This window comes from Eurosta solidaginis, chromosome 1 (genome assembly GCF_040869045.1).
Source record: "Eurosta solidaginis isolate ZX-2024a chromosome 1, ASM4086904v1, whole genome shotgun sequence".
Lineage (NCBI taxonomy): Eukaryota > Metazoa > Arthropoda > Insecta > Diptera > Tephritidae > Eurosta > Eurosta solidaginis.
In genome coordinates, this window is record NC_090319.1 from 200,998,725 (window position 1) to 201,070,813 (window position 72,089).

The 72,089-nt window shown below is 38.9% G+C and overlaps 1 long non-coding RNA gene across 1 annotated transcript; it reads right to left on the minus strand.

Moving 5' to 3' along the window:
• Positions 1-6,078: 6,078 nt before the first annotated feature.
• Positions 6,079-30,433, minus strand: LOC137240580 (uncharacterized). Its single transcript, XR_010949765.1, has 2 exons — positions 30,284-30,433; positions 6,079-6,555 (listed from the first exon to the last, which is right to left on the minus strand). It is a non-coding gene; the product is annotated as an uncharacterized lncRNA (long non-coding RNA).
• Between the last annotated feature and the right edge of the window lie 41,656 nt (positions 30,434-72,089).

Sequence of the window (72,089 nt, forward strand, 5' to 3'; positions counted from 1 at the left end):
CTGATCCCTCGAACAGTGAGGAGACAATAAAAACATCAAACAAAAATATATGTTTACATGAATCCGAAATCGTAAAGTTTTCGTGGTAACACTGATGAAGGTTCATCTTCAAAAAGCCTTCCAACAACACCACCAACTCTGTATCAAAGTCTAGATTATTTAAACGGCTTCGATATCGGTACTGTGAATAATGAGTTTTTGCGATCTGAAGAAGTCAACGAAATAATTCGTCGAGGTCATCAAAACTGCCCTGTTATTTTTCCACGTGATTGTCATGACGAGGCATTTCCTACCTCGTTGTTAAACAGAATCTTGCCAAATGGAGAGAAAGTGGAGCGTCATTGGTTGGTGTGGAGTGCCAGTAACAATGCTTTCTTTTGCCTACCATGTCGTCTGTTAAGTACCAATACTTTAAATCGACCTAAAATTTGTTGTCCTGGCGAATATTCGAAATTCCAGGTATGGAAGAAGCTATACGCTAAACTGGCATCACACGAAAATACTGAAGATCACATTTAATGTTATATTCAATGGCGATCTTTACAAAACCTAATTCGAAAGGAGGCTACAATTGATACACTTATCAATGAACAGCTAATCACTGAAACTCAAAAGTGGAAAGAAATTTTATATAGAATTTTGGACGCTATTTTTTTTTTCAAAAAGCGAAAGGATGGACATTTTTGTGCATCTAAGATCTCATAAGCCATTATGATCCGATACTTAGAGATCATTTGGAGAAAGTTAGGATTTCACAATAGCAGCACAAACGTTTACAAGCTCACTATCTTTCCCCAGACATTCAGAACGAGTTTATAGAAATTTGTGCAAAGCATGTGAGGGAAACTATATTAGATCAAGGCAAGAAAGCTAAGTATTTTGCTATTATCGTTGATGCTATGCTTGATGCTAGTCACATTGACTACGTTCATTTTGCGCTCACTCCATTTCAATTCGAAAGCAACAAATTTACAATTCCAGAACAGATTTTGGCTTTCGTGAATTGTAACCAAAAAACTGCTCCGAAAATCGCTGATCTAATTTGCCATACATGATTGAAGATTGTCGTGCACAAGGGTACGATAACGGCGCCAATATGAAAGGAGCTTACAACGGAGCACTACGTCACATTCTCTACAAAAACTCGAATGCTGATTACTCGCCTTGTGCAACCCGCAGCTATGATAGCGTTTTCTTTTCTTGATAAAGTGTTACGCAAGCGTTGTTGTTCTATTCTAAAAAACAGGCAACGCCTTTACGGGATATTTCGTTCTTTTGTGAAAATTCTTGCCTGCTCGTAACGCAAAAGCGTTACCCTGTATAAAATGGCGGTGTGGCAGTGCAACTTTGTGAAACTCTCAATTCGCTCTTAAGTTCCACATATACTCTGTTAATATGAGTGAATTTAGGTGAGTTGAAATGTTCTTTGTATGCACTATAAATGTTGACCATTTTCTGGGGTAGGAGTAATTCTATTGTTGTTGTTGTTGTTGTAGCGATAAGGTTGCTCCCCAAAGGCTTTTGAGGAGTATTATCGATGTGATGGTCCTTTGCCGGATACAGATCCGGTACGCTCCGGTACCACAGCACCATTAAGGTGCTAGCCCGACCCTCTCGGGAACGATTTATGTGACCACATTAAACCTTCAGGCCATCCCCTCCCTCCCCATCCCAAGTTCCATGAGGAGCTTGTGGTCGCCAGAGCCTCGTCTGTTAGTGAAACAGGATTCGCCGCGGATAGGTGAGGTTGACAATTAGGTTTGGGGAAGCTATATATTGCGCTGGCAACCTGCAGGGTTGCGCTACACAGCCCCTAGAATCTGATATTTTAGTCCCCTCTTACGCATATGACAGGCATACCTACCGCGGGTATATTCTGACCCCTAACCCGATGGGGTAGAGTATTACCATTTACTTAGGCAACAATTTATTTCAGAAAAGAAAACGCTATCAATTTATGTGGTGTTGATGCTGCAGAATGTTGTACGGCTGCAATTATTTTCTTCGGCAGCACTCCACAACGATGTCACATCCTCAAAAAAAATGTACCTACCTCTCTTCATAGTCTTTCAGCCAAAAGTCAAATATGACTGCGCAAGCATACGGCGATGTTACCGGCATTCTCAAGTACATCAACAAGTTCGAATGTATCTTGCTGTCCTCAATTTGGTTCAAAACCCTATCATTAATGAAAGAAGCGTGGTCCACCAAGCGAGAGACGCCCCCACAGATGTTGAGGTCCGACATCTAGATGCCAGATGAAGTTGATCAGGAACCAATGGGAAACAATTTTAAACGAATGCAAATCAGTTGCTATTCAATTGAACATCTCGCCAAAGTTTCCGGACATTGTTTCAAAAACAATACATTCTTGGTGTTCGTTGATTCGGTAATCACTGGCATTACTGAACGATTTGCAGCTATGAGAAATTTGAACGAAAAGTTTTCCTTTTTGTGGCAATTTAAGACATGGATGAAACTACGGTTCGGGCGAGCGCAGCAAAATTTGTCGAAAAATACAAGTCGGATATTTCTCAAAGCTTAGAATGTGAAATAGTTCACTTGAAACACATTTACGAAGCAAATTTTGATAAAGGTCTGTCACCATTGGAATTGCTAAATGCCGTCTATTTTCAAAATATGTATACTATTTTCCCCCCAACTTTTGTATTGGTTTACGTACCTTTTGCACTTTACCTGTCACTGTATCTAGTGCAGAACGTTCCTTCAGCGTCCTTTCAAGAATGAAAGACTTTCATAGATCGTGTTTATCTAAAGAGCGAGTTTTAGGACTTGCCACGCTTTGTGTTGCACCCGTTTTGGCAAGACAGTTAAATTTTGATATTATCATAAAAAATTTTGCAGCGAAAAAAGCAAGTAAAGCCACTTTTTGATATCCGAACATTCTATATTGAATAATTAAAATTTATAATCATCATTAAATTTATCAGAAAGGTATGAAAATGTTACCAAATAACTAGAAAAGATTATTTGAAATAATATGTGGCTGTTAAAAGAGAATTTTATTTCTACGTTACAATTGTGGCGTTCGAAATAAAGTCAGCACTGGTCCTTGGGTGCACAACGTAGTACTGTTGCACTGGGTCCCAGGCCACAGGGGAGTACAGGGTAATGAGCAGGCGGACTCTAATGTTTAGTTTGTTGCGTCCCTCCCACAAATTATCATCCTCCCAGCAGATCCATGCAGCGGGTCTGCGCCATACTCTCCTCCTCCGGGAAGGTATCGAACCCAATCCGTGTCCTTCTCCTGACCCCGGTCATGAGAAATGGTTTTGCTGCGTCACCTGAGAACACAGCCGTATGAAGCTGAAAAACACAAGCAGGTCCTGAGTGAACTCCACAAACAGGCGTCGGACCTCTATGCCAGGAATTACCCGGTGAATCCTGTACTCAAAGAAAAAAACTAGCAGAATAGGAACGCACTCTCCCTAAGGAAACGGGAGTCACTCCCCACATGACACCAACTATCTCCTTAGCTGTATTGTGGAATCAACGTCTCTAACACTCCTCTCATTATGGTCCACCCCTGTTGAAACTTTCTGTTTCCTTGGACTCCCGTTAGAGGACATTGATGACAATTTGTGATCTGTCGCACCTATTGGATGGGGCGAAGCACTGCTACAACAAGAACAGGCGGACAACCCGGAAAGAGAGGCAGGAACTGCATGACCCATCGATTCCGAGCCGTTCCTGTCAGTTGGCTCGCAGGGGCATTTATTAGGAGAAGGGGGGAAAAGAGAGAAGAACACTGGAGCAATACGCCAGGTTTGAGACAATCTAAGTTTCTGTTAGGAAGTTATAGCACAAGTCGCTACAGGGCAATAATAGACCTATCGAAAGATAACCGAAGAATCCCAAGAGCTATTCTTACAGGGCATTATAGACTGAGCCGTATGCAGAAAGTGGGCATACTACCGAATAACACATGCCGATTTTGTGATCGATCAGCAGACGGCGGACCATATCCTCCAAAAATACGAAGCAATCTCAAAACGTAGGGCTATGTTTATGGGCTCACCATGGCCAGTGCATTCCCACATTTAATCCCTCAAGCCAAGAACTCTGCTAGGGTTCATAAAAGAAGTCGGCTACGATGAGGTGCTGTGAAGGAGATGTGCAAGTCACTGTACAATCCTCAATAAATTATCTATCTACGTTCCGGTAACAAGCACCGTTGAGGTACTAACCCGACCATCTCCGGACCTATTGATATGACTACATTGAACCTTCTAGGGATTGAATATTAATAATGACCGCAATGCGAAAGTCTGCTAAAATTTACCATTCTCCATGGAATGCTACATATATAACTTCCCACGTTTTGAATCAGTAATGAAAAGAGCAAAATTTACTAAAATTTTAACTGGTTGTGGGTAAGGTGTTGATGTGCTCTCTTAACGCAATGTAATGGCAACGGCGACGCAGGGAAAATAATAAAAATCCTATAAATCTACTGATCATAATTCATTAATCCCTCCCTTTCTATGCAGTTGTATGCATACATACATATGGGTTTTGTTCTCCAAACGCTATTTAAAGAAATCAATTGGTATTTACATGAACTTCGAACTCTTTGGTATTTGCCTTCTTCAGTTGATTATCAACAAAAGCATGACAAATTATCACTAACAAATTCATACATGTTGTTTATATATTTAATATGGTAGGCAATTTACTTACCCTTTCTGGTGCGATGATCCTGGACAATCGGGCCTGACTAGACGAGATTTATTTTGCTTTAACATAGCGTGCTTAACGCGAACCATATCATGTTAGGGCACATTTTCGATTATGCAACCAATCAAAGAAATATCGTGCTTGTAATACTGCTATGATAGCAGCAGCAGCCCCCGGTGGCGGCACATAAACAACAGTTGCATGCGGATCAGTTGCATTTTTTGCTTCGGCTACCTATTCAATTTTAATTCACATTACATTATCTACTATTGCAATTTTTAATCAATACAAATTAATATAAATTACCGAAGCAAATACTGGCAAACCAAGATGGGTAGTTCCACCCTTTTTTGGGAAAATACATCCAACCAATTTTGTACCGTATTCCAAAGCATGTTGGTTGTGGAAAGTATCTTGTTTACCGGTAAATCCTTGGCAAATGACACGTGAATCTGCATTTAATTGTAGGTTTCTTGTTGTTTTGGCATATCCTGAGCTGAATCGCACCCCGGCAGAGATGATATATATTAGAATATAACATTTTTTTTATCATTTAAAAATACACATACGTATGAATGAAAAGCAGAGTAAATAATATTGCTTTGGTTGTAGCGATAAGGACACTCCCCGGGAGCGATTTAGTATGACCACCTGAAACCTTCTAGGCCATCCCGTAGATTTTATACAAATTTCAGATTCTAAAAACGGATCTCGACACGCGTCTTTTGATACCACCTTTGTTTAGGTTGTGCACTGTGTTGAAAACGTTACCTTTTTTGGTTTGGAAATAGAATCTTCCAATTCCAATTGGTGGCAAGACGACTTGGCTGCCTCTAGTAAATGTGCCAGGTTAATTTAGAAGTGCCTAAACAGCTAACACACGTCTCACCTAAAAGCCCGTAGCACAAGCACTTTTTTAGTTTTTTAGTTTAAATACCACAATTATAGTTTTTCATCGTTTTAAAATGTTTCCCGGAATAATTAATAAATTGTCGTATTAAGATGACGCTGTCATTTCGACGACAGCAAGAAACGTCGATGTGTTAGTGGAGAGCGAAAAAAGCTTTGAATGTGTGGGTGAACTGGTTACCTCCGTCTTGTAGGGGTCCTAATGACTTTTACATTGCTGTCGTGAAAAGGTAACGCATGCGCTCTCTCAAAATAGTGTACGTGCGACTCGCTTTCTCGCTCTTACCTATTGTGTTTTCGACATTCCTTCTCGCTCGATGTTATTTACATTTTTGAGTTACTTCATCAGTTATGTTTTCGTTATCGCTAACCAAAACATATGCAACAACAACAACACGGGTAACTGGCCTATCGGTTACCCGTATCGGTTACCTTCTGTCAAATCGCTTTTTCCATGAATGAAACGCGTCCTTTATGTTCACATAATATTTAATTATAAATAATTCATATATACAATGTTTTTACAATTTAAATTATTCCCTTATTACTCCAGTGAACTTTACATATGTGTATATTGATATGTACAAGCTAATTAAGTACAATAACGTCTATTAATAGCTGTGCCCTTTATGAAACTTTCGAAGCTCAGTGATGATGCCCAATTTTTCCTGCGCTGGTGGTGTTGTTCAACATCAGTTTGCAGAGCCATATGAGTTTTGTAGGGATAATACCGGAAGCCCCAATTCGTGCTATCAAAGTCGATTTACATGTGATATTGATCCTTTGGTCTTGACTCTTTCCCATAGTATGCTTGTTAGCGCCTTATCTGTGGTACTAAAAAGGCGGGGGAATAGTTGTCGCAGTTTTCGAATAATTTGAGCAAATTTATGTTCTTCCTTCAGCTACAGCTGGAATATTGCTATGCGCACATCCTCAAAATCAAATTACCTAGAATGAGAAAGAAACTAATATCAGTAAGGATAGATTATTTTAATATATTCAACCCGAAAAGTGTTCTATAAATAGGGCTCCACAATTACCCCTTTTCTGAGAGGCCAAAGGCACAAGGGACTCAAGGAGATTTCAGATAACTAGAATCAGGGGCACCCGAAGATACTTCGCTGTTGCATTCATAGAGAACACAACATTATAACAAGGGATAATTGATTGATGTTACGAAGGAAATTAGACGTGCTACAAAAACAAACAAATGCAGATGACTGTTTAATTCAACAACAACAACAACAGTTTAATTCATTATCCGAAGTTCTTGTACGGACGTGCAGTATGAAAAGTGCAAAGTACTGCTAAAACTGATTTCCCCGAGTAACCCGGGAACGAATTGGTGTGACTACGCCTATCCTTCTTTAGCAGCAGGGTCTAGAACCAGCTCCCTGTTGGACAGGAAAATAAACGTTTGGTTATCTCCAAGTTGATCATATGCTACTACAGAATATACTCGTTTGCTGCATCCGACCAGTACATCCAACTTTCCCAGATTTTCTGGGCTCAGCAAGGGTATCTTCCTGAATAGTGCATTTGTTGCACGATGCTGCCTGGCCGCTCACCCAACAACACAAGACACGACGGAACTTTCCTTGGGACACCCATTGTCACTAACGCTTCTCATGACTCCAGCGGGTTAGGGGGCTTAGAGTATACCCGCGGTAGGTATGCCTGCGTAAGAGGCGATTAAAATACCAAATTGGTTTGGAAGGTTGTGTAGCGCAACCCGTTAAATGGGTTGCCAGCGCAATATATAGCTTCTCCAACCCAATTGTGAACCTCACCTACCCGTGGCGAATCCTGTTTCTTTAACAGCCGAGGCTCTGGCGACCCAATGTTCCTTATGGATCTACATTTGAAGGTGATTAGTTAGCTGACATCGCTTACTTAAACGGTTGATTCTAAAGAAAAAACCAAAACAAAATATAGGTTAGGTTGAACTGGCGGTTTCATGACGACCTCATATAGACTGAATGAGTCCGTAGTGTTACCAGAAGTTTGTTTTAACGACCAAGCTAAAAACCCCATCAACAATTAGGACATGTTATAAAATAACTCCGTCCTCTTGACAAATACCAGAAGCTTCCTAGAACTTAAGCCACTTGCTGCTTCTATATCTGACAGCTGTCAGCTGGAGTCTTAGCCTGGCAAGCGCAGGGCACGAGCACAGAACGTAATCGGTCGTTTCCTCCTCCAACCCGCACTTCCTACATCTGCTATCACTGACCAAGCCTAATTTAAAGGCATGTGACGCCAGAAGGCAGTGTCCAGTAAGAATACCCGTCATGAGTCTACAATCTACAGTTTAATGATAATGAAAATATAAGAATCAGTGTTTACGAATAATATATTTTAATTAATCTCTTACAACAACGTGATCGGTGGCTACATCGCCATGTAGATAGTGTGGTGTTCCACCTTGTATAAACGTAGGTACTGTATGTGCTCAACTGTGCAAATGGTCATAAGTAGTAACATTATTCACATAAACATAGCTTGGTATTTGTGCAGGCATCAATATAACTTACATTGGTCCAGTTCGGTGTGCACCAGCCACTGGTACAAACACTTTTGAATGCATAGCTTTCATATAGATTGGATGTCCAGCAGTACTCCGGTTGTGCCAAAATGTAATGGGTTGCTCAGTCTCTTGGTACGGCTGTATAGGTATGGGCGGGTGCAATGTATTACTAGTCTGCTCAAAATCGTATGGTACATAGATGGCTCGAAGACGCCAGAGGGGATTGGAGCCAGAGTTTTCGGACCCAGAACCAAAATATCAGTAACTCTAAAAGCACAACAGAGCATTTTCAAGCGGAAGTATTCGCCATAAGTTAGTGCGCTAAGCTGAACCTTCAGCGCTGATACCCCAATGAAACAATTGACATACTCATTCAGGCAGTCAGGCCCTGTAGGGTTCTTATATTCAATTTGTTTATTGTTTATACTAAGTTATATTTATTCTACTTTAATATTTATTAATTAAAAATTTTGTTATTGTAAATGTAAAAAAATATTTAATTTTCAGTTTTGATTTTTCTGTTTTTTCAAAAATTTTCTGGTTTGAAAATTATTCTATTTTTGGTGTTGGAAATCATACGTTAGTTTTTGATAATAAAATAATTCAAGCAACAATCCATAGTATTTTTGCGCCGAACACCTTTCTGCGTTGGCGGCCTTCGGCCGCGCTTATAAAAAATAACCCATGCCATGCCAAGTCCGGGTGTGTGGTTAACCGTGGCTATCGCCACTGTGATGCACAATTTTTTTTGTGGGTACAAACACATCAACAACCACATAAAATCGCCAAATTTAACTGCAAATATCTCCGGACAGAGATACAATTTTTCTTTTCCGCCTTCGTATTATTGTTCTCGAGATTAATACGCGTCTGTTGATACCTCACTCGAAAATCTTGGCCCAACTTTAGGGTGGGTACCGTAAACTGCACTACTACCTTTACTTTCTGATTTTCATTCATTCGTATGTGCATTTTTAAATAATAACAAGTAAGGAAGGTTAAGTTCGGGTGTAACCGAACAAAACATACTCAGTTGAGAGCTATGGTGACAACATAAGGGAAAATAACCATGTAGGAAAATGAACCGAGGGAAACCCTGGAATGTGTTTGTATGACATGTGTATCAAATGAAAGGCATTAAAGAGTATTTTATGAGGGAGTGGGCCATAGTTCTATAAGTGGACGCTATTTAGGGATATCGCCATAAAGGTGGATCAGGGTTGACTCTAGAATTTGTTTGTACGATATGGGTATCAAATGAGAGGTGTTAATGAGTATTTTAAATGGGAGTAATCCTTAGTTCCATAGATGGACGCCGTTTCGAGATATCGCCATAAATGGATATCAAATTAAAGGTATTAATGAGGGTTTTAAAAGGAAGTGGTGGTAGTTGTATAGGTGGTCGCTTTTTCGAGATATCGCCATAAAGGTGGGCCAGGGGTGACTCTAGAATGCGTTTGTACAATATGGGTATCAAGCGAAAGGTCTTAATGAGTATTTAAAAAGGGAGTGGACCTTAGTTCTATAGGTGGACGCCGTTTCGAAATATCGCCATAAAGGGGGACTCTAGAATGCGTTTGTACAATATGGGTATCAAACGAAAGGTCTTAATGAGTATTTAAAAAGGGAGTGGACCTTAGTTCTATAGGTGGACGCCGTTTCGAAATATCGCCATAAAGGTGGACCAGGGGTGACTCTAGAATGTGTTTGTACGATATGGGTATCAAATTAAAGGTAATAATGAGGGTTTTAAAAGGGAGTGGTGGTAGTTGTATAGGTGGTCGCCTTTTCGAGATATCGCCATAAAGGTGGACCAGGGTGACTCTAGAATATGTTTGTACGATATGGGTATCAAATGAAAGGTGTTAGTGAGTATTTTTAAAGGGCGAGGGGCTTAGTTCTATAGGTGGACGCCTTTTCGAGATATCGCCATAAAGGTGGACCAGGTGTGACTCTAGAATGTGTTTGTACGATATTGGTATCAAATTAAAGGTATTAGTGAGAGTTTTAAAAGGGAGTGGTGGTAGTTGTATATGTGAAGGCGTTTTCCAGATATCGACCAAAATGTGGACCAGGGTGACCCAGAACTTCATCTGTTGGATACCGCTAATTTATTTATATATGTAATACCTGCCAAGATTTCAAGGGTTTTTTATTTCGCCCTGCAGAACTTTTTCATTTTCTTCTACTTAATATGGTAGGTGTCACAACCATTTTACAAAAGTTTTTTCTAAAGTTATATTTCGCGTCAATAAACCAATCCAATTACCATGCTTCATCCCTTTTTTCGTATTTGGTATAGAATTATGGCATTTTTTTCATTTTTCATAATTTTCGATATCGAAAAGTGGGCGTGGTCATAATTAGATTTCGTTCATTTTTTATACCAAGATAAAGTGCGTTCAGATAAGTACGTGAGCTAAGTTCAGTAAAGATATGTCGATTTTTGCTCTAGTTATCGTGTTAACGGCCATGCGGAAGGACAGACGGACGACTATGTATAAAAACTGGGCGTGGCTTCAACCGATTTCGCCCATTTTCACAGAAAACTGTTAGCGTCATAGAATCTATGCCCCTACCAAATTTCAAAAGGATTGGTAAATTTTATTCGCCTTATGGCATTAAAAGTATCCTAGACAAATTAAATGAAAAAGGGCGGAGCCACGCCCATTTTGAAATTTGCTTTTATTTTTGTATTTTGTTGCACAATATCATTACTGGAGTTGAATGTTGACATAATTTACTTATATACTGTAAAGATATTAAATTTTTTGTAAAAATTTCACTTAAAAAAAATTTTTTTTAAGTGGGCGTGGTCGTTCCCCGATTTTGCTAATTTTTATTAGGCATACATATAGCAATACAAGTAACGTTCCTGCCAAATTTCATCATGATATCTTCAACGACTGCCAAATTACAGTTTGCAAAACCTCTAAATTCCCTTCTTTTAAAAGTGAGCGGTGCCACGCCCATTGTCCAAAATTTTACCTATTTTCAATTCTGCGTCATAAGCTCAACCCACCTACCAAGTTTCATCGCTTTATCCGTCTTTGGTAATGAATTATCGCAGTTTTTCGATTTTTCGAAATTTTCGATATCGAAAAAGTGGGCGTGGTTATAGTCCGATATCGTTCATTTTAAATAGCGATCTGAGATGAGTGCCCAGGAACCTACATACCAAATTTAGTCAAGATACCTCAAAATTTACTCAAGTTATTGTGTTAACGGACGGACGGACGGACGGACGGACGGACATGGCTCAATCAAATTTTTTTTCGATACTGATGATTTTGATATATGGAAGTCTATATCTATCTCGATTCCTTTATACCTGTACAACCAACCGTTATCCAATCAAAGTTAATATACCCTGTGAGCTCTGCTCAACTGAGTATATTCTAATAGATAGCATCTCCGCCGGGTTGCGATGCAGCTCAAAATATGCCAAAATCAGAGGAAATCTACAATTAAATGCAGATTCACGTGTCATTTGCCAAGGATACAAGGTACTTTACAACCAACATGCTTTGGAATACGGTACCAAACTGGTTGGATGTATTTCCCTAAAAAAGGGGGGAACTACGCATCTTGGTTTGCCAGTATTTGCTTCGGTAATTTATATTGATTTGCATTGATTAAAAATTGCAATAGTAGATAATGTAATGTGAATTAAAATTGAATAGGTAGCCAGAGCAAAAAAGGCAACTGATCGTCATGCAACTGTTATTTATGTGGCGCCACCGGGAGCTGCTGCTGCTATCCTAGAAGCATTAGACGCAGAAATGTCTGATTGTTTGCATCACCAAAGGTGTGCCATAACATGCTATGGTTCGTGTTAAGCACGCTCTCTTAAGGCAGAAAAAAAAATCGCGTCTAGTCAGGCCCGATTGTCCAGGAATCATCGCACCAGAAAGGGTAAGTAAATTGGCTACCATATTAAATAATTTGTCATGCTTTTGTTGATAATCAACTGAAGAATGCAAATACGACAGAGTTCGAAGTTCATGTGAAAACCAATTAATTTTTTTAATTAGCGTTTGGAGAGAAAAATACATATGTTTATATGCATAGAACTGCATAGAAGGGGAGGAATTAATTAATTCTTATCAGTAGATTTACAAGATTTTTGTCATTTTCCCTGCGTCGCAGTTGTCATTATATTGCGTTAACAGAGGGCATCAACACCTTACTACCCACAGTCAGTTAAAATTTTAGTAAATTTTGCTCTTTTCATCACTGTTTCAAAACATGGAAAGTTATATATCGAGCATTCCATAGAGAATGGTACATTTTAGCAGACTTTCGCATTGCGGTCATTATTAATATTCAATCCCTAGAAGGTTTAATGTAGTCATGTCAATAGTTTCCGAGATGGTGGGGCTAGTACCACAATGGTGCTTGTTACCGGAACGTGGATAGATAGATAATTTATTGAGGCTTGCACAGTGACTTGCACATCTCCTTCACAGCACCTCATCCGATCCGACTTCCTTGATGAACCCCAGCAGTGTTCTTGGCTTGCGGGATTAAATGTGGGAATGCTCTGGCCATGGTGAGCCCATAAACTTAGCCCTATGTCTTGAAATTGCGCCGAAATCTAGAAGGATATGGTCCGCCGTCTGCTGATCCATCACAAAATCGGTATGTGTTGTTCGATATTATACCCAGCTTTTGCATGTGACTGTTCAGTCTACAGTGTCTTGTAAGAATAGCCGTTAGGATTCTTAGGTTATCTTTTTGAGAAGCCTATTAATGCCCTATATCGAGTTGTGCTGTAACCCCCTAACAGTAACTTAGATTGACTCAGGCCTGGCATATTGCGCCAGTGTTCTCTCTTTTCCCTCCCTTCTACTATTAGTGGCATTTATTGAGTGAGCCAACTGCCAGGAACGGCTCGGGATTGATGGGTCATGCAGTTGCTGCCTCTCTTTCCGGGTTGTCCGCCTGCTGTTGTTGTTATAGCAGTGATTCGTCCCATCCAATAGGTGCGACCGATCACAAGGAGTCCAAGGAAACTTTCTGTTTCAACAGGGGTGGACCATAATGAGAGGAGTGTTAGAGGCGTTGGTTCCACAATACAGTTAAAGAGATGGTTGATGTCATGTTGGAACACATTACAAGCAGGACAATGTTTTGCATGCCGAAGTTGATTCTGGATAGGTAAGAGTTTAACCTGTTACGTTATCCAGCTCGAAGTTGAGCTAGAGTGACTACTCTCATTTCCCTAGGGAGAGTGCGTTCCTCCCCTGCTAGTTTTGTTCTTTGAGTACAGGAATCACCGGCATATAGGTCCGATGCCCGTTTGTGGAGTTCACTGAAGATATGCTTATGTTTTTTAGCTTCATACGGCTGTGTTCTCAGGTGCCTCATAATGTAATGAGGCCGTGAACAACAAGAGCCACAAAAGATTTATAAAAGTTACGAGGACGCTGGATTTTGGAATCTAGCCCAGAGCAACCTGTCCGATGCAACCATCCCTTGCACGTGAAACACTGACAAGAATATTTATTTTTTTAATTTAATTTATTTATTATTTCGGCTGTTTAGGCCTAAAACTTAAACTACTAAGTACAACTCATTGTTATAATCACTTATTTCTATTGAATATGCTGTTGGAATGCCATGTCATTCCGATCAGCATATTTACTAGCGTGACAATGGGACGAGTCTGGGAGCCACTCATTTAAGGAAGGTTGGAAAGGACGGGTTTCCAATTCTCCAGTGCTCCCAGCTTAAGGCAACAAAATTTGGACCTTATATTTTTCAATTATATTTGTATTTTAAGCTGTCGGAATGTATTAGTCGCCGATCAACACAGCTAAACATGTTTTTGGATGTTGGAAATTGAAAATAACGTGTATCCAATCACCCCTCAACTTTGTTTAGTAAAGACGCTGTCGGAATGCATGAAGATTCCGATTAGCACAGCTCAACATATAATGGGAGGTTGAAAAGGACGTGTTTCCAATTCCCCCTGCTCCAACTTTTGTTTGGCCTTATTATCGTTATTTTTGTTACACATTATATAATTTTATTGTTATATTAATGCTGTCGGAATGCGAGTGATTCTGATCAGCAACAGTAAATATCAGCTGGAAATACCGAATTCCAGCGAAATTAGTTGTTGGAACTGTCTGGAGTTACAGGTGGCGACCGATTTTCTTTTCCTTAGGGCCGGATGCATTGTATTTTGCTGCTTCCAATATTACCATCCCATTTATCATGTAAAAAATAAGAGGAGAAGAACTGTTATCTTATTGGAAGGGTTTTACAATGCTCCAATAAACTTTTTTTAAAAGTATTGAAGTTATTACTACTTTTTATGTGATTAGGAAGTTCATTGAACTATTTCAGGCCCTTATATATATGACCGTCCTAAAAAGATTCTTTTCCGGCAAACGCAGCAAACTCATTTCTCAGGACCGGGGTCAGGAGAAGGACCCGGATTGAGGTCGATACCTTCCCGGAAGAGGAGAGTATGGCGCAGGCCCGCTGCAAGGATCTGCTGGGAGGATGACAATTTGTGGGAGAGACGCAATAAATTAAACACTGAGTCCGCCTGCTCATTACCCTCTACTCCCCTGTGGCCTAGGACCCAGGGCAACAGTACTACGTTGTGTGCTCCTAATTGATTTAGCTTTTCTACGCACTGAAAGACCAGTGCTGACTTTATTTCGAACGCCGCAAATGCCTTTAGTGCGGCCTGTATTTATCCAGTTAAGTAAGATAGATGTTGGTTGTTTCTTGAATTATTTTATTATCAAAAACTAACGTATGATCTCCAACACCAAAAATAGAATAATTTTCAAACCAGAAAATTTTTGAAAAAAACAGAAAAATCAAAACTGAAAATTAAATATTTTTTTTACATTTACAATAACAAAATTTTTAAGTAATAAATATTAAAGTAGAATAAATATAACTTAGTATAAACAATAAACAAATTGAATATAAGAACCCTACAGTACTCCCCCTTCACGAAAAATTAATATCAAACAAATTAAATGTTACTCTCTTTTTATGTGTATTATTAGTGGTATTGTTTGTGTACGTTGTTTCAATAATCGCTGGCTTTAACCTATCTATAGGAATAGTTTTAATTTTTTTATAAATTTCAAGTTTAAAATATTTCTTATCCTTTTCAACAACTCTGAAAGGTCTTTCATATGGTTGTTGCAACGAATGTTTATTTAAAACGCGAACAAAAACAAATTTACAAGTTTGTAGATCTTTAGGAACGTAAATTCCGGTATCAACGTTTTTATGATGATTTAAATTAGATTTAATATTCCGAAAATGTTCACGTAAACTACTCAAAATTTCTGTTGATGAACTATTCTCAGCTGATGGAACAACAAGTTCCCCGGGTAAACGTAAACTCTGGCCAAAAACCATTTTCGCCGGTGTAGCCGAAATATCTTCTTTGTAAATAGATCGCAAACCAAGTAATATGACAGGTAACTCGTCATACCAATTATTTGTGTCTTCTCTAGCCGTTATAGAAGCTTTTAATTGCCTATGGAACCTTTCAACCATACCATTTCCTTGGGGGTGATATGCGGATGTTGTTATTTGATCTACCAAGTAATTTAGTTAACTCTGAAAATAATTTCGATGTGAATTGGCTACCCTGATCAGTTGTTATCTTTAACGGAACTCCAAACCCAGAAATATATTCTCTAAAAAACTTATTTGCAATTGTAGATGCTGAAATATCTTTTAATGCATATGCCTCAGGCCAACGAGTAAATCTTTCAATAATCGTTAAAATATAGCGATGTCCTTTTGAAATAGGTAATGGTCCAACTATATCTAAATGGATGTGCTCGAATCTATTTTTGGGAATTTGAATTTTGACAACAGGGGATTTTGTATGACGATAAACTTTAGAGTTCTGACAATTATGACACTCTTTTGACCAAATATTAATATCCTTATTCATATTAGGCCAATAATATTTTTTAACTATGAGCCGTCGTGTAGCTCTTGTACCAGGATGTGCAATTCCATGCAGCATGTCAAATACCGTCTTCCGTAATTTACTCGGTACAAATGGTCTAGGTGTATCTCCAGAAACTTCACACCAAATATTGAAATTTAATATAGGTATATTAATTAACTTCAAATTTAAAAATTGTATTTTAGATATTAGTTCGTTTAAATCACTGTCATTTTGTTGTTCGCTTTGTAAAATTTTGAAATTCAGCTCTGTATTGTGTATTGCATTAACCTCGAAAGCTCTAGATAGCATATCTGCTACAACATTGGATTCTCCTTTAATGTATTGTATGCCATCAGTAAATTGTGCTATAAAATCCAAATGTCTCGTTTGTCTGGGACTCCGTTCTGTTTTTGAATTTAAATCTGTAGTTAAAGGTTTGTGGTCCGTAAAACTGTAAATTGTCGTCCTTCCAAAAGATATCGAAAATGTTTTATATTTAAATAAATTGCCAATAATTCCCTATCAAATGCGCTGTACTTAATTTCGGTTGGAGAAAGTTGTTTAGAAAAGAATGCAAGAAGTTCAATTTTGTTATTATACTTTTGTTGTATAAGACCATCAATAGCCGTATTAGATGCATCTACTGTTAAAGATAATTTGGCATCTTTGTTAAAATGATTTAACAATATCGTAGATGCAAATTTATCCTTAATGCATTCAAAAGCTTCACTCGATATATCATCCCATATTAAAGTTTTGTCACGTTTCTTACTTGTTCTGTTAATTAGATCATAAATTTTGTTCGTAAATTCTGCTAATTTTGGAATATATCTATGGTAATAGTTTACCATGCCTATAAATTTTTGGGCTTGCTTAACTGATTTCGGACGTTCGAAATTGCGAATAGCTGCTACTTTTTCGTCAGAAGGTCGAATACCTGTACCAGAAATATTATGTCCTAAAAAGTCTATATTTGATACGCCAAAAGTACATTTACTTTGTTTAATGTTTAAACCGTACTCTGAAAGGCGTTGAAAAAGTATACGCAAATGTTTTAAATGTTGTTCTTCGTCTTTACTTGCAATAAGTAAGTCGTCGATATAAGAATATACAAAATCTAAGTCACTGACTATTTCGTTAATGAATCTTTGGAAAGTTTGTGCAGAATTTCTAAGTCCGAAGGGCATTCGCATGAATTCAAACATACCGAAAGGAGTTGTAATCGCAGTTTTATAAATGTCTTCCTCAGCCATAGGAATTTGGTGATATGCTCTAAGTCTAATTTCGAAAATATATTTTTATTATGAAGATTCATATTAAAATCTTGTATGTGCGGTAAAGCATAACGATCCGGCACAGTTACAATATTTAATCTCCTAAAATCACCGCAAGGACGCCAATCATTCAACTCTTTTTTAGGTACTAAGTGAAGTGGAGATGCTACTGAAGAATTTGAAGGCCGACAAATGCCTGTTTTAACTAAAAAATCAAATTCCGTTTTAGCGACTTTGTATTTTATCGGATCCAAGCGCCTGGGTCTAGAAAATGGAAGACTACCTTCCGTTACAAGTCCATGTACCGTTGTATGTTTAACAGGTTTCGTATAATCTGGTTCTGCAATAAGTGACGGAAACTCTCTTAATAATTTCGTAAATTTATTATCAACCGCAAATAACTTTGGTAAAGGAATGTCACAAAAAGAAGTCTTTTAAAAGTCTTTTCCCGTATGTGAAAATTGTTGAACCATTAGCTGCTGTAAGAATTATATCTGTACGTTTCGTATGTGGAAATTTACACAATGGTAACACTGAAATTTCTGCTCCACTATCGATCAAAAAATGTAGTTTATTATCTTTATCAAAAATGAACAAGCGACGAGTTGAAAATTCCAAATTACCGTCGTTCGTCGCTGCAACAACGGTTGAATTTAATTTGTTGAATTATTATTTTTATTATAAGAACACGGTTGTTCACAATTTCGGGCATTACTTCCAAACTTGTAGTGAAATCTACACAGCCAATTTGGATTATTACGCGAATTGGAACGACGTCTAAATGAATTTCTAAAATAATTTCTGGAATTCGACCGTGATCTAGATTGATTTTGATAAACTTGAGTTTTTATTTCAGATAATTCTAAGGAAAGTTTTTGAAAATTTTCAAACATCAAAGAAGTAGTTTTTACCAAATTTTCATCCACAGAATTTTGCGCTACTGAATTCGAAACCGCGTTAACCGAATATAAAAATAAATAAATGTAAGGCGCGATAACCTCCGAAGAGATCTAAGGCCGAGCTTCTCTTCCAATTTGCGTCGTGCTCCTCTTGATTTTTCCCTACAAATTGGCCGGACGGGACCTACATGTTTTATGCCGACTCCGAACGGCATCTGCAAGGCAGATGAGTTTTCACTGAGAGTTTTTCATGGCAGAAATACAATCGGAGCGCTTGCCAGACACTGCCGAGGGGCGACCCCGCTTAGAAAAATTTTCTTCTAATTGAAAAATCGTATTTCTAAAATTTTGATGTTGCTTTGCCCGGGAGTTGAACCCAGGGCATACGGTGTGATAGGCGGAGCACGCTACCATCACACCACGGTGGCCGCCGTAGAAAACAGAAAATATGAACATATTATTAGCGCACTTCCACAGGAAGTAATGTTAACAGTTTTAGATTTTATTCAAAATCCCCCCCAAGTTAATAAGTTTTTTGAGCTTAAGAAAATCTTAATAGAAAGGCATTCATTAAGTGAAAGTTCAAAGCTAGATAAAATTTTTAGTGATTCTGAGATGGGAGATCGTAAACCCTCAGAATTTTATCGATCATTGATTTTACTTGCCGGTTCAAATTTCAGTGAAAATATTCTTAAAAAGATTTGGATAAGAAAACTTCCCAAAAATTTGAGTGCGATTTTAGCTAGTTCCAATTCAACTAATATAAATGAATTGACAAAACTCGCTGATAATATTTGGGAAGTCATAAATAAAAATGAAGTATATTCGGTTAACGCGGTTTCGAATTCAGTAGCGCAAAATTCTGTGGATGAAAATTTGGTAAAAACTACTTCTTTGATGTTTGAAAATTTTCAAAAACTTTCCTTAGAATTATCTGAAATAAAAACTCAAGTTTATCAAAATCAATCTAGATCACGGTCGAATTCCAGAAATTATTTTAGAAATTCATTAATAATCCAAATTGGCTGTGTAGATTTCACTACAAGTTTGGAAGTAATGCCCGAAATTGTGAACAACCGTGTTATTATAATAAAAATAATAATTCAACAAATTAAATTCAACCGTTGTTGCAGCGACGAACAACGGTAATTTGGAATTTTCAACTCGTCGCTTGTTCATTTTTGATAAAGATAATAAACTACATTTTTTGATCGATAGTGGAGCAGAAATTTCAGTGTTACCATTGTGTAAATTTCCACATACGAAACGTACAGATATAATTCTTACAGCAGCTAATGGTTCAACAATTTTCACATACGGGAAAAGACTTTTAAAAGACTTCTTTTTGTGACATTCCTTTACCAAAGTTATTTGCGGTTGATAATAAATTTACGAAATTATTATGAGAGTTTCCGTCACTTATTGCAGAACCAGATTATACGAAACCTGTTAAACATACAACGGTACATGGACTTGTAACGGAAGGTAGTCTTCCATTTTCTAGACCCAGGCGCTTGGATCCGATAAAATACAAAGTCGCTAAAACGGAATTTGATTTTTTAGTTAAAACAGGCATTTGTCGGCCTTCAAATTCTTCAGTAGCATCTCCACTTCACTTAGTACCTAAAAAAGAGTTGAATGATTGGCGTCCTTGCGGTGATTTTAGGAGATTAAATATTGTAACTGTGCCGGATCGTTATGCTTTACCGCACATACAAGATTTTAATATGAATCTTCATAATAAAAATATATTTTCGAAATTAGACTTAGAGCATATCACCAAATTCCTATGGCTGAGGAAGACATTTATAAAACTGCGATTACAACTCCTTTCGGTATGTTTGAATTCATGCGAATGCCCTTCGGACTTAGAAATTCTGCACAAACTTTCCAAAGATTCATTAACGAAATAGTCAGTGACTTAGATTTTGTATATTCTTATATCGACGACTTACTTATTGCAAGTAAAGACGAAGAACAACATTTAAAACATTTGCGTATACTTTTTCAACGCCTTTCAGAGTACGGTTTAAACATTAAACAAAGTAAATGTACTTTTGGCGTATCAAATATAGACTTTTTAGGACATAATATTTCTGGTACAGGTATTCGACCTTCTGACGAAAAAGTAGCAGCTATTCGCAATTTCGAACGTCCGAAATCAGTTAAGCAAGCCCAAAAATTTATAGGCATGGTAAACTATTACCATAGATATATTCCAAAATTAGCAGAATTTACGAACAAAATTTATGATCTAATTAACAGAACAAGTAAGAAACGTGACAAAACTTTAATATGGGATGATATATCGAGTGAAGCTTTTGAATGCATTAAGGATAAATTTGCATCTACGATATTGTTAAATCATTTTAACAAAGATGCCAAATTATCTTTAACAGTAGATGCATCTAATACGGCTATTGGTGGTCTTATACAACAAAAGTATAATAACAAAATTGAACTTCTTGCATTCTTTTCTAAACAACTTTCTCCAACCGAAATTAAGTACAGCGCATTTGATAGGGAATTATTGGCAATTTATTTAAATATAAAACATTTTCGATATCTTTTGGAAGGACGACAATTTACAGTTTTACGGACCACAAACCTTTAACTACAGATTTAAATTCAAAAACAGAACGGAGTCCCAGACAAACGAGACATTTGGATTTTATAGCACAATTTACTGATGACATACAATACATTAAAGGAGAATCCAATGTTGTAGCAGATATGCTATCTAGAGCTTTCGAGGTTAATGCAATACACAATACAGAGCTGAATTTCAAAATTTTACAAAGCGAACAACAAAATGACAGTGATTTAAACGAACTAATATCTAAAATACAATTTTTAAATTTGAAGTTAATTAATATACCTATATTAAATTTCAATATTTGGTGTGAAGTTTCTGGAGATACACCTAGACCATTTGTACCGAGTAAATTACGGAAGACGGTATTTGACATGCTGCATGGAATTGCACATCCTGGTACAAGAGCTACACGACGGCTCATAGTTAAAAAATATTATTGGCCTAATATGAATAAGGATATTAATATTTGGTCAAAAGAGTGTCATAATTGTCAGAACTCTAAAGTTTATCGTCATACAAAATCCCCTGTTGTCAAAATTCAAATTCCCAAAAATAGATTCGAGCACATCCATTTAGATATAGTTGGGCCATTACCTATTTCAAAAGGACATCGCTATATTTTAACGATTATTGAAAGATTTACTCGTTGGCCTGAGGCATATGCATTAAAAGATATTTCAGCATCTACAATTGCAAATAAGTTTTTTAGAGAATATATTTCTGGGTTTGGAGTTCCGTTAAAGATAACAACTGATCAGGGTAGCCAATTCACATCGAAATTATTTTCAGAGTTAACTAAATTACTTGGTAGATCAAATAACAACATCCGCATATCACCCCCAAGGAAATGGTATGGTTGAAAGGTTCCATAGGCAATTAAAAGCTTCTATAACGGCTAGAGAAGACACAAATAATTGGTATGACGAGTTACCTGTCATATTACTTGGTTTGCGATCTATTTACAAAGAAGATATTTCGGCTACACCGGCGAAAATGGTTTTTGGCCAGAGTTTACGTTTACCCGGGGAACTTGTTGTTCCATCAGCTGAGAATAGTTCATCAACAGAAATTTTGAGTAGTTTACGTGAACATTTTCGGAATATTAAATCTAATTTAAATCATCATAAAAATGTTGATACCGGAATTTACGTTCCTAACGATCTACAAACTTGTAAATTTGTTTTTGTTCGCGTTTTAAATAAACCTTCGTTGCAACAACCATATGAAAGACCTTTCAGAGTTGTTGAAAAGGATAAGAAATATTTTAAACTTGAAATTTATAAAAAAATTAAAACTATTCCTATAGATAGGTTAAAGCCAGCGATTATTGAAACAACGTACACAAACAATACCACTAATAATACACATAAAAAGAGAGTAACATTTAATTTGTTTGATATTAATTTTTCGTGAAGGGGGAGTACTGTAGGGTTCTTATATTCAATTTGTTTATTGTTTATACTAAGTTATATTTATTATACTTTAATATTTATTACTTAAAAATTTTGTTATTGTAAATGTAAAAAAAATATTTAATTTTCAGTTTTGATTTTTCTGTTTTTTTCAAAAATTTTCTGGTTTGAAAATTATTCTATTTTTGGTGTTGGAGATCATACGTTAGTTTTTGATAATAAAATAATTCAAGAAACAACCAACATCTATCTTACTTAACTGGATAAATACAGGCCGCACTAAAGGCGTTTGCGGCGTTCGAAATAAAGTCAGCACTGGTCTTTCAGTGCGTAGAAAAGCTAAATCAATTAGGAGCACACAACGTAGTACTGTTGCCCTGGGTCCTAGGCCACAGGGGAGTAGAGGGTAATGAGCAGGCGGACTCAGTGTTTAATTTATTGCGTCTCTCCCACAAATTGTCATCCTCCCAGCAGATCCTTGCAGCGGGCCTGCGCCATACTCTCCTCTTCCGGGAAGGTATCGACCCCAATCCGGGTCCTTCTCCTGACCCCGGTCCTGAGAAATGAGTTTGCTGCGTTTGCCGGAAAAGAATCTTTTTAGGACGGTCATATATATAAGGGCCTGAAATATTTCAATGAACTTCCTAAAAAGTAGTAATAACTTCAATACTTTTAAAAAAAGTTTATTGGAGCATTGTAAAACCCTTCCAATAAGATAACAGTTCTTCTCCTCTTATTTTTTACATGATAAATGGGATGGTAATATTGGAAGCAGCAAAATACAATGCATCCGGCCCTAAGGAAAAGAAAATCGGTCGCCACCTGTAACTCCAGACAGTTCCAACAACTAATTTCGCTGGAATTCGGTATTTCCAGCTGATATTTACTGTTGCTGATCAGAATCACTCGCATTCCGACAGCATTAATATAACAATAAAATTATATAATGTGTAACAAAAATAACGATAATAAGGCCAAACAAAAGTTGGAGCAGGGGGAATTGGAAACACGTCCTTTTCAACCTCCCATTATATGTTGAGCTGTGCTAATCGGAATCTTCATGCATTCCGACAGCGTCTTTACTAAACAAAGTTGAGGGGTGATTGGATACACGTTATTTTCAATTTCCAACATCCAAAAACATGTTTAGCTGTGTTGATCGGCGACTAATACATTCCGACAGCTTAAAATACAAATATAATTGAAAAATATAAGGTCCAAATTTTGTTGCCTTAAGCTGGGAGCACTGGAGAATTGGAAACCCGTCCTTTCCAACCTTCCTTAAATGAGTGGCTCCCAGACTCGTCCCATTGTCACGCTAGTAAATATGCTGATCGGAATGACATGGCATTCCAACAGCATATTCAATAGAAATAAGTGATTATAACAATGAGTTGTACTTAGTAGTTTAAGTTTTAGGCCTAAACAGCCGAAATAATAAATAAATTAAATTAAAAAAATAAATATTCTTGTCAGTGTTTCACGTGCAAGGGATGGTTGCATCGGACAGGTTGCTCTGGGCTAGATTCCAAAATCCAGCGTCCTCGTAACTTTTATAAATCTTTTGTGGCTCTTGTTGTTCACGGCCTCATTACATTATGAGGCACCTGAGAACACAGCCGTATGAAGCTAAAAAACATAAGCATATCTTCAGTGAACTCCACAAACGGGCGTCGGACCTATATGCCGGTGATTCCTGTACTCAAAGAACAAAACTAGCAGGGGAGGAACGCACTCTCCCTAGGGAAATGAGAGTAGTCACTCTAGCTCAACTTCGAGCTGGATAACGTAACAGGTTAAACTCTTACCTATCCAGAATCAACTTCGGCATGCAAAACATTGTCCTGCTTGTAATGTGTTCCAACATGACATCAACCATCTCTTTAACTGTATTGTGGAACCAACGCCTCTAACACTCCTCTCATTATGGTCCACCCCTGTTGAAACAGAAAGTTTCCTTGGACTCCTTGTGATCGGTCGCACCTATTGGATGGGACGAATCACTGCTATAACAACAACAGCAGGCGGACAACCCGGAAAGAGAGGCAGCAACTGCATGACCCATCAATCCCGAGCCGTTCCTGGCAGTTGGCTCACTCAATAAATTCCACTAATAGTAGAAGGGAGGGAAAAGAGAGAACACTGGCGCAATATGCCAGGCCTGAGTCAATCTAAGTTACTGTTAGGGGGTTACAGCACAACTCGATATAGGGCATTAATAGGCTTCTCAAAAAGATAACCTAAGAATCCTAACGGCTATTCTTACAAGACACTGTAGACTGAACAGTCACATGCAAAAGCTGGGTATAATATCGAACAACACATACCGATTTTGTGATGGATCAGCAGACGGCGGACCATATCCTTCTAGATTGCGGCGCAATTTCAAGACATAGGGCTAAGTTTATGGGCTCACCATGGCCAGAGCATTCCCACATTTAATCCCGCAAGCCAAGAACACTGCTGGGGTTCATCAAGGAAGTCGGATCGGATGAGGTGCTGTGAAGGAGATGTGCAAGTCACTGTGCAAGCCTCAATAAATTATCTATCTATCCACGTCCCGGTAACAAGCACCATTGTGGTACTAGCCCCACCATCTCGGGAACTATTGACATGACTACATTAAACCTTCTAGGGATTGAATATTAATAATGACCGCAATGCGAAAGTCTGCTAAAATGTACCATTCTCTATGGAATGCTCGATATATACCTTCCATGTTTTGAAACAGTGATGAAAAGAGCAAAATTTACTAAAATTTTAACTGACTGTGGGTAGTAAGGTGTTGATGCCCTCTGTTAACGCAATATAATGACAACTGCGACGCAGGGCAAATGACAAAAATCTTGTAAATCTACTGATAAGAATTAATTAATTCCTCCCCTTCTATGCAGTTCTGTGCATACAAACATATGTATTTTTCTCTCCAAACGCTAATTAAAAAAATTAATTGGTTTTCACATGAACTTCGAACTCTGTCGTATTTGCATTCTTCAGTTGATTATCAACAAAAGCATGACAACTTATTTAATATGGTAGCCAATTTACTTACCCTTTCTGGTGCGATGATTCCTGGACAATCGGGCCTGACTAGACGCGATTTTTTTTTTGCCTTAAGAGATCGTGCTTAACACGAACCATAACATGTTATGGCACACCTTTGGTGATGCAAACAATCAGACATTTCTGCGTCTAATGCTTCTAGGATAGCAGCAGCAGCTCCCGGTGGCGCCACATAAATAACAGTTGCATGACGATCAGTTGCCTTTTTTGCTCTGGCTACCTATTCAATTTTAATTCACATTACATTATCTACTATTGCAATTTTTAATCAGTGCAAATCAATATAAATTACCGAAGCAAATACTGGCAAACCAAGATGCGTAGTTCCCCCCTTTTTTAGGGAAATACATCCAACCAATTTGGTACCGTATTCCAAAGCATGTTGGTTGTAAAGTACCTTGTATCCTTGGCAAATGACACGTGAATCTGCATTTAATTGTAGATTTCCTCTGATTTTGGCATATTTTGAGCTGCATCGCAACCCGGTGGAGATGCTATCTATTAGAATATACTCAGTTGAGCAGAGCTCACAGGGTATATTAACTTTGATTGGATAACGGTTGGTTGTACAGGTATAAAGGAATCAAGATAGATATAGACTTCCATATATCAAAATCATCAGTATCGAAAAAAAATTTGATTGAGCCATGTCCGTCCGTCCGTCCGTCCGTCCGTTAACACAATAACTTGAGTAAATTTTGAGGTATCTTGACTAAATTTGGTATGTAGGTTCCTGGGCACTCATCTCAGATCGCTTTTAAAATGAACGATATCGGACTATAACCACGCCCACTTTTTCGATATCGAAAATTTCGAAAAATCGAAAAACTGCGATAATTCATTACCAAAGACGGATAAAGCGATGAAACTTGGTAGGTGGGTTGAGCTTATGACGCAGAATTGAAAATAGGTAAAATTTTGGACAATGAGCGTGGCACCGCTCACTTTTAAAAGAAGGTAATTTAGAGGTTTTGCAAACTGTAATTTGGAAGTCGTTGAAGATATCATGATGAAATTTGGCAGGCACGTTACTTGTATTGCTATATATATGCCTAATAAAAATTAGCAAAATCGGAGAACGACCACGCCCACTTAAAAAAAAATTTTTTTTAAGTGAAATTTTTACAAAAAATTTAATATCTTTACAGTATATAAGTAAATTATGTCAACATTCAACTCCAGTAATGATATTGTGCAACAAAATACAAAAATAAAAGCAAATTTCAAAATGGGCGTGGCTCCGCCCTTTTTCATTTAATTTGTCTAGGATAATTTTAATGCCATGAAATTTGGTAGGGGCATAGATTTTATGACGCTAACAGTTTTCTGTGAAAATGGGCGAAATTGGTTGAAGCCACGCCCAGTTTTTATACATAGTCGTCCGTCTGTCCTTCCGCATGGCCGTTAACACGATAACTAGAGCAAAAATCGACATATCTTTACTGAACTTAGCTCACGTACTTATCTGAACGCACTTTATCTTGGTGTAAAAAATGAACGAAATCTAATTATGAACACGCCCACTTTTTCGATGTCGAAAATTATAAAAAATAAAAAAAATGCCATAATTCTATACCAAATACGAAAAAAGGGATGAAACATGGTAATTGGATTGGTTTATTGACGCGAAATATAACTTTAGAAAAAACTTTTGTAAAATGGTTGTGACACCTACCATATTAAGTAGAAGAAAATGAAAAAGTTCTGCAGGGCGAAATAAAAAACCCTTGAAATCTTGGCAGGTATTACATATATAAATAAATTAGCGGTATCCAACAGATGATGTTCTGGGTCACCCTGGTCCACATTTTGGTCGATATCTGGAAAACGCCTTCACATATACAACTACCACCACTCCCTTTTAAAACTCTCACTAATACCTTTAATTTGATACCAATATCGTACAAACAAATTTTAGGGTCACTCCTGCTCCACCTTTATGGCGATATCTCGAAACGGCGTCCATCTATGGAACTAAGGATTACTCCCATTTAAAATACTCATTAACACCTCTCATTTGATACCCATATCGTACAAACAAATTCTAGAGTCAACCCTGATCCACCTTTATGGCGATATCTCGAAAAAGCGACCACCTATACAACTACCACCACTTCCTTTTAAAACCCTCATTAATACCTTTAATTTGATATCCATATCGTACAAACAAATTCTAGGGTCACTCCTGCTCCACCTTTATGGCGATATCTCGAAACGGCGTCCATCTATGGAACTAAGGATTACTCCCATTTAAAATACTCATTAACACCTCTCATTTGATACCCATATCGTACAAACAAATTCTAGAGTCAACCCTGATCCACCTTTATGGCGATATCCCTAAATGGCGTCCACCTATAGAACTATGGCCCACTCCCTCATAAAATACTCTTTAATGCCTTTCATTTGATACACATGTCATACAAACACATTCCAGGGTTTCCCTCGGTTCATTTTCCTACATGGTTATTTTCCCTTATGTTGTCACCATAGCTCTCAACTGAGTATGTTTTGTTCGGTTACACCCGAACTTAACCTTCCTTACTTGTTATTATTTAAAAATGCACATACGAATGAATGAAAATCAGAAAGTAAAGGTAGTAGTGCAGTTTACGGTACCCACCCTAAAGTTGGGTCAAGATTTTCGAGTGAGGTATCAACAGACGCGTATTAATCTCGAGAACAATAATACGAAGGCGGAAAAGAAAAATTGTATCTCTGTCCGGAGATATTTGCAGTTGAATTTGGCGATTTTATGTGGTTGTTGATGTGTTTGTACCCACAAAAAAAATTGTGCATCACAGTGGCGATAGCCACGGTTATACCACACACCCGGACTTGGCATGGCATGGGTTATTTTTTATAATCGCGGCCGAAGGCCGCCAACGCAGAAAGATGTTCGGCGCAAAAATACTATGAATCCCACCCCCGGTTTCGGAGGGACCCGCGTGTCTTTTTTCGGTTTTTCGTTAATATCTTTTGAACGCCTTCGGATTCTTGATCTAGAAGTGAATACGCGTCTTTTGATACCTCACTCGAAAATTTTGGCCCAAATTTCGGTGGGTACCGTAAACTGCACTACTCCTTTACTTTCTGATTTTCATTCAAACTCCACTTCGTAAACTGCACTATTACCAAAGTAAATAATGTTGTTGTTGTTGTTGCAGCGATAAGGACACTCCCCGTTATCGACTTTGTTGGTCCTTTGCCGGATGCAGATCGGGTACGTTCCGGGAACAATTAAGGTACTAGCCCGACCATATCGGGAGCGATTTAGTATGACATGAAACCTTGTAGGCCATCCCGTCGATTCTATACAACCTAATATGGTAACGATTTAAAAGACGGTGCAACACCTAATTTTTATCAAAAATTATCGGTAATAGTCTAGTTGAGGGGTCGACTGCTAATACGCTACCAAAAATATCGAGAGAGGTGTCAAAAGGCGCGTATTAATCTCGAGAACAATAATCCGATGAAAAATTTTATATCTGTCCGGAGATATTTGCAGTTGAAGTTGGCGATTTCCATGTGGTTGTTGTTGTGTTTGTACCCCCCAAAAAATTATGTATCACCGGGGCGGTAGCCACGGTTATACCACACACCCGGACTTGGCATGGCGTAGCCCAGGATTATTTTTTATAAGCGCGGACAAAGGCCGCCAACGCAGAAAGGTGTCTGCGCAAAAATACTATGGATCCGACCCCCGGTTTCGGAGGTACCCGCGGGTTTTTTTTTGGTTTTTCGTTAATATCTTTTGAACGCGTTAAAATTTTTATTTTCCGCCTTCCGATTATTAATACTGATGTCAAGACGCGTCGTTTGACACCTCTCTCGATATTTTTGGTAGCGTATTAGCAGTCGACCCCTCAACTAGACTATTACCAAATTATCAAACGAGGAATCAAAAGACGCGCCTCGAGCTCCGTTTTTATTATTATTTGATATTTTTAAATTAGGTGGTGCACCGTCTTGTAAAACGTTACCCTTAATATTATTTTGGGCGAAGGCCGCCAACGCAAAAAGATGGTATCTGCAAAAAAATTTTTAATTTCCGTCACATGTCACAACTAAAATTAACTTAATATTATTTTGGTCGAAGGCCGCCAACGCAAAAGGGTGTTCACTGCAACAAAATTTTTAATTTCCGTCACATGACACAACTAAAAGCACAAGATATTTTTCGTTGTAAACAATGCTATTTTTCGATACTACGCCCGACAGATGAATTAATGAATGTAACACAACCAAAGCGTTTGTGTAAATCCGCCTTAATTTTTATAGCTGTGAAAGTCTCCTGCAAATAAAATGGTGCTGTAAGTGCAAACAAATCAAATTCCTATATGACACTACTCTATTTTCTATGTATTTTTCTTGTATTTTCTCTTATATTTTCTGTCGAGGGAGCCAATAAGGTTTCAGTACCGGTGTAAGTGTGTGAACTATATTTAAAAAAACTAACGAAATACAAGAAAAACACAAAGTAGTTCATTAAAAACAAACAAGCCAGTTTGTATTTCCATAGGGTTTTTTCACAATAGGCCGTTTTTTTTTATTTTTTCTGACAAATGAAAATTTTGTTTTTAGTTTCAAAATTTTGTGCATAAAAAATAAGTGTACATTTTGCAGTTTTTCATAGTTAAGGAATGACCTCCTCCTGAACTTGGGTACAGAAATTCAAATTAAAAAGTTTTTCACAATAATTTGAAAAACTCTACATTTTCTCTGCTTTTTGTACTTAAAGGAGTAACCTTCCGTAATAAATTAAACTTTTAATAAAAATCAATAACTCTGAACTGAACACTTTTCGCCAAGATATAAAATTATAACGCTGTGGAACAGGAGCAACACTTTTGTGACTACGTAAACCCTGTTTCAATCTTTTACGTCTCTGCACAGAACCCTAATTGACCGTTTTCAACCGAAACAACAATGGCAACCCAGATTTTCCCGTTATGCTCACTTAAGCGAGTGCCTGTCAGAAAGAAGTCAACACACTTGTACTTATACACTATGCTATTTTTCTCCGTTTCAAACATGGTTCAACTATTACATAATTGAACCATGGTTTCAAAGTTTCCCGTAAGGCTGAGTAACACAGCACTGTGCTGTGTTATTGTGTTAACACTCAGTAATGTGCGGCACGCACACGCACACTTATCGATTAATTTATAACACAGTGGCACGCTCGATGGCACAAAGCTGACTGTGCAATGCCGCTCAAACTGGTAAATGCTCATAACACAGTAACACGCTCTATAGCACAGAGAATTACACTCAGATCGTAAGTGCACATACATACATAGTCCATTGTGCTTGTGTGTTGATTGTATTGCTTTCCAATGACACTTCACCCAAAACATTTTTATACACATGATACAAATATTACAAGATAAAACGGGTGAGAGGATAATGACAAGATCTTAAAATTCTCACTACGCTCTCATAATTTTTATTTTATTTTGATTTTTTCATAAAAAAATGGTGTCCACAGGAGCACTTACTATCCTTTTGATCAGATGATATGACTTTGAAAAATTGGAGTATGAAAGTAGATAAATGTTGCCATGATTTACTCTTCTAAATGGCGTCAAACGTGGCGTTAGAGGTAAGTAACGCAGTACTGTGTTCTGATATTGTTCCTACACTCATATCGACTTTCGATAATCAGTTATAACACAATTGTGTCAACAAAATGTGTTAACACTGCAAAGTGTGCCTGTGCTACTGTGTTAACACTCAAAAAATAGTGTCATTACCCACCACTAGTTTCCCGGAATAATTAATGAACTGTCATTTCGATGACAGCATGAAACGTCGATGTGTTAGTGGAGAGCGAAAAAAGCTTTGAATGTGTGGGTGAACTAGTTACCTCCGTCTTGTAGGGATGGAATTATAGCAGTTGGCGCATTGCGCATGTAAACATTAGTTCAGCTGTTTTTTATGGGCAATTTTTACGTAATTTTCCTTCAGCTCTTGTTTTTTCTCTCTTTATTTAATTCGCTGAAGCAGTCAAGTATGACGTAGATGGGCAGAACGAAGTCATTTTGAACTCGTGATTTGTGACACAAATAGTAAAAAAATCGAACAGCTGATCCAGAAATAACAGAGATGGTATATTTTCCTTTCGTTTTATCGATAAATTGTCGTCGTCGTCTCAACAAGCCAAGCCAATACCTATGGCGCAACGATATAAGGTGGCAGCATGGGGCAGCTGATCATACCCTTTATTTATTTGATTTGATACATCAACTTTCGGCGCAGTACGATTTTGACATTTGTCCATTGAATTTACAAAAACAAAATACATTGAATTTTTATTAATGTTTGTAGGTATGTCACCATGCTGCCACCTTGTATCGTTCCGTCATGCCAATACCGATTTGGTGTGGAAGTGACGACGACGTCATACGATGTGACGTCGACTGAAATACGACGACGATAATGACAATAAGGGTGAATTTTCGATGTGGTGTACCATGGAACGTTAATCGCATTTACAACTGTGCGGTCTTTATGTAACTTTTTACGCCAATTACACGGCTCAAGTATCCTTGTGCCAATTACCAATTTGCACAAGGATTTGCCCGGTGTGTGCACTGGTTGCGCTCTTTGCGCAGATAACTGCGCTAAAATCAAAACGATTTTGATATTTACGCATGCCTGCACATATTGCACATGCTTTTTTCTCCGTGTGTGGTGAATCTTACACAGTTTACCTGTGGTTCCTGATAATATAACATCAGTAGTTATTGCTTAAAAATGTTAGTATCGAAGGCGCAAGGACCATCTCTAGCTTGTAACATGAATTCACATAAATTCAATAATAAATAATAATTTTTTATACAATTAGAACACATGTTTCATTTGTTGCGCTAGTTGAAAAATGAATATTGCGCAGTGCTGCAATGAGTTGAGCTGGTCTTACAATTAAAGTATATTTTTTATAAATACAATGGAAAATAAACGCTTCTGTGCGAGTTTTTCGACTTATACCGTGAATTACCAGCACTGTGGAAAATAATGATTTTTTATACAATTAGTACCTTTTTTATACAATTAAAATACATGTTTCATTTGTTGCGCTACTTTAATAATGAATATTGCGCAGTGTTTTTGAGCCGTGTATGTCAAAATTTTCATTTGCACAAATTTCTTCGTTTTATATTTGCGCATGGTTTTTGTGTCATGTATGGGCCGTTTAGCAAAAGACTTACATGCTTTGATTATAATATCTGTCAAACATTGATCGATCCGTTTTCAAAACTGAAATTCTGCAGATGTACTTTCTGTAAGAGCCATTTGTAAAGGATATGACTAAAATATTTCCACTTTCCGCTTTCCTCATGCGGAAACACATTTAAAAATGAATCACCACTAACCAATATTATTTTTCGCGTATCAATTTTTTTAGTGCGCCCCACACATTCCGACAGCTTTTGGTATTTTTTAATGAAATGCTCTCTTTTTCATTTTTAAACTTATTGTTTATATGGTTTTCGTCGGTTGAAAATGGCGGAATTTAAAAAATAACAAAACAACCGTGATAATCATTTGATTGACATATGACAGTCAGTAGTGACAACATGATTAAATCGGATAAACTGTTCTCGCATACATAAAATTCCGTTGGGAATTATGTATCTGTCTCACATGCATAATGGTATCTGCTGTATATTCTTTTGTTCTGTACCAGGCGTCCGAAGCTTTCCCAGTTTGAGTCCTTTTTCATGATTATAGGCTGTCGTTGGGTACATGCGGACATGCGTGAGCGAGCAAAGGAACATACATAAATTTGTGTATCAATGTCTACGTCATCGCAGGATCAGCATTGTCAATTACGCTTCCCAAGGCAGTCGGTTCTATGTACCGGAGCGACTCGGGATTTTTCCCGACCAAGGACTGTCATTTCAGTGTAACCCCATTTAATTTGTTTCGTCCCTCCCACAAATTGTCATCCTCCCAGCAGCTCCTTGCAGCAGGACTGCTCCATATTCTCTTGCTCCGGGAAGGTATCGAATCCAATCCGGGTCCGTCTCCTGACCTCGGTCCTGAGAAATGGTTTTGCTGCATCTGCCGGAAAAGAATCTTTTTAGGACGGTCATACTCTGTTCAGTGTGTCTCGTGTAAGGGATGGTTGCATCGGACAGGTTGTTCTGGGCTTGATCCCAAAACCCGACGTCCACGTAACTTTTATAAATCTTTTGTGGCTCCTTGCTGTTCACGCCCAAGGGCGTCCCGTAGTCTACGTCTAAGCGCCCCCCCATTACCTTCCAGCAGCCCCGCTGCTCAGCAAGCCACAACAAGTACCCGCTGCTGCTCGCGCCTTACGGCGCCAACAACTCAAACAGCTGCTACCACTCATAACTACAATCTTCGTAGTAGAGTCGGAAGCAATGCTGAGCAACAGCCCCTGCCCCCGTCTTCTCCCCCCCTCTTTTCCGGCAGCAATCGTGTAGGTCAGGGAAACAGACTCTTAGTCCCTACCTCCGTTTGCACCGTTTGCCAGCACAGAATATATATGTTTGCGACATCCGCCCAATGCAGCTCCTGCATCGGGTGGTGCCACTTTCCTAGATGTTCTGGTCTCCGCGACGGCAACCCCTCGGCGGGTTTCATCGCGCCATGTTGCCAGGTCGCAAACCCAAATCATCCGGGTACCCCAATGCTTGCCCAAGGACGCCCAGTCCCAGGGCCACAACAGCAATTGCGTCCTGGCCTTCCTGAACCCAGGCGTAGTCACCCGTCACTTACCCCCAGAGTGGCGACGTCTCCCCTCATGCACTTCAGAATTCTGCAGTTAAACTGTAATGGACTAACTGGGAAGATTACGGAGATAGTCAATTTCATGAAGCGGCACAACATCCGCATTGCTGCGATTCAAGAGACTAAACTCACAGCACGATCTGCATTGCAGTCCTGCTCTGGGTATAATGTCCACAGAAAAGATCGCGAGAGCGGAAATGGAGGCGGCCTCGCGTTTATAATACACCACTCTGTGCAATATCACATATTTGATCCTGGCATCGACCGCAGGGACAACGTCTTAGAACGTCAAGGCCTATCTGTCCGGTCAGGCGATGCAAACCTAGAAATCATCAACATCTACATCCCCCCTGCCACCTGTTGCCCCGGTGGATACCACCCTAATATTAGAGCCTTACTCACTGGAAACAATCGCATTATTTTAGGCGACTTCAATGCCCATCATGATCTATGGCATTCAAATTTGCGGGCGGACAGTAGGGGCGAGATGTTGGCGGATCAAATAGAAGAAACGACGTTCTGCACAATAAACGGAGACGCCCCCACACGTATGGTAGGAAGCTGTCACAGTTCGCCAGATATCTCAATCGTGAGCGCAGAACTCGTAAACTGCGTCAACTGGCAGCCGATGGTATCATTGGCATCCGACCACCTGCCTATACTTGTTTCGCTCGAGCGTACCGCCGACTTCATCGTCACCGAAAAACGCACTTTCATAAACTTTAAAAAAGGAAAGTGGGGAGAATATAAATCCTTTACAGACAACCTCTTTGCTGCCCTCCCTATCCCGACTGATGCCCGCCAAGGGGAGCGTGCCTTTCGCAAGGTCATTGAATCCGCCTCGGCACGTTTCATTCCCGCCGGGAGAATTCCCGAAATCCGGCCCCACTTCCCGGCGGAGGCCGCAAACTTAGCGAGAGAACGTGACCTTATAAGGCAGCTTGATCCAGGCGACCCCCAAATAAGGGATATAAACCAACGCATCAGATTGCTTGTGGATGAACACAAGCGGGCGAAATGGGAGGAGCACCTAAGAGGTTGTAACCTCTCTACCGGTGTGGGTAAACTTTGGTCCACCGTAAAGTCCCTATCGAATCCGACTAAGCACAAAGACAAAGTTTCCATCGCCTTTGGCGACAAAGTGCTGTCGGATGCTAAAAAATGCGCGAGCGCTTTCTGCCGACAATATATAATGCATTCTACGGTCGACAAAGTTAGACGGAGGGCCAACAGACACGCACATAAACACAAATTCAGCGCGTCACCAATCACCATCACCGCTAAAGAGGTTGAGGACGCCATTGGTCGCGCTAAACCATCCAAAGCAGTGGGCCCAGACGGCATAGCCATGCCGATGATTAAAAGCCTAGGGAAAGAGGGTTTCAAATATTTAGCGCAGGTCTTCAACCTGTCTCTTTCCACCTTTGTCATACCCGAGAAATAGAGAATGGCCAAGGTGGTCCCGCTACTAAAGCCTGGTAAACCAGCTAACATAGGAGAGTCGTATCGTCCGATATCTCTCCTATCGCCAGTAGCAAAGACGCTCGAAGCCATTTTGCTCCCTTATTTCCAAGCAAATTTGCAACTAGCCTCCCATCAGCATGGCTTCAGAAAACTCCATAGCACTACCTCCGCGCTAAATGCCATTAGTACCCAGATAAATTGCGGTTTAAATCAAAACCCCCACCATAGAACAGTACTCGTAGCGCTAGACCTATCAAAAGCTTTTGATACGGTCAACCACGGCTCGTTACTGCAAGACCTGGAAGGGTCTACCCTTCCCCCATGTCTTAAAAGGTGGACCGCAAATTATCTGGGTGGTCGGCAGGCATCGGTGCTATTTAGAAACGAAACATCAAAGCCAAGAAGAATTAAACAAGGGGTGCCACAGGGTGGTGTCCTATCCCCACTTTTGTTTAATTTCTACATATCTAAACTACCTTCACCACCGGAAGGAGTCACAATCGTTTCCTACGCCGATGACTGCACAGTAATGGCCACAGGCCCAGGCCCACAGATCGATGAGCTATGCAATAAAATAAACGGCTACCTCCCTGATCTCTCCAGTTTTTTCGCCTCGCGAAACCTGGCATTATCACCGACTAAATCTTCCGCGACCTTATTTACAACATGGACGTCCCAAATGTCGACCATTTTGAACATCCACGTCGATGGCTCTACGCTACCGACTGTCCTACACCCCAAAATCTTGGGTGTGACGTTTGATCAGGATCTACATTTTGGTGAGCACGCAGCCGCAATTGTTCCGAGAATTCAGAGCCGTAACAAAATCCTCAAATCCCTTGCTGGCAGTACCTGGGGAAAAGATAAAGAAACGCTCATGACTACATACAAAGCAATTAGCCAGCCGATTACGTGCTACGCGTCACCCATATGGTCGCCAAGCCTAAAAATTACCCACTGGAAGAAGCTACAGGCCTGCCAAAATACTGCTCTCAGAATTGCCACGGGCTGTCTTCTTATGTCCCCAGAACACCATCTACATAATGAGGCGAGAATACTCCCCATCAGGGAAAGAAACGAGATGCTGACCAAACAGTTCCTGTTGAATACCCAGAAACCTGGGCATCCCAACAGACATCTGATTGACGAGCCAGCACCGCCTAGGGGCTTAAGGAGTCATCTCCGTAAGCATTTTGAGGAAATACGGCATCTGAGAACACAGCCGTATGAAGCGAAAAAACACAAGCAGGTCCTTGGTGAACTCCACAAACAGGCGTCGGACCTTTATGCCGGGAATTGCCCGGTGAACCCAGTACTCAAAGTAAAGTATCCAAAACTTGCGGAAGAGGAACGCATACTCCCCAGGGAAACGCGTGTCACTCTGGCTCAAATTCGATCTGGATACTGTAACAGGTTAAACTCTTACCTATCCAGAATCAACCCCGACATACAAAATGTATGCCCCGCTTGCAATGTGTCCCCACATGACACCAACCATCTCTTTAATTGTAATGTGGAACCAACGCCTCTAACACCCCTTTCCCTATGGTCCACCCCTGTTGAAACAGCAAGTTTCCTTGGACTCCCGTTAGAGGATATTGATGACAGTTTGTGATCGGTCGCGTCTGTTAGGTGGGGCGAAGCACTGCTACAACAACAACAACAACAACAAGTGTGAGTGTATTAGTAAAACTATCAGCGTTTCTTGTAGGGCTGTAAAGTACATAAACGTACCAAATGGGAGCACCATCTAAAGAACTGCAACGGTGAATATTTTGAATAAGGGTAGAGTGGGTCCTAGAAATGACAAAATAATCATTCGGAACTCTAGGAAACTCTTATAAAAAAAAAAAATAAATGTAAGGCGCGATAACCTCCGAAGAGATCTAAGGCCGAGCTTCTCTTCCAATTTGCGCCGTGCTCCTCTTGATTTTTCCCTACAAATTGGCCGGACGGGACCTACATGTTTTATGCCGACTCCGAACGGCATCTGCAAGGCAGATGAATTTTCACTGAGAGCTTTTCATGGCAGAAATACAATCGGAGCGCTTGCCAGACACTGCCGAAGGGCGACCCCGCTTAGAAAAATTTTCTTCTAATTGAAAAATCTTATTTCTAAAATTTTGATGTTGCTTTGCCCGGGAGTTGAACCCAGGGCATACGGTGTGATAGGCGGAGCACGCTACCATCACACCACGGTGGTAGTTTGTGAAAAAAAAATAAAAAATTTAAATTTCGAAATTTGGTGATATTACAACTTAAGCTTTGCACTTGAAATTATATTTTTTAACTCGTTTAAAAGTTATTCGCAAAAAACCGGTCGGTACTATAGTCGCTTTCTCCGTTGTTGCAATTAAACAAACGAAAACATATGAAGGTGGTGAATAGAGTTGCCAGTTCCGCAACAATATCTTTTTATATTGGTAGTACATTATAAGGTGGTGGCACGTCGACATTAATGCAAACAAACATAACTACCAATGTATCCTGTTTTTGTAATTCTCTGAATAATTTGTAGTCCAATATTATTTGGGGTGTTGACATTGCTCGGGTTTATAATCAGATTCAGTTGTATGCGTAAAATTGCTTTTTAATTTTTTATGGAATACGCATCTACTATGGGAGCAGCAAGGAAGGCAGTCGGCATGATCGGCTGGGTTGGGTTCTTGCCAACCTTCATCTACTGCGCCATAACAGAAAAAAAGGTCATGTCATGCCTTTTTAAAATCAAATGTCAAAAAGCGCAGAACTAATTCAAAACGCTCAAATGGACTATAAAAACATCCGACCGAACCGGATGTCACAGACAGACCATTAAAACATTCAAATTCAAAATTCAAAAAAAAAAGAAACTTCCAAAAAAAAAAACTAAACGGAAAAAAATTACCGACCCGGAAATGACCGGTTACTAACTGCTGAAAATCAAAATAGGAAAAAAAAAAACGCTGAAAATTTAAATAAAAAGGGTAAGGGCCGCATATATTTAGGGGCGCCACGGATGTTGTTGCGACGCCCGGTGCATTATCCCACCATCAAAAACCATGGCCACCGACGCACCTAATTTTCGGTGGCCACTTATCTGGAAACCCTTTGCCTTCTAAATGAAACAGAACATCAGCATTCCCGTTTCATTTTACAAGTTTATTTAATATTCATTATATTTGAAAAAAAAAAAACTTAGACAATATATATACTTAATAAGTATTAGGTAAATTCTTGAAGATTTATATTAACGAATGGTCAGTCTTACAAAATCATCGTAAAAAAGAACTGCCTCATCCTTGATAGTTGATTTGATTCTATACCTTCTTCACGTCTCATTAGTGAATAAAAAGTCTTAATCAGAAAAAAAGGACAAAAAGGTGTAACCTGGGAAAATTGATTAGTCTGTTCTGATGTTGACTTTGTAAGACAAACGTTCTGATATAATCGTAGTTGATTGCCACAACTATGTGTAGGCATGGCAATAAATACAATACAACTAAGCCTATACTAAGGCTTATTCAAAAATATGATAAGGGAACCCTAAGGCAAAAGGAAATTTTTCAATTTTATGTATTACCCCATATGTGGTACGTAGTAAGGTATATTTGTTATTTTCTAATTTTACCCAATAGATACTACCTTAGCTTATTTTATTTTACTTGACTCTATTGTAATCTATGGTTTTCTGAAGATTTAGCTAATTTTACTGAAAGTGCCTTTATTTTATTTAGCTTAATTCAGTGTAGCGTAGTTCTATTTAATTCAAATTTATTTTATTTCAGGTTAATTTATTTGGATTGGTTTAATTTTATGCCGTTGCACCACAAAAGTTCACTAAAGCTAATTAATCGATTGTACTTGTAACCTTTGTTTATACCTTTATGAGGCATAAGATAAAAAAAAATAATAAAGTATTAATATTGGTCTTATACAACATTACTACTGACGATTTATTGCTTACTCAGTCACCTGCTTTATTATTACATTTACGCCTATAACGTTCATTCTAAGAGATTCAATGCTTTAGACTCAGAAGCAAAACAAAGATCTTTCTCCCAATATTCAGAGTTACGCTTTTGACAATGCCTGAGGCAAGTTTTGGCGAGTCTTACAGCTAAACCGGAAGCACTTGTCTGTGCAGCTAAAATGTAATGGCATATTCTTAAATTTCTTAAATAGTAAAAATGGAGGAGATTCATAAAAGATCACCTATCGCAACAAAATTAACTTGAAGCAGCATAAAGTGCAATAATTATAACTAACCGCTCCCTGCATATGTGATGTCGTTCGGCTTTAACAAAATTTTCTTTCAACATGTATTAAATTGTCGATACGGTCTTGAAATCTGCTAATCCCTACCAGTTTTACAGCACAATCAATGAACTCAGCGGAGTAGAGTTCGTGCTAAAGGCTTTGAATTTCTAAATCTATCGAAAACGAGCTTCACCCTAACGGGCTTGGAAAGTTGTATAGTCCTCTTATATCACATAAGCTGGATGCCAAAAATTGTTCGTTGTTTTACTGTGTTGCGGTCTGCTGCAAGTGCTGGGGAAAATATAAATGTAATATTTTATGCATCGCTATTTAAAATATATGTTTTCTATAGAGAATGCCGTATACAATTACTTATTCGCTTATTAAAAACTAATAAATTTTCACATACTTAGTTTGTCCGTATTATGGAACGAACTCACCATGTTCCGAACGTCGTTGTGGTTGTATATAGGGGCCTATATTCGGGGCCCTTTTGTTGTTAAAGTAGGTGATGTTGCAGCAGGCCTATAGTTGGCGGCCCTGCTGGTGTTGTTGTAGGGTGGTGTTTCAGCAGGCCTATGTTTGGCGGCACTGCTGGTGTTGTTGTAAAAGCTGGCGTTGCAGCAGGCCTATGTTCGGCGGCCCTGCTGTTGGTGCGGTTAAAGCTGCCGGTGTTGCCGTAGGCCTATGTTCGGCGGCCTTGCTGTTGGTGGTAAGTCTGTTGGTTGTTGAGTGTTTGGGTGGCGCTGACAGTGGTGGTTGCGCTCGTAGTTTTGCGCTGTTGGTGGTCGTTGCGCTCGAGGTGTTCGCGCTATTGGTGGTGGTTATTGGCGCGATTACGTTGGCGCCGTTTATGGTATTAGTTGTTGCGCGTTTAGTTGGCGCGGACAGTGGTGGTTGCGCGTCGAAACGGTTGTTATGGGCACTGCGATGGTGGTTGGCGCAGTTGGTGTTGGTTGCGCTCGTAGTTTTGCGCCGTTGGTGGTCGTTGCGCTCGAGGTGTTCGCGCTATTGGTGGTGGTTATTGTCGCGATTACGTTGGCGCCGTTTATGGTATTAGTTGTTGCGCACCTGGTGGTTGTTGCGCGTTTGGTTGGCGCGGACAGTGGTGGTTGCGCGTCGGAGCGGTTGTTATGGGCACTTGGATGGTGGTTGGCGCATTTGGTGGTGGTTGCGCATTAGCGGCATCTCCTTACACAAGTGAATTGCAGTTATATTTCCACACAGTTCTAACGCCAATATGCGAAAACTGTGCCGCCTTTGTCGCACTATCTTATTTTATATCGGTTTCTTTATTTATTGAATTCTTTTCAGCTACCGAAGCTTTTGCAAAGCGCCGCGCCCAATTTACGCCACCAAACTACACGCAAAATTTCTAATAAGTGCCAATTAATGAAACAAAACTACGAATTACTTGCTACGGCCGAGTTTTTCCATCATCTTTTTCGCAAAATTGGCCACACACGTGATGGTATCGTCGAAAATTTTTTCCTTCTTCCATTCAGCGATGGAAAAACGCAGTTATCTAACTGTGGCGGCGATTATCGATTGGTTTATTGTTATGGTTAGCTCATCCCTACAGCCTTATACATGTCGCGTTCCGGCTGTCAAACCTTTGTTATTGAAAATTCGTCAATGTCATGGAAATTTTTGGCGATGCCACCCGCACGAAGAAACTAACAAAATTTTGTTTTAACCACCCCTGGCAGGCATGAGTGAGGGTGATTCCTAACCTTTTTCCTATCATCAGCCAACTGGTATGTTCCAAGGGTGACTCTCCCAAGTGGACCATAACAAATTTCCGCTTTCGGATTCTAAAAACAGAGGTTGAAACGCGTGTTATATACCACCTTAGACAATTTTCGATGTGGTGTATCATGGAACGTTTATCCCATTTACAACCGTGCGGTCTTTATGTAACTTTTAGCAAAAGACTTACATGCTTTGATTATAATGTCTGTAAAACATTGATCGATCCGTTTTCCAAACTGAGATTCTGCAGATGTACTTTCTGTAAGAGCCATTTGGAAACGATATGACTAAAATATTTCCACTATTATTTTTGTATTATGCTGATGTAGGACCGCCAATTACATCATCGATAGTCGGTCATCGATAGTTGCCATTATCGATTGTGGGTAATATTACAGCCTGAAGCTGCAGACATTGGTGCTTTATCGGTAACCGTATCGGTAACCTTATAACATCTGATTCGACCAACCATATGAGAATCAATGCAATCGATTATTGGTGCCGCTAAGGTCGTAACCGTTTCGTAGCCAACCAATTGGTTTTTGGTTTACCGTCGTAACGATAAACAGCTGATTACGTTAGGGATACGACTACAGCGATACGACAAACGGCACCAATGACTACAGGTAGAAATGTACATAAACGTACCAAATGGGAGCAGCATCTAAAGAACTGCAACGGGGAATATTTTGAATAAGGTGCCACGATTTTGCAATTTTTTTTTTTTTTTGGAGGAGTAGAGTGGGTCCCAGAAATGACAAAATAATCTTTCGGAACTCTAGGAAACTCTTAGTTTATGAAAAAAAAAATTTTTAATTCCGAAATTTGGTGATATTACAACTTAAGCTTTCTACTTGAAATTATATTTTTTAACCCATTCCCGCTATCACAAACGAACTTCGAAAAAGGGGAAAAGTGTTTTGGGAGAAAAGTAGGCGAACGCAATAAAAAATTTGAATGGATTTGTTCGTTTTGGGAGTTAATTCCCTAATGATTTTGAAGGGAGAAAAAATTAAAAATTATATTACAAATTAAAAAAATATTACAAATTGAATTAATAATAATAGCTGTGGTCATTTGTTTTTCCAATAAGAGTTCTAAAAAGAGAGCAAATGAACGAAAATTGAAAAATGTAAGTTTTTTGTTTAATTTCTTAATTTACTTAAATAAAAAGCCTTTTTGTGTGTTCAAGGTCGAAAAAATCCACGAATAAACAGCAACTGAAAGTACTGGTGGCTTTAATGGAGGGTAAGCTGGACATAGTCCGAAATTACAACAAAGGCGGAAAGGAAGAAGTAGCTCGTTTCTGGCGACAGGCAGAAATTGAATTGAATTCCGCAGGACCACCAATGAAAGCAATAAGCGATTGGAAAAGGTTCATGGCCACCGTGGTGTGATGGTAGTGTGCTCCGCCTACCACACCGTATGCCCTGGGTTCGCACCCCGGGCAAAGCAACATCAAAATTTTAGAAATAAGATTTTTAAATTAGAAGAAAATTTTTATAGCGGCGTCGCCCCTCGGCAGTGTTTGGCAAGCGCTCCGGGTGTATTTCTGCCATGAAAAGCTCTCAGTGAAAACTCATCTGCCTTGCAGATGCCGTTCGGAATCGGCATAAAACATGTAGGTCCCGTCCGGCCAATTTGTAGGGAAAATCAAGAGGAGCACGACGCAAATTGGAAGAGAAGCTCGGCCTTAGATCTCTTCGGAGGTTATAGCGCCTTAAATTTATTTATTTTTTATTTTCATATAAAAAATGTATTTAATAAATTTCTTTATAAATAAAAAGCTTTACCTTCTTTTTAGGTCTGGAACGACCAAAAAAATATATGCGACAGAAAGCAGCGGCAAATGCTAAAGCGAGCAAAGGAACAGGTGGTTCAAACACTCAGCAAGCCTTCTCGGATATAGAGGAGCTATATATAGCCTCATATCCCTGAAGGACTATGTGGAAGGAGTCGAGGCGAAAAAAATAGGGCTCTCCGCAACAAAAAAAATTACTCAGGACGAGTCCGAGTTTCCAATAGAATATTTGGAAGTTCTGACTGATGACAACTTAGAGTTGCCATCCAGCCCACCAACCACCCCTCCACGGTGAAGACAACTTGATCCTCAGTGGTGACTGAAGCCTGGCCGCATGAGCCACTGTTATGATCTTCATTGACTGAGTGTGCAACATGCACATTCAAGGACGAAAGAGCTGCAGTGCTTGTGGCAATGCGCAACGACCACGGCGTGTGCACTGGCGTTTAGGCCCGGAGCTTCAGCTTCGTGGATTCGATAACGCGGTCACTGCACAGCACTGCTCTCCCCAGTAAATGGTCAAACACGATAATTATTTTTGCCCACTGGGGATATTCACACAGAAGAAAAAAAAGAAAACAAACCTACGCGTTTGCATGCCACACTTCACTAATACGACACCCTCAACTTACCCTTATGCCTGGCAGCTCGTTGTTGCAACATTTGGTGGCTGCCTCTGTACCAACCCTACATTTAGCCTCATTGATGTTGTTGAGGCCCCAATACATTACCATCAACTCCGGTGTCTCAAACCAAATCAAACAAATTAGTTACCCATTATAAATTATTATTATTTAAAACAAATTCAATCCATTATACATTTCGTTTCTTAGTTTAGTTAACCTAAACTTAATTAATGGAATTTACTTTGATTTTTAAATGAAGAAAATCACTAAAAACAAAACAGCTCAATGAGAAGTTATATAGTGGAACTATAGTTAGTCTCCCTAGAACATTAATTGCATATGGCAATTCAAAAATCAAATAGGTATACACATATATGTAAATATGTTTTTACGTTAATATATACGCATTTATAAAATTTAAAAATTATGTATCAAAAAAATTCATGTAATAAAGAAAACTACCCTTGATATATATATCAGCTCATGTACGTATGTGCTTACATGTGTATGTACATTAATATTAATGAATAATCAAAAAAAAAATATTTTTTGATAAACGTTTGCTTAGTTTAGTTGACCGACACTTAATTTGTGAGACTTATTTTGATTCATAGTCCAAGAAAATCATTATAAAAAAGGTATAAAAAATCCTAAATTTATATCCTATGAACTCAACAAAAATAATTTTGATATATGTACGTATGTATGTAAATGTGTATATGTGCCTTTATGTACGCATATATAAAAAAAGTATTATCAACAAAAAAAAAATTAAGTTGAAAGGACGACTAAATCCAATATACTTACATATGTGCATACATATGTATGTAAATGCACATCATTGTATAAATGTGCAATAAAGAAAAAAATTGTTAACAAAATAATTTGTTGCAAATAGGTGAATATATTTAGGTACATATATACGTGAGTAACTAAATTCATTTTACAAGTATATAGCATTTCTACCTAGCTTCGAAGGCCTTCTTGCTTGGGGAAATGGGTTATCATTCCTTAAACAAGAATTAAAATATTTTCTAAACCAACTAACACAATTAATGGTTTTTAATTTGCAAAAGGAAACCACTTAAAACATTACCAAACCGCAAATGTTGGCAACCATCTTTAAAAATATTACAATTTTGTAAATCACTCTCAATAGAGAAGAATATGTATAAACGTTCATACAAAAATAACTACAAATTCCCATAAATGGTTGCATCGTACAATATTTCTTTAGATGGCATCATACAGCTCTCTCAAACGCATCATACAGCTCTCTAGAACATGTCCACTTCATTCACATGTATGTATGTATGTGATCGTGCACAGGTTCAAGAGAATGCAAGAATAACAACAAAAATATGATATTTTGCGGCTTGGCTAGTTGAATTTTTGGTAAGGTGCTACATATTACCAACTATAACAACAAATTTGGCTAATTCAAACTACAGTGAATATTCAAAATAAGGGGCCTAAAGTGCATTAGGGGTTTTCTTTTAACCTAATTGCTTATATTGAACACAGTTAGGGACGTCATTATTTTTTTTTTATGAGATGATATTCAATTAGAATTTACTATTTCTTAGCAACATTTTAGGCATACGCTTCAATGTTTCTAAACATAACTTGATTCTTATTCATGCTTATTTTGAGTTCGAGTTCGCTTTCTATATTTCTACATACATTTTATGTATCTATATGTATTACTAATCTATTATGTATATTACTAAAACGAATTGAAATTTTAAATTAAATTATTCAAATTTCCTGACATGTTTTGGGATTATGTTAAAAACCTCCGACGATGATCAAAACTGGCCATTTTGTGTGTTCTGGTTTGTTTAAAATATGCCTTACTGGATTGTCAGCAACTGGAGATTTTGAGATTTATGCCGTGATCGTAAAAGCGGGGATACGTAAAAGGGGGGGGGGGGGGGGGGGGTTGCTTGTCATTCACACAAGCAACCCACATGCATATGATACAAAATTGATGGCAAATGAATTTGCAGAAAATGTGGTTTTTACGGAAAATCTGCGGAGGAAAAAGATACCGCTCTTTTAGATTTATGTTTATATTATTTGCACCACATATAGGTATATCACAATAAGAGGGGTAAAGGGAGTTCTATCGTTTAATCAAAAATGTGACCACTTACCATGTAATGTATCCTTATAAGTTTGGGCTCAAAATTTGCTGGTTACCGAAGGCAGATTTTTTAATTAATATTAAGTTTTAATTCGCACGGGTGTCGGATTAATCTGTTAACCTTGATGTGAAATCACAAATTATAAGCTTTATATGTAGCTTCAAAAAAATGTGTCATAGTGGTTATAAAAAAAATTTAAAATTTTTAACAGTCGGCGTGAAAAGACGTATTTGATATTGACAAATCTGACACAAGTATATTAATGACTGCACTCTGATTTAAAACCTTAAAACTATATAGCTTTGAAAATTTACCCGAACAACTAGACTGCAAATTTTTTTTTGACGGCTTAAAATCACGACTGTTCAGTGTTGAAGTCCAAAAGGAAAGGAAGGAGAATTCTTTTCGGAAGTAGCTTTAGAGCCGCAAGTTGCTCAGATAAGTTATCTACTTATCGGTTCGAGGAACATATGTTTTTGTCATGGCGGTGTTAGTTAGTGTTTTGAAGTAAGAACAGTGGTGGCAAAATAAAACTATGTATGTGAACAAAAAAAAATCTAAAGTCTGCTGTAAACAAAAAAAATGGAAATTAGGAAAAATATTTTGAGGCATTGTACTACGGTACACCACAGTCTGACGATGGTCCAGCAATGCGCGCCCATATGAAGTACCAACGTCCTTCTGCAGCATTTACCGGTCTCGGCAACTTAATATGATGCTTACTACGTGCCCCGCATTCAAATGGTATTTCTTTTGTCGCACTTATAAGCGCACCCTCCTTTTCATAACCCCACCGTCAACGCCTAAATCGAAAAGTTTCAGTTTGCAAGTATATTCACCGCGTCCGTCAAACATGCCGAAACCACCTGAAAAGAAAAAAGAGAACGTTTAGAAGATTGAAATGTGAATGAACATTTAAAAATAAATACTTACAAATCATTATATTGGTATCGGCCGAAAAGCGTATAGCCTGTACGATATGTCCTGAATAGCCCCAGTCGCCGCCAAAATTATCAAAACGATTAGCGAACTTATATTCATTATTCAACGCTTCCTTGGTTTGATTTTCTTGTTTGAGTGCTGCTTCCTCAAAGCAAGCAGGTCTGTTGGGTTTATTTTGAAATAATGAAAAAAATATATATTAAAAATGTACCTATTTTAAAAAGAAATTTTTTTAAATATAACTATTAAAAAGCTACGCAGAATAAATATATATGTACATCTTATAATCTTAAGTTGTTAAATGTTGATTTAATATAATAACTCCGCACAGAAAGCTTCGATTTGAAAACGGGTTTTTGCTATTTAAAACTTAGCAATGTATGTGGGATGGTTAATTCTAACATTGTTTGAAGCAATCTATAATAGGGGCGACCCATTTTGCCGAAGATAGTTTTAGTACCTTGATGATGCTTGCTACCGGAAAGTACCGGATCTGTATCCGGCAAAGGATCATCAGCATCGATAGTACTCCCTAAAACCTTTGGGGAGTGTCTTTATCGTTTATACAACAACAACAACAAATTATCCGAATATATAAGAGCAGTAGCAGTAGAACATGTGTGCGTACTGACACCCTTTATTGTACCAGCCGTATTCCACGGGATCGATTTTTTTCACCCTCGAACCTTTGAATATGCGGACTTAAGTTGCGTCTTGCGATAGGCCCGCATAACCATGAGTATATTCTAAGCTAACTTACGCTAATGATATTGATATTATCGACTTTGATAGTACATTTTACATTGTGTACTAGAAAAAGTGCCAAAAAAGTGAGGGTTTTAACAAGTAAAAAACAAAGTATTTACCGCCTTCAAAGAAACAGTCAGTGTATTTTCGCCATGCAAGCCAATTTGGTGTTGACATCTTTACATTCTAAACTGTGAAGGATTTCAAATGAGTAATAAAGCACTCTATTGTGGTGCAAAAGTTGCTCTTTATAGATCGCTTATCAATTAATAATCTCGGAATTATATACGATGACATCCGCTAGGACACCCACATGGTATCAGTAGATGGAGGAAGAGGGCAGCATAGTGATAGGTACATCAGATGCAGAATAACTTCACTTCCCTTCAGTTAACGCGTAGTAGTTTAGACTGTTGTATTTTTTATGACTCAACTAAAATTGCTTGATTTTAATTTGTTAATAATATTTACTCACATTGCATCTTGTGCCGACGTAAGAATATCCAAGCAGGCCAATAAATTCAATGAAGCTTGTGCACGTGATATACGCGCATCCAACTTATTCGGTAATGCTAGTTCCGGCGATAAAATCGCACGAAAAGTCGATGAATTCTTTAAAAAAAACACACAACTTAAAATATAAAAATAAATAAATTTAATCAATTATCAACTTACAACATCACATGTGGGAAGCTCACTAGCTAATACATTGTAACATTGCAATTTTCCCACGCCACCATCACACTCCCACAAAACATTATAGTGCGGATTCAAAGCCAATGCGATTTATGGTTGTGGTTTGTCCATAACTACATTTCCAGCGCTACCACGACCACTTCCAGCTGCGCCTGGACTTTTATGACAAAATAATCTTTCGGAACTCTAGGAAACTCTTAGTTTATGAAAAAAAACTTTAAATTCCGATATTTGGTGATATTACAACTTAAGCTTTCCACTTGAAATTATATTTTTTAACTCGTTTCAAAGTTATTCGAAAAAAAAACATGTCGGTACTATAGTCGCATTTTTTGGGAGATTTTTCCCTTTTCCCATTCCCGCAATCACGAACACAAATTTCTTGGGGGTTCATTCCCATTCCCGCTATCACAAACGAACTTCGAAAAAGGGGAAAAGTGTTTTGGGAGAAAAGTAAGCGAACGCAAAAAAAATTTGAATTGATTAGTTCGTTTTGGGAGTTAATTCCCTAATGATTTTGAAGGGAGAAAAAATTAAAGATTATATTACAAATTAAAAAAATATTACAAATTGAAATAATAATAATAGCTGTGGTCATTTGTTTTTCCAATAAGAGTTCTAAAAAGAGAGCAAACGAACGAAAAATAAAAAATGTAAGTTTTTTGTTAAATTTTTTAATTTACCTAAATAAAAAGTCTTTTTGTGTGTTCAAGGTCGAAAAAATTCACGAATAAACAGCAACTGAAAGTACTGGTGGCTTTAATGGAGGGTAGGCCGGACATAGCCCGAAATTGCAACAAAGGCGGAAAGGAAGAAGTAGCTCGTTTCTGGCAACAGACAGAAATTGAATTGAATGCCGCAGGACCACCAATGAAAGCAATAAGCGATTGGAAAAAGGTTCATATTAGTATAAAAAATGTATTTAATAAATTTCTTTATAAATAAAAAGCTTTACCTTCTTTTTAGGTTTGGATCGACCAAAAAAAATATGTGCGGCAGAAAGCAGCGGCAAATGCTAAAGCGAGCAAAGGAACAGGTGGTGGTCCAAACACTTAGCAAGCCTTCTCGGATATAGAGGAGCTACATATAACCGCATATCCCTGAAGGACTATGTGGAAGGAGTCGGGGCGAAAAAAATAGGGCTCCCCGCGACAAAAAAGATTGCTCAGGACGAGTCCGAGTTTCCAATAGAATATTTGGAAGTTCTGACTGATGACAACTTAGAGTTGCCATCCAGCCCACCAACCACCCCTCCACGGGCAACTCGCGAGCTACCAGAGACCTCAAGTGCGGCTAAAAGAAAGAGGAAGTCCACTAGATCTGCTGCAGATGCTCTTGAAGCGGAGCTTGGAGTTCAAAATGAGCTTCTGGAAAATATTTCGCTAGCCGTCAATGGTATTGTCGAGCACAACGAAGTTCAAAAACGACATTTTGAGACGATGGAGAGCCTTAAAATGGAGGAAATTGAAGAAATGCGGCGGCATAATGCAGTTTTTGAAGATCTATTAAGACTGAAGATGTGACTTGTGCCGACGGACTTCTTTTGATTTTTTTCATTTATGGGCTGTTTATCACCTTAAAACGTCTTTTTAAACATCGCTATACATAGCAGAAATATTGCTCAGAAGCTCTTGTTTTTATCTAGTTGTAAAGGAATTTTTTGTACGAAAAGCATTTTTTCTCATCTAGGCTTAAGAATGAAACAATGGAAAAACTGATGTAGAAATCAGGGGGTCAATTCATGTTCTGTGAAGTGATAAATTGAAAAAAAAAACACGTACAAAAAATTTTTCAAATGTATGAAAATTCGTTTTCATTTTATATAGAACGTGAATTGGCCCTCAGAACTGAATTATTGCTTTGATTTTCTACATCACACTTTTCCATGACTAAGCAATTTAATTATGCTGTGAATTATTTGTTATGTTCTTTTTATTTTTGCTCATATACTAGAATCTATATCTCACCGTATTTCAAAATTTTTTTCAAAAACACCCCACCCAATTTGGGTCAAAAACGTCCCATCTCAGAATTTGATCGAGAAACACCCTAATTTAGAATTTGTTTCAAAAGCCCCTGAGTATAAATTCAATATATTTTGACATGATAGGGCAAATCCATTTAAAAACACCCTATCTCATGTCAAAATATATTGAATTTATACTCAGGGGCTTTTTGAAACAAATTCTAAATTAAGGTGTTCTTCGATCAAATTCTGAAATAGGGGATTTTTGAACCAAATTTGGACGTGGGGTTTTTTGAAAAAAATTTTGAAATGTTTTATACATAACTATTTTTAAAAAAATGTTGTTGCTGTGAATTTTTTGTTTTTGTTTATTATATTATTATATTTTAATATTATTTAGTAGAAATTACTAAAATACATACATGATAGAATTTTTTCGATTTCCTTTGTGCTTTTAATATACATGAATTAAAAAGAAAAATTAAAAGATTAACAATTCAGTACCTAATATAACATAATCGTTTTAATTTTGCAATTGTGGTAGTAGTACATCTTAAGAATTTATATCAGTGCCATTATTAGCCTTTTTCGATGGTTTAAAGTGAAGACAACTTGATCCTCAGTGGTGACTGAAGCCTGGCCGCATGAGCCACAGTCTGACGATGGTCCAGCAATGCGCGCCCATACGAAGCACCAACGGTCTTCTGCAGCATTTACCGGTCTCGGCAACATAATATGATCCTTAGTACGTGCCCCGCATTCAAATGGTATTTCTTTTGTCTCACTTATAAGCGCACCCTCCTTTTCATAACCCCACCATCAACGCCTAAATCGAAAAGTTTCAGTTTGCAAGTATATTCTCCGCGTCCGTCAAACATACCGAAACCACCTGAAGTGAAAAAAGAGAACGTTTTGAAGATTGAAATGTAAATGAACATTTAAAAATAAATACTTACAAATCATTATATTGGTATCGGCCGAAAAGCGTATAGCCTCTACGATATGTCCTGAATAGCCCCAGTCGCGACTTTTATTCATTATTCAACGCTTCCTTGGTTTGATTTTGTTGTTTGAGTGCTGCTTCCTCAAAGCAAGCAGGTCTGTTGGGTTTATTTTGAAATAATGAAAAAAATATATATATTAAAATGGTACCTATTTAAAAAAATTTTTTTTTTAAATATAACTATTAAAAAGCTACGCAGAACATATATATGTACATCTTATAATCTTAAGTTGTTAAATGTTGATTTAATATAACAACTCCGAACAGAAAGATTCGATTTGAAAACGGGTTTTTGCTATTTAAAGCTTAATGTATGTGGAATGGTTAATTCTAACATTGTTTGAATCAATCTATAATAGGTGCGACCCATTTTGTCGAAGATAATTTTAGTACCTTGATGATGCTTGTTACCGGAAAGTACCGGATCTGTATCCGGCAAAGGATCATCAACAACGATAGTACTCCCTAAAACCTTTGGGGAGTGTCTTTATCGTTTATACAACAACAACAACAACAACAACAAATTATCCGAATATATAAGAACAGTTGTTGTTGTTGTTGTAGCAGTGCTTCGCCCCACCTAACAGACGCGACCGATCACAAACTGTCATCAATATCCTCTAACGGGAGTCCAAGGAAACTTGCTGTTTCAACAGGGGTGGACCATAGGGAAAGGGGTGTTAGAGGCGTTGGTTCCACATTACAATTAAAGAGATGGTTGGTGTCATGTGGGGACACATTGCAAGCGGGGCATACATTTTGTATGTCGGGGTTGATTCTGGATAGGTAAGAGTTTAACCTGTTACAGTATCCAGAACGAAGTTGAGCCAGAGTGACACGCGTTTCCCTGGGGAGTATGCGTTCCTCTTCCGCAAGTTTTGGATACTTTACTTTGAGTACTGGGTTCACCGGGCAATTCCCGGCATAAAGGTCCGACGCCTGTTTGTGGAGTTCACCAAGGACCTGCTTGTGTTTTTTCGCTTCATACGGCTGTGTTCTCAGATGCCGTATTTCCTCAAAATGCTTACGGAGATGACTCCTTAAGCCCCTAGGCGGTGCTGACTCGTCAATCAGATGTCTTTTGGGATGCCCAGGTTTCTGGGTATTCAACAGGAACTGTTTGGTCACCCAGAAGAAGTAGCAGTAGAGCATGTGTGCGTACTGGCACCCTTTCTTGTACCAGCCGTATTCCACGGGATCGATTTTTTTCACCCTCGAACCTTTGAATCTGCGGACTTAAGTTGCGTCTTACGATAGGCTCGCATAACCATGAGTATATTCTAAGCTAAGTTACGCTAATGATATTGATGTTATCGGCTTTGATAGTACATTTTACATTGTGTACTAGAAAAAGTGCCAAAAAGTGAGGGTTTTAACAAGTAAAAAACAAAGTATTTACCGCCTTCAAAGAAACAGTCAGTGTATTTTCGCCACGCAAGCCAATTTGGTGTTGACATCTTTACATTCTAAACTGTGAAGGATTTCAAATGAGTAATAAAGCACTCTATTGTGGTACAAAAGTTGCTCTTTATAGATCGCTTATCAACTAATAATCTCGGAATTATATACGATGACATTCGCTAGGACACCCACATGGTATCAGTAGATGGAGGAAGAGGGCAGCATAGTGATAGGTACATCAGATGCAGAATAACTTCACTTCCCTTCAGTTAACGCGTAGAAGTTTAGACTGTTGTATTTTTTATGACCTGACTAAAATTGCTTGATTTTAATTTGTTAATAATATTTACTCACATTGCATCTTGTGCCGACGTAAGAATATCCAAGCAGGCCAATAAATTCAATGAAGCTTGTGCACGTGATATACGCGCATCCGACTTATTCGGTAATGCTAGTTCCGGCGATAAAATCGCACGAAAAGTCGATGAATTCTATAAAAAAAACACACAACTTAAAATATAAAAATAAATAAATTTCATCAATTATCAACTTACAACATCACATGTGGGAAGCTCACTAGCTAATACATTGTAACATTTCAATTTTCCCACGCCACCATCACACTCCCACAATACATTATAGTGCGGATTCAAAGCCAATGCGATTTGTGGTTGCGGTTTGTCCATAACAACATTCCCAGCGCTACCACTACCACTTCCAGTTATGACAAAATAATCTTTCCGAACTCTAGGAAACTCTTAGTTTATGAAAAAAAAAAACTTTAAATTCCGAAATTTGGTGATATTACACCTTAACCTTTCCACTTTAAATTATATTTTTTAACTCGTTTAAAAGTTATTCGCAAAAAACATGTCGGTACTATAGTCGCATTTTTTGGGAGGTTTTTACCTTTTCCCATTCCCGCAATCACGAACACAAATTTCTTGGGACTTTTTTCCCATTTCCGATTCCCGCTATCACAAACGAACTTCGAAAAAGGGGAAAAGTGTTTTGGGAGAAAAGTAGGCGAACGCAATAAAAAATTTGAATTGATTTGTTCGTTTTGGGAGTTAATTCCCTAATGATTTTGAAGGGAGAAAGAATTAAAAATTATATTACAAATTAAAAAAATATTACAAATTGAATTAATAATAATAGCTGTGGTCATTTGTTTTTCCAATAAGAGTTCTAAAAAGAGAGCAAACGAACGAAAATTAAAAAATGTAAGTTTTTTGTTTAATTTTTTAATTTACCTAAATAAAAAGCCTTTTTGTGTGTTCAAGGTCGAAAAAATGCACGAATAAACAGCAACTGAAAGTACTGGTGGCTTTAATGGAGGGTAGGCCGGACATAGCCCGAAATTGCAACAAAGGCGGAAAGGAAGAAGTAGCTCGTTTCTGGCAACAGGCAGAAATTGAATTGAATGCCGCAGGAACACCAATGAAAGCAATAAGCGATTGGAAAAAGGATCATATTAGTATAAAAAATGTATTTAATAAATTTCTTTATAAATAAAAGGCTTTACCTTCTTTTTAGGTTTGGATCGACCAAAAAAAATATGTGCGGCAGAAAGCAGCGGCAAATGCTAAAGCGAGCAAAGGAGCAGGTGGTGGTCCAAACACTCAGCAAGCCTTCTCGGATATAGAGGAGCTATATATAGCCTCATATCCCTGAAGGACTATGTGGAAGGAGTCGAGGCGAAAAGCGAAAAAAATAGGGCTCACCGCGACAAAAAAATTGCTCAGGACGAGTCCGAGTTTCCAATAGGATATTTGGAATTTCTGACTGACGACAACTTAGAGTTGCCATCCAGCCCACCAAACACCCCTCCACGGGCAACTCGCAAGCTACCAGAGACTTCAAGTGCGGCTAAAAGAAATAGGAAGTCACTAGATCTGCTGCAGATGCTCTTGAAGCGGAGCTTGCAGTTCAAAAAGAGCTTCTGGAAAATATTTCGCTAGCCGTCAATGGTATTGTCGAGCACAACGAAGTTCAAAAACGACATTTTGAGGCGATGGAGAGCCTTAAAATGGAGGAAATTGAAGAAATGCGGCGGCATAATGCAGTTTTTGAAGATCTATTAAGACTGAAGATGTGACTTGTGCCGACGGACTTCTTTTGATTTTTTTTTCATTTATTGGCTCTGTATCACCTTAAAACGTCTTTTTAAACATCGCTATACATAGCAGAAATATTGCTCAGAAGCTCTTTTTGTTTTATCTAGTTGTAAAGGAATTTTTTGTAAGAAAAGCATTTTTTCTCATCTAGGCTTAAGAATGAAACAATGGAAAAACTGATGTAGAAATCAGGGGGCCAATTCATGTTCTGTGAAGTGATAAATTGAAAAAAAAAAACACGTACAAAAAATTTTTCAAATGTATGAAAATTCGTTTTCATTTTATCACTTCATAGAACGTGAATCGGCCCTCTGAATTGAATTATTGCTTTGATTTTCTACATCACACTTTTCCATGACTAAGCAATTTAATTATGCTGTGAATTATTTGTTGTTCTTTTTATTTTTGCTCATATACTAGAATCTATATCTCACCGTATTTCAAAATTTTTTTCAAAAACGCCCCACCCAATTTGGGTCAAAAACACCCTATCTCAGAATTCGATCGAGAAACACCCTAATTTAGAATTTCTTTCAAAAAGCCCCTGAGTATAAATTCAATATATTTTGACATGATAGGGCGAATTCATTTAAAAACACCCTATCTCATGTCAAATTATATAGAATTTATACTCAGGGGCTTTTTGAGACAAATTCTAAATTAGGGTGTTCTTCGATCAAATTCTGAAATAGGGGATTTTTGAACCAAATTTGGACGTGGGGCTTTTTTGAAAAAAATTTTGAAATGTTTTATACATAACAATTTTTAAAAAAATTTTGTTGCTGTGAATTCTTTGTTTTTGTTTATTATATTATTATATTTTAATATTATTTAGTAGAAATTTCTAAAATACATACATGATGGAATTTTTTCGATTTCCTTTGTGCTTTTAATATACATGAATTAAAAAGAAAAATTAAAAGATTAACAATTCAGTACCTAATATAACATAATCGTTTTAATTTTGCAATTGTGGTAGTAGTACATCTTGAGAATTTATATCAGTACCATTATTAACCTTTTTCGATGGTTTAAAGTGAAGACAACTTGATCCTCAGTGGTGACTGAAGCCTGGCCGCATGAGCCACAGTCTGACGATGGTCCAGCAATGCGCGCCCATACGAAGCACCAACGGTCTTCTGCAGCATTTACCGGTCTCGGCAACATAATATGATCCTTAGTACGTGCCCCGCATTCAAATGGTATTTCTTTTGTCTCACTTATAAGCGCACCCTCCTTTTCATAACCCCACCATCAACGCCTAAATCGAAAAGTTTCAGTTTGCAAGTATATTCTCCGCGTCCGTCAAACATACCGAAACCACCTGAAGTGAAAAAAGAGAACGTTTTGAAGATTGAAATGTAAATGAACATTTAAAAATAAATACTTACAAATCATTATATTGGTATCGGCCGAAAAGCGTATAGCCTCTACGATATGTCCTGAATAGCCCCAGTCGCCGCCAAAATTATCAAAACGATTAACGAACTTATATTCATTATTCAACGCTTCCTTGGTTTGATTTTGTTGTTTGAGTGCTGCTTCCTCAAAGCAAGTAGTTCTGTTGCGTTTATTTTGAAATAATGAAAAAAATATATATATTAAAAATGTACCTATTTTAAAAAGAATTTTTTTAAATATAACTATTAAAAAGCTACGCAGAACATATATATGTACATCTTATAATCTTAAGTTGTTAAATGTTGATTTAATATAACAACTCCGCACAGAAAGCTTCGATTTGAAAACGGGTTTTTGCTATTTAAAGCTTAGCAATGTATGTGGGATGGTTAATTCTAACATTGTTTGAATCAATTTATAATAGGGGCGACCCATTTTGCCGAAGATAGTTTTAGTACCTTGATGATGCTTGTTACCGGAAAGCACCGGATCTGTATCCGGCAAAGGATCATCAACATCGATAGTACTCCCTAAAACCTCTGGGGAGTGTCTTTATCGTTTATACAACAACAACAACAAATTATCCGAATATATAAGAGCAGTAGCAGTAGAACATGTGTGCGTACTGACACCCTTTATTGTACCAGCCGTTGTTGTTGTTGTTGTTGTAGCAATGCTCGCCCCACCTAATAGCCGCGACCGATCACAAATTGTCATCAATATCCTCTAACGGGAGTCCAAGGAAACTTGCCGTTTCAACAGGGGTGGACCATAAAGAAAGGGGTGTTAGAGGCGTTGGTTCCACATTACAATTAAAGAGATGGTTGGTGTCATGTGGGGACACATTGCAAGCAGGGCATACATTTTGTATGTCGGGGTTGATTCTGGATAGGTAAGAGTTTAACCTGTTACAGTATCCAGAACGAAGTTGAGCAAGAGTGACACGCGTTTCCCTGGGGAGTATGCGTTCCTCTTCTGCGAGTTCTGGATATTTTTCTTCAAGTACTGGATTCACCGGGCAATTCCCGACATAAAGGTCCGACGCCTGTCTATGGAGTTCACCAAGGACCTGCTTGTGTTTTACCGCTTCATACGGCTGGGTTCTCAGGTGCCGTATTTCCTCAAAATGCTTACGGAGATGACTCCTTAGGCCCCTAGGCGGTGCTGGTTCGTCAATCAGATGTCTGTTGGGATGCCCAGGTTTCTGGGTATTCAACAGAAACTGTTTGGTCAGCATCTCATTTCTCTCCCTGATGGGGAGTATTCCCGCCTCATTATGCAGATGGTGTTTTGGGGACATAAGAAGACAGCCCGTGGCGATTCTGAGAGCAGTATTTTGGCAGGCCTGTAGTTTCTTCCAGTGGGTGGTTTTTAGGCTTGGCGACCATATGGGTGACGCGTAGTACGTAATCGGCTGGCTAATTGCTTTGTATGTGGTCAAGAGCGTTTCTTTATCTTTTCCCCAGGTACTGCCAGCAAGGGATTTGAAGATTTTATTACGGCTCTGAATTCTTGGAACAATTGCGGTTGCGTGCGCACCAAAATGTAGATCCTGATCAAACGTCACACCCAAGATTTTGGGGTGTAGGACAGTCGGTAGCGTAGTGCCATCGACGTGGATGTTCAATATGGTCGACATTTGGGGCGTCCATGTTGTAAATAAGGTCGCGGAAGGTTTAGTCGGTGACAATGTCAGGTTTCGCGAGGTGAAAAAACTGGAGAGATCAGGGAGATAGCCGTTTATTTTATTGCATAGCTCATCGATCTTTGGGCCTGGGCCTGTGGCCATTATTGTGCAGTCATCGGCGTAGGAAACGATTGTGACTCCTTCCGGTGGTGAAGGTAGCTTAGATATGTAGAAATTAAACAAAAGCGGGGATAGGACACCACCCTGTGGCACCCCTTGTTTAATTCTCCTTTGTTTTGGTGTTTCGTTTCTGAATTGCACCGATGCCTGCCGACCACCCAGATAATTTGCGGTCCACCTTTTAAGACATGGAGGAAGGGTGGACCCTTCCAGGTCTTGCAGTAACGAGCCATGGTTGACCGTATCAAAAGCTTTTGATAGGTCTAACGCTACGAGTACTATTCTATGGTGGGGATATTGATTCAAACCGCAATTTATCTGGGTGCTAATGACATTTAGCGCGGAGGTAGTGCTATGGAGTTTTCTGAAGCCATGCTGATGGGGGGCTAGCTGCAAATGTGCTTGGAAATAAGGGAGCAAAATGGCTTCAAGCGCCTTTGCCACTGGCGATAGGAGAGATATCGGACGATATGACTCACCTACGTTAGCTGGTTTCCCAGGCTTTAGTAGCGGGACCACCTTGGCCATTTTCCATTTCTCGGGTATGACAAAGGTGGAAAGAGACAGGTTGAAGACATGTGCCAAATATTTGAAACCCTCTTTCCCTAGGTTTTTAAGCATCGGCATGGCTATGCCGTCTGGGCCCACTGCGTTGGATGGTTTAGCGCGACCAATGGCGTCCTCAACTTCTCTAGCGGTGATGATAATTGGTGACGCGCTGAGTTTGTGTTTATGTGCGTGTCTATTGGCTCTCCGTCTATCTTTGTCGACCGTAGGATGCATTATATATTGTCGGCAGAAAGCGCTCGCGCATTTTTTCGCATCCGACAGCACCTTATCGCCAAAGGCGATGGAAACTTTGTCTTTGTGCTTAGTCGGATTCGATAGGGACTTTACGGTGGACCAAAGTTTACCTACACCGGTAGAGAGGTTACAACCTCTTAGGTGCTCTTCCCATTTCGCCCGCTTGTGTTCGTCCACAAGCAATCTGATGCGTTGGTTTATATCCCTTATTTGGGGGTCGCCTGGATCGAGCTGTCTTATAAGGTCGCGTTGCCTCGCTAAGCTCGCGGCCTCCGCCGGGAAGTGGGGCCGGATTTCGGGAATTCTCCCGGCGGGAATGAAATGTGCCGAGGCGGATTCAATGACCTTACGGAAGGCACGCTCCCCTTGGCGGGCATCAGTCGAGATAGGGAGGGCAGCAAAGCTGCTGTCTGTTGCAGATTTATATTCTTCCCACTTTCCTTTTTTGAAGTTTATGAAAGTGCGTTTTTCGGTGACGATGAAGTCGGCGGTACGCTCGAACGAAATAAGTATGGGCAGGTGGTCGGATGCCAATGTTACCATCGTCTGCCAGTTGACGCAGTTTACGAGTTATGCGCTCACGATTGAGATATCTGGCGAGCTATGACAGCTTCCTACCATACGTGTGGGGGCGTCTCCGTTTATTGTGCAGAACGTCGTTTCGTCTATTTGATCCGCCAACATCTCACCCCTACTGTCCGCCCGCAAGTTTGAATGCCATAGGTCGTGATGGGCATTGAAATCGCCTAAGATAATGCGATTGTTGCCAGTGAGTAAGGCCTCGATATTAGGGCGGTATCCACTGGGGCAACAGGTGACAGGAGGGATGTAGATGTTGCTGATTTCTAGATTTGCATCGCCTGACCGGACAGATAGGCCTGGACGTTCTAAGACATTGTCACTGCGGTCGATGCCAGGATCAAATATATGATATTGCACAGAGTGGTGTATAATAAACGCGAGGCCGCCTCCATTTCCGCTCTCGCGGTCTTTCCTGTGGACATTATAACCAGAGCAGGTCTGCAATGCAGATCTTGCTGTGAGTTTAGTCTCTTGAATCGCAGCAATGCGGATGTTGTGCCGCTTCATGAAATCGACTATCTCCGTAATCTTCCCAGTTAGTCCATTACAGTTGAACTGCAGAATTCTGAAGTGCATGGGGGGTGACGCCGCCACTCTAGGGGTAAGTGAGGGGTGACTACGCCTAGGTTGTGGAAGGCCAGGACGCAATTGCTGTTGTGGCCTTGGGACTGGGCGCCCTTGGGCAAGCATTGGGGTACCCTGATGATTTGGGTTTGCGACCTGGCAACATGGCGCGATGAAACCCGTCGGGGGGTTGCCGTCGCAGAGACCAGAACATCTAGGAAAGTGGCACCACCCAAGGCAGGAGCTGCATTGAGCGGATGTCGCAAACCTATATATTCTGTGCTGGCAGACGGTGCAAACGCAGGCAGGGACTAAGAGTCTGTTTCCCTGACCTGCACGATTGCTGCCAGAAAAGAGGGGGGGAGAAGAAGACGGGGGCAGGGGCTGATGCTCAGCATTGCAACCAGCTCTACTACGAAGGTAGTAGTTATGAGTGGTATCAGCTGTTTGAGTTGTTGGCGCCGTGGGGCGCGAGCAGCAGCGGGTACTTGTTGTGGCTTGCTGAGCAGCGAAGCTGCTGGAAGGTAGTGGGGATACGCTTAGGCGTAGACTACGGAACGCCCTTGGGCGTGAGCAGCAAGGAGCCACAAAAGATTTATAAAAGTTACGTGGACGTCGGGTTTTGGGATCAAGCCCAGAACAACCTGTCCGATGCAACCATCCCTTGCACGAGACACACTGAACAGAGTATGACCGTCCTAAAAAGATTCTTTTCTGGCAAATGCAGCAAAAGCATTTCTCATGACCGGGGTCAGGAGACGGACCCGGATTGGGTTCGATACCTTCCCGGAGTAAGAGAATATGTAGCAGTCCTGCTGCAAGGAGCTGCTGGGAGGATGACAATTTGTGGGAGGGACGAAACAAATTAAATGGGGTCACACTGAAATGACAGTCCTTGGTCGGGAAAAATCCCGAGTCGCTCCGGTACATAGAACCGACTGCCTTGGGAAGCGTACCAACCGTATTCCACGGGATCGATTTTTTTCACCCTCGAACCTTTGAATATGCGGACTTAAGTTGCGTCTTGCGATAGGCTCGCATAACCATGAGTATATTCTAAGCTAACTTACGCTAATAATATTGATATTATCGACTTTGATAGTACATTGTGTACTAGAAAAAGTGCCAAAAAGTGAGGGTTTTAACAAGTAAAAAACAAAGTATTTACCGCCTTCAAAGAAACAGTCAGTGTATTTTCGCCATGCAAGCCAATTTGGTGTTGACATCTTTACATTCTAAACTGTGAAGGATTTCAAATGAGTAATAAAGCACTCTATTGTGGTGCAAAAGTTGCTCTTTATAGATCGCTTATCAATTAATAATCTCGGAATTATATACGATGACATCCGATAGGACACCCACATGGTATCAGTAGATGGAGGAAGAGGGCAGCATAGTGATAGGTACATCAGATGCAGAATAACTTCACTTCCCTTCAGTTAACCCGTAGTAGTTTAGACTGTTGTATTTTTTATGACTCAACTAAAATTGCTTGATTTTAATTTGTTAATAATATTTACTCACATTGCATCTTGTGCCGACGTAAGAATATCCAAGCAGACCAATAAATTCAATGAAGCTTGTGCACGTGATATACGCGCATCCAACTTATTCGGTAATGCTAGTTCCGGCGATAAAATCGCACGAAAAGTCGATGAATTCTATAAAAAAAGACACACAACTTAAAATATAAAAATAAATAGATTTAATCAATTATCAACTTACAACATCACATGTGGGAAGATCACTAGGTAATACATTGTAACATTGCAATTTTCCCACGCCACCATCACACTCCCACAAAACATTATAGTGCGGATTCAAAGCCAATGCGATTTGTGGTTGCGGTTTGTCCATAACAACATTTCCAGCGCTACCACTACCACTTCCAGTTGCGCCTGGACTTTTAGCCTGTTCGCGTCCACGGTGCCGTCGCTGTTGGTGTTGTTGATCGCCAGATTGATGCTCATTCATATCGAAAACTTGATTTCGTGCATATTACGCGATTTTTGATCATTGATTGCGCCAGCCATTGACGGTGGGTGCAGTGGAGCGACCACAGCAGGTGCGCTACTTGTAACCATCGAAAGACAATTGCCAACATTAACACGTCCACGTTGCCGTCGCTGTTGGTGTTGTTGATCGCCAAATTGATGCTCATTCATATCGAAAACTTGATTTCGTGCATATTACGCGATATTTGATCATTGAATGGCTGGCGCATTGACGGTGGGTGCAGTGGAGCGACCACAGCAGGTGCACTACTTGTAACCACCGAAAGACAATTGCTAACAGTAGTATTTTGATTTAATTGTGGCATTACTTTTGCATTACTATTTTGTATAATTTGTACACAATTTATTTGATTACGATGATGAGCAGTACAGCTGCTACCAAGACGATTAAAGAAAATTAAAGAAATTAGTATAATTTCATTGCCATATCCTGAACCCCTTAATTTATTTTTCGGCTTACTATCTAATGTCAACTTTACCTGTGTTAATTGTTGAACTAAATAGTTATAGACTATTTCCTATGTTTGCTCTTGTTGCTTGCGCCACAGTCGTGTATTGCGGTGAAATTGTTGAAATTGGATCCGCGTTAGAAGGATCTAAAACCTGACAATCAGACACGTCATGATTCGACTTATAATGTATGCATACATTATGTAAAGCACAGCAAACGTTCACTATTTGCGCAGCTCTCTTCGGCGAATAGTGAAGCTCTCGTGCACTTAGGATACACCCCCGCGCGGTTTTTCAGCACACCATTCGTACGTTGAATAATGTTTCGACATTTTGCATGCGCTTCATTGAATTTCATTTGATTTGAGCCTTCTGCTGGCGACCTATGAGGTGTCATTAACCACGGTTCTAATGGGTATCCAGCGTCTCTTAATGAATATTGTTGACCAGGTTGTAAGACTTACAATCTTCGACACTTTACAGCCCTAATATAGATGTATGCTTCTCCCTGTCCCGATTCCCTACAGAGACTGCTTACACTCTAACACGCACAAAGATGTTATGCTATGCGAGATTATTGTCTTAATTGCTGCTTGACTGTCGATATAAAAGTTGACACGTCTGCAGTGTAAGCTATGCTCTTCCAGTGTTTCTTCAGCTTGGGAAAACACTACAGTGATCTGGCAGCTTGCAGGATCTGTTTATATCCGGATCAGCTCAATATACCGCACACCCTCTGTGCACACATGTATCGCCTCGTCCGCCATTTGAGCACCCTTGCGCTAACCATCCACCTCTATTATGGCCTTATGATCTCCCTCGTAGTGCAGATAGGGAATCAGGTAGTCTGTTCGTCCTGTGATTGATGACGCTATACTACTATGGAAGCATGGTCGGCGCTCAAGCTGCCCCGAGGCACTGAGCCTGGTTGCAGTTGGTAACGCTATGTTCTTTGCTACCAGGGTTGTAGGTGAAATGTGTAGAATGGCATACAGTGCAGCCGTCGGGGTTGCTTTCAGGGCTCCCGTAATGTAAAGCATTGGTATCCTGCATACACCCTCTAATTTTTTGAGGTAGGTTTTTTTTGTGTGGCTGTCCACCAAACAAGAACTCCATAATATAGAATAGTGTTTACAATAAAGAAAGGGCGATAAGCCCCACGTATACCCCGGCATTCTCACCCCAAGGGACTCCTCACTATAACGTGACCATTCCCCATTCTTTTCCTTTATTAGTCCCTGGACTATGTTTCCCCTTGCTAGGACTTGCGGAGCACTCTATGTCCGCACAGAAACTTTTCCACGAGATTATTTTTTATTGTGGACCTGTTATGTGCTTAAGCATCTACAAACATCTTAATTTCACTAACAAGACTAATGGCAGGAGTCGTAAACATAGGAAAAATGTTATACAAGTGCAATTTCGTAAAATGTTACCTAAAAGCCAGAAGTTATTTGATCCGCTCAAGTACTGCTGTTCAAAGTGGGCACGTTGCTGGTATTCCAAATAAAAGAATCGTGACAGGCGCCAGGATGCGAAGCTTCGACATACCTTATCCTCATGTCATTATGACAAAGCTAAGTATGTGAATATAAATTATATTTCAGAAAATAAAAAAGACAAACTTACAAGCAAAACGTTTAAACTGTGATATCCTTTTCGGTTATGAAAGAGGTGTTCATTTTGTGCGGGTGCAAGAATTCGCACATGGGTGCCATCGATACAACCCCCGAGGCCAGGAATACCATGTTTAATGTAAAAGTCCATAGCCGTTTTTCTTTTTTCATCTACCGTATCGCACACCTTTATCCACTCGGGGCGTAATTGTGACTCAAATATGTTTAACACATCCATAAGGCTTTTACTAATGGTGGATTGTGCCAAACTAACATCGGAGTCTTTTCCTACTCCAGTCTGGTAACTTCCTTCAGCAAAAAAAACGCAAGCATCCACTCAGTTTAACGATTGGTGGTACTGCGAATTGTTTTTTTACTGGTAGCAAAACGCTAGTTAGCATATCTAACAGGTATCTAAATACCACTTTGTTCACCCTATAGTACTTTAAAAACCTATTAAAATCCAATATATAAAAAGGGTTTGATAGCTAAACATTTGAGTTTAACTTACAAACTCTCCGGAAGCTCCAATGGATTCATATCGTCCCGCAGTTGTCTCCGCCTAACTCTCGCTGACCCTTCCTCACGCTCCACCTCCCCTGCCACTAAGCGAAATGCTATGGAATGCATAATGGTCTTCTAAAAAAATTCCTATTAAAAAAAAAGGTAAAAGCATAGAAGTTATTCTACCTTTTCTAGACCAAGTTAAAAACACTCGGGAACGTCAAGGCACATCTGCCCGGTCAGCCGATGTAAATTTAGAAATCATCAACATCTACATCCCTCTTGTTACCTGTTGCCCCATTGGATACTGCCCTGACATTAACGCACTACTCACTGGCGATAATCACATTATCTTAGGCGATTTGGTAATTCTATACGACAAAATGACACTGCTAATACGCGTCCAAAAATATCGAGAGGGGTGTCAAACGACGCGTCTTGACATCAGTAATTATAATTCAAAGGCGGAAAATAAAAATTTTATCTCGCTCAAAAGATATTAATGAAAACCCGAAAAATGACCCGCGCGTCCCTCCGAAACCGGAGGTGGTATCCATAGTATTTTTGCGCAGAACACCTTTCGGTAATTGTTTACTTTAGCTCACAACTGCTAAAACTCGACTCGGAAGAGGTGTCAAAAGACGCGCTTTGATCCCAGGACCATGAATCCGAGAGCAGAAATTCAAAATTTTATTTCTATCAAAAGTTATTTCCAAAAAACCGAAAAATGGCCCTGGAGCTCCTAAACCGGGGGTGTGATCCATAGTATTTTTACGTAGAACACCTTTCTGCATTGGCGGCCTTTGGCCGCGCTTATAAAAAAATACCCTGGGTGGGTCCAACACCGGTTTGGAGACCAAAACTATATCCGCGCAAAACACTTTTACCCACAGTTTTTCTTGTGGGTACTCCAAAATCATCAAAACAACAACAACTACATGACAATTTTCAATTTTGTTTGGAAACATCTCCGCTTTCGGACTCGTGATCCTGGGTCCAAAGTGCGTTTTTGACACCTCTCCCGATATTTTTGGAAGAGTTTTAGCAGGTATGAGCCAAAGCAAACAATTACTACAAAACTATATCCGCGCAAAACACTTATGTTCACAATTTTTTTTGTGGGTACCCAACACTACAACAACCACATGAAAATCGCCAACTTCAACTGCAAGTATCTCCGGACAGAGATACAATTTTTATTTTCCGGCTTCAGATTATTGCTGTCGAGATTAATACGCGTCTTTGACACCTCTTTCGATATCAATGCCCACCATGATCTATGGCATATGGTGCATACAACTGCAATTGTTCCTAAAATCCAGAGCCCTAATAAAATCCTCAAATCTCTTTCCGGGAGCACTTCGAGTAAACGTTCATTACCACTTACAAAGCAATTGGCCGGCCGATTGCATGCTACTCGTCCGCAATATAGTCACCAAGCCTGCCAGAATGTTATCCTCTTGCCCCTTGGACCAGATACGAATTTTAATAATTAATTTGTAGGTAAAGTGACGATTTTATAATTTTTTATAAATTAACTCTTTCTCGCGCTAAATAAAAACTTGCAAACGAAATGTCAAATTTACCCAAAACAGCTGATTCGAACTTCGAATTCTTCTTCCCAAAACTTTTGGGAAAAATCTTCTCCCAGGGAATTGGGAGTAACAAATTTGTGGGAGATGAACTCCCATGGGAATATCCATAATTGGGCTGAATATCTTTTTATCTTGGTAGGACATTATAAGGTGGTGGCACGTCGATATTAATGCAAACAAACATAACTACCAATGTATCTTGTTTTTGTAATTCTTTGAAAAATTTGTAGTCCAATATTATTTGGGGTGTTGACATTGCTCGGGTTTATAATCAGATTCAGTTGTATGCGTAAAATTGCTTGCAAATAATTGATTCTTTCACTGTTTTGACCATTTCTTCTCTTCTCTTCTTTTCTCTTCTTTTCTCTTCTCTTCTCTTCTCTTCTCTTGCTTTGTCTTGTCTTGTCTTGTCTTGTCTTGTCTTCACTTTCGAATGCTGCGCTTTTGTTCAACAACTACAAAAACATTTTGTTTATCATTTCGTATGATAAGACATGAAAATTTTTTATAAAAAATCACACGATGTTTTTTTTTTTTGTAATTTTCGCATACGGCGCTTTTCTTCGACAAATACAAAAATATTTTAGGGTTGGATTTTATATAAGGTACCACGATTTTCAAACTGTTGTTCATTTGTAGGAATAGGGGGTCCTAAAAATCACCAAAGTGGAATCCGCTTTTGAAATATAAGCTTTTAAATTTCCAAATTTAGTAACATTGCAACTTAAGTCCTGCACATAAAATTCGGGTCACACTTGGCGATAGCGGTATCAAAAGCCGCGTATTTTCGTCAAGATTCAGAATCCGAAAGCAGAAACTACATTTTTTATCTCCTTTAAAGTTTATTCGCGGAAACCCGTCACTACTATTGTCGCTTTTTTCGTTGTTGCTATTAAACAAACGAAATCATATGAAGATGGTTAATAGTGTTGCCAGCTCCTCACCAATATCTTGATTATCTTGTTGGAACATTATAAGGTGGTGGCACATCGACATTAATGCAAACAAACATACACTACCAATGTATTTTGTTTTTGTAATTCTCTGAATAATTTGTAGTCTAATATTATTTGGGGTGTTGACATTGCTCGGGTTTATAATCAGATTCAGTTGTATGCGTAAAATTGCTTGCAAATAATTGATTCATTCACTGTGTTTTTTATTTTATTTTTTAATTTTTTATCACTGTGTTGACCACTGAATTGTCACTAAAAATTAACTTTTCTTCTCTTATCTTCTCTTCTGTTCTCTTCTCTTCTTTCTGTTCTGTTCTCTTCTCTTCTCTTCTGTTCTGTTCTCTTCTCTTTTCTTTTCTTTTCTTCTCTTATCTTCTCTTCTCTTCTTTTCTCTTCTCTTATCTTATCTTCTCTTTTCTTTTCTTCTCTTCTCTTCTCTTCTCTTCTCTTCTCTTCTCTTCTCTTCTCTTCTCTTCTCTTCTCTTCTCTTCTCTTCTCTTCTCTTCTCTTCTCTTCTCTTGCTTTGTCTTGTCTTGTCTTGTCTTGTCTTGTCTTGTCTTGTCTTGTCTTGTCTTCACTTTCGAATGCTGCGCTTTTGTTCAACAACTACAAAAACATTTTGTTTATCATTTCGTATGATATAAGACATGAAAATTTTTTATAAAAAATCACACGATGTTTTTTTTTTTGTAATTTTCGCATACGACGCTTTTCTTCGACAAATACAAAAATATTTTAGGGTTGGATTTTTTATAAGGTGCCACGATTTTCAAACTGTTGTTCATTTGTAGGAATAGGGGGTCCTAAAAATCACCAAAGTGGAATCCGCTTTTGAAATATAAGCTTTTAAATTTCCAAATTTAGTAACATTGCAACTTTAGTCCTGCACATAAAATTCGGGTCACACATGGCGATAGCGGTATCAAAAGCCGCGTATTTTCGTCAAGATTCAGAATCCGAAAGCAGAAACTACATTTTTTATCTCCTTTAAAGTTTATTCGCGGAAACCCGTCACTACTATTGTCGCTTTTTTCGTTGTTGCAATTAAACAAACGAAAACATATGAAGATGGTTAATAGTGTTGCCAGCTCCTCACCAATATCTTGATTATCTTGTTGGAACATTATAAGGTAGTGGCACATCGACATTAATGCAAACAAACATACACTACCAATGTATTTTGTTTTTGTAATTCTCTGAATAATTTGTAGTCTTTTCACGTCACTTTCTTTCTGAACGTCTGCAAGTGAGCTCCAGCAACCAAACCGAAGGTAGGAATTCCTTTTTTTCAAGTGTAAAATTCGATAAAGTTAAGCTTGTGTGATTCAGCAAATACTTTCAAATTAAAATTTTCCACTTACTTTTGAATTATTGAATAAAGAAAGTTTGTTATTAATTAGGTTAGTGAAAGTGTTGGATTTTCCTTAAGACACTAACTAGTTCCTTTTTATCTTTCTTTTTGGTGTTACGTGCGAACGAATCCCCATCGTCCCGAACTACACGTAATCATTGGTCCTATCGCGCCAGGAAAAACCGAAGTGAACACAAAATTCAGCCAGCGCATTAAATTTCAAGGTGCAAGTTTATCATTAAGATTATTTAAAATTCACGGTGCGAAATTGCAATAAAAATTATTTGGAATTAGTGAGAAATACCAGCGATCAGCCATTAATTAACGACGAGTGGTAATAGCGAGCATTCTATACGCACAGTCATCACATCATACAGTCCGCACATCACATAATCATCGCATCATACAGTCAACACTTCATACAATCATCACATCATACAGTCCGCACATCATACAGTCCGCACATCTACCCACATATCATAAAACACATCATCACTTAAGCGACACAAGGTACGTTGGTTTTATTGGTTCATGCACCACCATTTTTTTTTTTGCAATACGTGAACGTATAGAAGTGAACTTGTGATAGGTTTGTAATTCCAAGTAGGTGGAAATTTCGTGTTTTTTAAACACACCAATCGCCTTTTGACTATCGGTTGACTCCCCCACCAGTGGTAAGAGTCCTCCGACACAGCTCAAGGCAGACAGGCAGTGATACAAAAAAATTGTTTTTTTTTCTCCTCACCTCCACTGCACTGTGCAACATAAGACTTAGGGATAGTCTCCTTTCATTCGAAATTTCGATAAGAAGTACACAACACCTTTATTTCCACCTGGTTGAGGTTTTTTGTAAACTTGTCACAGATTCACTTCAGTTTATACACTTGTACACAATATCGAAGCCACTGCGACTTATATACACCATTGGATGGCTAGTGGCTGGTATCAGACACTATTTACTTACAGTCCATATAAAGTTATTTTCAAAATTGTGTATCAAACAGGAAAACAAATCAAAATAAATAAGTTTATTACGCTTTTCACGGTCGAAGAAGTACACAATTGCATTGAATTCCTTTTTTCTTGGAATACTAATTTGGTTTGGCACAATTTAGCCCACTTCATTTTTTCATCAAATAACAATTTTGACACATTAAATTTGCATCCAAATTTCTATCTGTGTCACTCTTAGAAATTTCAACAACAATACACAGATAATTAGGCACATTAAATCTTGAAACAGATTTCTATCTGTGTCAATTCTTATAGTTTCGCTTTCGTTGCAAGCACAATACTCCAGAGTCATTACTTCCGCTCTCGTTCCTTAAAATAGAGAAGATATTTATAATAAAAAAAAAAATGGAGACCTACATAAGAATGACAGACTCCATAGTGGAGTTTGAGCAGGAGTTCAATGCGAAGCCAATCGCTGAACAAAACAAACACACCCTTGCAATACAGCAAAAGAAGCTGAAATCACTATGGAAGAAGACAAAGTCACTTTATGAAGGTCTCCTCAACTCTACAGATATAACGAAAGAGGACCTGCAATCCATTAAGCAGAAAAATAAAAGCTGTTTCGCATGCTATATGAAATGCATGGCTACAATCGCTGCTGAAGTGGAAAAATTAGCACCATCTGCAAATGCCCCTGCCACAAAAGTGGAAACCAATCCGAATCATGGACATAAAATCCGGCTGCCCCCTTGCGATACCAATGTGTTTAAAGGTGATTACCTTTCTTGGCCGGCTTTTAGAGATATGTTCACGGCCTTATATATTCTCAACAAGGATCTGCAAGATGTTGAAAAAATTTACTATCTAAGGCAGAAAACTCAAGGGGAAGCAAAAGAAATAGTAGAAAGGTGCTTCCTGACGAATGAAGGGTTTGAAACAGCCTGGAAAAACTTAAAAGACAGGTATGAGAATAAGCGTGTCCTAGTGAACACGCAATTGAAGCTTTTGTTTAATCTTACGGCAGTCGAATACGAAATCGGAACAGCAATAAAAAAAATTACAACGCGAAATAAGTAATTGCATATCGGCGCTTCAATGTCACAAAATCGACATTACAAACTGGGATGCAATTATAACATACTTATGTTCCACAAAGCTCCCGGAATCCACCTTGGCGCTATGGGAACAAACCGTAGAGAAGAAAACGGACATCCCAAAATGGGAAGATATGGACAAATTCCTGTCCAGCCGTTTTCAGACTCTGGAAACTGTGTCTGACATAAAGGGTAGCAAACCATCCAAGCCGCCCAAAACTCACACGAATAGTTCAAAGGAAATGCCTACAAAACTTGGAGTTTACCAAGCCATGCCAAAAACGGCATGTAAGATGTGCAACAGTAAGGAGCACAAATTAAGAAACTGCCAAAAGTTCCGTAAGCTGTCCACGGCAGAGAAAATAGCTTATGTGAAAAGCAACAACTGTTGTCTGAACTGCTTGTCGGCTGGGCACACAGTGACAAGATGCACGAGTCCATTCAACTGCAACTCATGTCACTCAAGTCACAACACCTTGCTCCACCTTCCGACAGCTAATCCAAAAACAACATCAACAACGCCCCAACGGAGCAACCAACATAACAATGATAACGTACCCTCCACTTCACAACAGGCAAGGGCAAGGATGGACTCTGAAAAGAGAAAAGAGAATATTAATAGCGTCTCTTCCTGTCATGCACATACAACAAAGGGGTATTACTAGGCACAGCACGAGTGAAAATAAACTATAATGGAGTGGATTTCTCCGCGAGAGCACTTATAGACTCTGGGTCTGAATGTTCGTTTATAACAGAAAGACTCAAAAACAGAATACACCTGCCATCGAAACGATTGCACGTCCAAGTTTCAGGCATTAATAATACACCATCTGCGCAGGTGAAAGAATCCTGCTGCTGGGTTACCGTATAGACCCCTTAGTATGCATTGATACAGTGGTTCTGGTCCTACTTCAGTTAACAGGGGATCTTCCAACATGTCAAGTTGACGCAATGACTCGACAAGAGTTCCCTGATCTTGTTCTGGCGGATAAAAGGTTCTTCGTTAACGAACCAGTTGACCTAATCCTAAAAGGCGACATTTATCCTCAAGTAATTCTAGACGGCATACGGAAGAACGTCTTAAATACGCTTCTCGACAAGAAACCGTCTTCGGTTGGATATTAACCGGTCGCACAGAAGCAACTCAGCCAATTAATAACCGAGTATCTTTTTTTAATGAAATCAGCATCGAGAAACAATTGGCTGCCTTTTGGGAGCTAGAAGATATCCCTCAGAAAAGGTCCCTCACTGAGGATAATGTCTATTGCGAGGCACTTTACAAAGCGACAACAAAAAGGAATACCGTTGGGAAATACATCGTAGCCCTACCATTCAAGCAGGGGTTTCCAAACATCATCACATTAGGGCCCTCTCTGAAAAGCGCTTGCTCTCAGTTTTACCAAAAC